Source organism: Tachypleus tridentatus, chromosome 3 (assembly GCF_004210375.1).
Source record: "Tachypleus tridentatus isolate NWPU-2018 chromosome 3, ASM421037v1, whole genome shotgun sequence".
Lineage (NCBI taxonomy): Eukaryota > Metazoa > Arthropoda > Merostomata > Xiphosura > Limulidae > Tachypleus > Tachypleus tridentatus.
In genome coordinates, this window is record NC_134827.1 from 6,874,101 (window position 1) to 6,946,189 (window position 72,089).

A 72,089-nucleotide genomic window follows, 5' to 3' on the forward strand; every position below is an offset into this window, starting at 1 on the left:
GATGAGGTTCACTAGTGGAAATATGGAAACAGAACACAGTGTAAGAAATAAACAAAGTTTTGATTATAGGACATTGTAATACGTGGTATCACACTACCACTAAGTGACACTAAAAACCTAAAATTAGTATATTATTTATTATTACTAAAAGTTTTAAGGTAGAATAGTTAAAATTATCTAACTATAGATCACCTGACATTCTTCAGATGAATGGTTTTGGCCCGGCATCGCTAGGTGGTTAAGGCACTTAACTCGTTATCTGAGAGTCGAGGGTTCGAATCCCCGTCACACCAAACACGCTCACCCCTTTCAGCTGTGGGAGTGTTATAATGTGAAGCTCAATTACACTCTTCGTTGGTAAAAGAGTAGCCCAAAAGTTAGCGGGGAGGGGGTGATGACTAGCTGCCTTTCCTCTAGTCTTACCGTTAGCGGGGAGGGGGGTGATGACTAGCTGCCTTTCCTCTAGTCTTACACTGCTAAATTAGGGTACGGATAGGGCAGATAGTTCTCGTGTAGCTTTGCGCGACAAAAACAAACAAACAAATATGAATGGTCTGCGAGGAGGCAATTTTCGGGATTTATTTATAATTACAAAAAAAGGACTTTATTTTTGGGTTTTATAAGCCCATAAATAACGTCAAAATACGGTAACTTCAAGGTTTCTTGCACCCATCGTTCGTATCGTTGTTTGTAAAGTATCACGTGATGGTTAAGAAATTTCTAATTATCTCATCTCAGGTTTGATAATTAGTAATTTTAGAATACGCATCTCTTTACATGATATTTTATTGTTTTTTATTCACTGTTGTTTTCTAATCTATCATCAAACTAATCAAATGTATACCAAGACTAGTGTTAACAGTTTTGCATCAGTGTAATGATATTTCTCATTTCATAAAACTTCTTTGTTTCATAATATTGCATTATGTTAATTATGTTGTTAGTAATGTTTTTTTCATTGGATAATAATAACAGATTCACTTTTTATTTGACTATACACACAAATTGTCAACAATAATAATCGTGGCAGTTTCCTTACTCGTACTTCAGGACTACTTTAAAAATCTTGCAACGTTAAAATTCACAGCTCGATTCCCCGCAGCCGATATAGCCTAATTAAACTTGTGCGCTGAAAAATAATAGCAACGAACAACAACTTCTCCTAACTTGTGAAAAATTAATTCATAATTGTTATTACAGAATTTTTTTATTTACAAATTGTTGTAAAAAAAATCAGATATAATCCTTATATATATTAAATATTAAAAATATATTAATAATCCCGATTTTGAAAGAATTTGCAAAGATATTAGCTCATTGCACTAATCATGTAAGGTCACACATCTTTCTATTTCCAATAGAGTTTAACTTGCATATAACATTAGAAAACTACGTCTTTTAATGCATACCCTATTTTGCGAATTTATATTAATATTATATTAGTTTGTATAGTTTTCATAAAATGAATTCGGTGTTCGTTGTCCAAGAGAACATACACTTATTATGTAATGAAAAATTACCTGATGGTATAATCTATACTAGTTTATAATGTCAAGCGTACTCCTTGTTAAAATAATAATTAGCTAAAATAATGTAAAGTCATAGCACTCAGCTACATAGAACGAAAGGAATTATTTATTCTACATTCAAATATCATTAAACAGTAGGCTCGCATTAGATTTATGTTTGTATTTTTGGGACGACTAAAATGGAATTGAGATGCAGTCCTGTTTTGTTTTTGTATTATTTCTTTATTTATAGAGATAAAATACAAACTTAATGTTGTGTATTAAAATCATCTGTTTAAATTGTAATCACTTCACATTTAGGTCAATTACAAAAAACTTGTTATTATGATGAGGAATGTGAAAACATATATTATATTGGTTCATTAGGTAACTTCTTTATATAAGTTCTCGCTCGTATAGCGAACCTGCGACCCTCAGTCAAATGCCTTATCCACCTAACCATGCCGGGTCTGCTTATATTGCTTCAGTTGTATCATGTAAAATCATGAAACGACTTGGACCTTTCTATATTTGGTTCTAACATTCTCTGATACGTTTGTGTATTTTGTTCTTATATTGATTAAGAAATTTCTATACTTACTTCTGATATACTCAACCTAAGCATCAGTTTATTACGCTTTAATACCTCAGCTAATGAATCTTATCAGATATGAGTTGAAAATATAATTTTATTTTTTATTGCAAAAGCATACAACAAAACTTTGGAATTCATATTGGAATCATTGTAATATTTAAAATATGGTGTAAATTATAATTAATTGCGGTAAAAAACATAACATACTTTTGTTATAGTGCGAATATCAACGAGATCAAGTTATCCTTCATTTAATATTAATAAAAATAATGCTTTACTGCAAATCGTAATTAATTTAGGAAAAATAAATCTGAGATTAACAAAATCAAGTTACTGCTAGAATTAACTCTAAATGTTGTTTTTACTTTTGTTTCGTGCAAATGGAAAAAAAGGAGGGGGCTATCTGCACTCTGTTTACTAGGTACAGAGAATAGAACCCCGGATATTTGAGTTGTAAGTCCGTAAAGAATACTAGTAATTCGCCCGAGAGCTTTAAGTTAACAGAAAAGAAAATTGTAATTTAGAAAAAATATATATAATTTTATGTTTATTAATGTATGAAGATCAACAAGGTCAAGTTATGCCCTCTGTTGAAATATATGTTAGATAGTTACATTAAAAGGTAAACTTTCTCACTATCTTTTATGACCAAACGGAAACAGGATATATAAACAATATTTTCACAGTTGAGGTCAGGATCTTAATGCTTTAGACAAAAGCAATATTTTTACTTCGGTGTCAAAGTTGTGAAGTTTGGTCATTTTCAATAAAAAGTAAGATCTTATAAACTGATGTGAGCAGAGTTTGATGTAACAGAGACGTATTCACGATATATTTTGTGAAAGTACAAAACCGTTACAACGTTTATCAAATCATTGATTCAATGAACAAGGTTAGATTAAAATGTAAAATATTTGCATGTAAATATTTATAAATCATTTAGTGCGTTCATAACACACCTATGTAAAGAGAATTAGAAAACAACAACAACTAAAAGAACGGATTACTGTGGAGGTAGAAGAAAAACAATACAGTTGACAGAGAATAGCTTCCTACAGTTGATGTCGTATTATACAGTTTACAGACTCATGAATCTTTCTTGCTCTTTCATTTTGCCCTTAGTCCTGATAACAGGGTTTGTTCTTTATCTACACCAGTATTCCGGCCATCTGTCACCCTTACTAAGACCTGCTACTCTGGTGACTGGTGGCCCACATCCGTAAGTCGAGTGTGTGTATTTTAAATTGGTTGATACCTAACTGGATGATATATATATATATATATACACACTCCTGTATGTACATCGCAATAGAAGCTCTTAGATAAGGTTTTGCTGGTAATCAATTACATTCAACATTCTACCACTAAGTACATTCTAAGAGTTTGTATTGAAGTTCACGGTGCAGAGATACTTGTAAGACACGTACACGTGATGCATGGTGGTCGTGCCTTCTCTTGAACGAACCATGTAAGAAACGTGTTACCCGCTCACACACATACATACTAGACGACAAAGTGTTCAGAAAGTGATGAATGTAGATTGGACTTTTTTTTTTTTTTTCTCAAGTTGTTTTGATAACTCTGTGCTCTTAACGGTGAAGGCGGCTGTCTTCATTCTGGAAACATAGTAGTGAACCTGTCATATGTACTAGTGGCTGCTAGCTAATTTCCTAATTTTGTTAGGCAGGTGGACTTTGTCGAATAAAACATGCTATGTTAACACATTATGTAGCGTATAGTGTATACTACATAAGAAGGTGCTTTCGAAGCAGAAGCGGTTATTAGGATATTAGAGAATAACTTAATGCAAATTCAAAATAAAAAAACTCAGTTGTTTCAGTTAACTTTCTAGGTTACCATTCGAGATTATTTATGTAATATAACAATAAGTCTGGGGCTTATTTGTTTCGAATTTATGGCTGAAACGAAGCCGAAAACTAGTTAGTTCCTATCTAGTTTGGTTAGTGCTTATTACGAAATGCTTCTTCACAGGACTAAAGAAATATAACAGTGATAAATTCATATAAGTAGGTAGTTAAGACATATATTGCTTTGCTACTGATAAAACTCGCTGATATAATAGAGTATATTTTAAGATGCAAGGGTTGTGGTAAGTAGAATTAAAAAAAATAGATATATTAATAATGTACAGACGAATTTATGCGAAGAATAGGACTGAAATAACCTAAATTTAATTTGGTTTGAATTACGATCATATCTGCACCAGAACTATTTCCACTAGCCGTCCTAATTTAGCAGTAACAGATTAGAAGGAAAACAACTAATTAACGCAGCTTATCAACAACCAACTCTTGGGCTGCTCTTTTTATTAAAGATTAGTTGGAATAACCGTCACATTAAAACGCTCGTAAGGCTGAGAGGGCGAGCACGTTCAGTAAAAGGGATTTAAGCCTTCGACTCTCAGATTGCGAATCGAGCGCCTTAAAAACCAGGCCAGAGCACTTAAGTTACATTGCAGTGTATTTTCAACCATAATTAACAACATCGAAACACTGATTATATAAAAATCTAAACAGAGGACTTAATACTGTTTTTGCTTCGTACGCACACATAGCACTTTAAACTGTAGATTTTTATTTATATTGTATTTTGATCACTTACAATTTAACGGTAATTGTGGTAAGTATCAAGGCTTAAAACGCCAAAAACTGGGTTTTAATACCATTGGCGACCCCATCCAGAGCAAATATAGCTTATTATGTGGCTCTGCACTTAAAAAAACCAAAAATGGTTAATTGTAACAGTTTTTCTAAAGAGATTTATCTACCAATTCAAATCCTGTAACATTTGAGTAAGTCGGAGATAAATACTAAAAGCAGTAAGACGTGTTTAATAACATGTTTAAAAACACCAAACATGCTCGTCCTTTCAGCCGTGGGGGCGTTATAAAGTAACGGTCAATCCCAATATTCACTGGTAAAAAGATTAGCCCAAGGGTCAGCTGTGGGTAGTAATGACTAGCTGCCTTCCCTCTAGTCTTACACTGCTAAATGAAGGACGGCTAGCGCAGATAGATCTGGTGCAGCTTTGCGCGAAATTCAAACAAACTGAAACTACAAATACAATGTAAGTCGCCATAATAAGAAACTAATTACTGTATAATAAAAATAATTAATTCGTATTACAATAAACATTTGTTGTATTATTTACATTTTGTATAGTCAAAATTCACGATGCAGGATATATCTTGCTAGTACTAATTCTAATAGATTCTGCAACTTAGTTTTCACTTGTTATATTTAGTCTTCTTTCCGGTAAATATTTGAAGACATGAGAAGGAAGATAGTATGTAGCTCTTGATTTGTGCTAGTTCCTTCTTTTTTCGATAAACCTGAGTAAAATAAGCTTGATTTTTTCTAACATTAACTGTAACTAGTTTCAGACATCTTAATATAGCGTGAAGATTGTTTGTTTCATGACAGAAAACAGGTTATTTGTAAAACACCAAAGCAGAGATACTTTGTACGAACGTGTACTTAGTACAATATCTAACTCTTGCCCATATTTATAACACTGTTTTTATTACAGCTCTGACAGAATCATTCAGGTTTTCAAGCAAGGTATTTACAATGATTAACAATTGTATTTGCTAGTGAAGAGAACATTCAACACATGTACGAGCACTAAGTGACTAGGCCTGGCATGACCAAGTGGTTAAGGCATTCGACTCATAATTCGAGAGTTACGGGTTTGAATCCCCGTTTTACCAAACATGCTCACTCTTTCAGCCGTGGGGGTATTATAATGCACAGTCAATCCCACTATTCGTTGATAAAATGTATCCCAAGAAATAGCGGTGGATGTTGATCATTAATTGATGATCCTCTAATCTTACACTACTAAATTATGGACAACTAGCGCAGATAGTCCTCAAGTAGTTTTGCGCGAAATTCAAAAACAAAGTGACTACATAAGCTTTGTTTTTATATAAAAATGTTAACTTTTTTTTGACAAAAGCATGGCTTGAAATTGGTTAAACCTACTCAGTTTAATACAGTAAATTGTATAGAGTTACATTTTTCAACCTGCAGATCACCTTATGGGCTAAACGATCAAGTCAATATCTCCGTCTCCAGAAAAGATGTCTGGTTTTTTAAACAGAATCACAGGATTTACTGTCACTTGTATAAGGAGCCCATAGCCGAACATGTTAGCGGCATGATCTTGAATTTTGAATTCTACGGCACATAATCTGACATGTTAACTACTAAGCCAGCCCTGTCCCCTCTAACAGGAGCATAAATTATTAAGAATATTAAAAATGCAAGAGTAAATAATAATATACTTGCTACCTGCATGATTCCTTCACATTTTGCCCCCCAGTGGCACAGCGGAATGTCTGTGGACCCACACCGCGGGAAACCGGGTTATTCATACCCGTGGTGATAAGAGCAAAGATAGCCTATTGTGTAGCTTTGTGCTTAATTTCAAACAAATAATCCTTCTACGTATACATTCTATATATTTCTTTTGTTGACATTGTACGAGTTAGGGTTATGAAATAAGCAAAAGTGATTATTTGTTTTAAAATTTAAAACAGCAGGAGCAGGATTTGAACTGTAAAGATAGAACATTGTCAGTTACTATATTTGAATGACATACTAAGACTGAAGGAACAGTTATCGTTACTTTCACACATTATCACAGCCAAAGAAACAACTTATTAACCAATCACAGTATGACCCTCAATTCTGAAGACTGACAATTGTATTTTTCTATTGTTCTCTCTTTCTTGATATCTGGACGAAGGGTCACATTTCTTAACATTTTTTTAATGTCATCGAACCAGAGGAGTGTTTTCCACTTCTTACTCTTTTTCTTTCACCCTTAGGAATCTCCGCCAACCCCTCCTCAGATCTAACTATATGTCCAAAGTGAAGCTTGTTTGTTTTTGTATTTCGCGCAGAGCTACTCGAGGGCTATCTGCGCTAGCAGTTCCTAATTTAGGAGTGTAAGACGAGAGGGAAGACAGCTAGTCATCACCACCCACCGCCAACTCTTGGGCTACTCTTTTACCAACGAATAGTGGGATTGACCGTAACATTATAACGCCCCCACGGCTGAAAGGGCGAGCATGTTTGGTGTGACGGGGATTCGAACCCACGACCCTCGGATTACGAGTCGAGCGCCTTAAGTACCTGGCCATGCCGGGTCATAAACAGTAGTAAAATTATATAATCACTATGAAGAGAGCACTCTTGAGTTGTTAGAGAAAAATAACAATTTACTCTGAAGAAAGCAGATTAAACTTGTCAGTAAAAACTAATGTTCTTGGTTTGGATTACTTAACAAGAAAACTGAATTTCAAACTATTAGCCTTGTTTCTATTCCATATGCAGGGCTGATTGATATTCCGAATTATAGGATGTGAATTCTGTGCTTTGCTAAGTAATTAACAAAACTGTAAATCTGGTGCTTTGCTACGTAATTAATAAAATTGTGAATTTGGTGCTTTGATACGTAATTAATAAAATTGCAAACCTTGTGCCTTGCTAAGTAATTAACAAAACTATAAACCTTGTGTTAGGTTAAGTAATTAACCAAACTGTAGAACATGTTCTTTACTAAGTAATTAATAAATTTGAAATGAAATATATACAGAGTTGAATAAAATAAAAATAAGGTTTATTATACTTAAATATCCAAAAACTGCAGCTGTTAATTTACTAACAAAAGCAAACTAAACCTTTACAGTCACTAATATAAGTAAACCGTCCGTTGTTAACGTGGGACCGAGTGAGGATTCATGGTTTGTGACCCGATTCAGAAAATAACATTTTTATATGCAAATCAGCAAGTCACGAAACAACTGCAACTGACATAAAGTCACGTGGAATTACCCGTATTAGAATTATGTTTTGACATCACTTGAAGTTACATAGGTATTTGACACAATGAAAACTGATCACTTTTGAAAATGGTATGTAACAGTTTTTTCCGACGTAAAATATTCAAATAACGAAATCGTAAAGATATGTTAAGATTGTGTACTTAGAATTTCCAAGAAAGGACTATACTTTGAATTTAACGATATTGGAAACGAAGCAAAATGGATGAACTTGTGGTACTAGGACCATCCGGAAAGAGATCTGCAAAACGTTGAACCCCAACCTTAGTAAGCAAAGTGCGGCGTCTTGTAACTGGTGAAAATGTACGAACACAAAAGGCAGCGACGAACACAGTTCACGTGCCCTAACCAACAGTGCACAAGATGATCAAAAAATAATATTCACCTGGAAAAGTGTTATAAGTCACGTGTACAAAGATTGCTTGATGACATATCAATCAACCATCGTATTCCTTAAGAAGCTGAGAAATAAAACGAATATTTATGCTATTTCATACGAAGACATACCAGTAAAGCTACCAGATGGCTCATGGAAAACTCAGGGGGAGGAGGAGGTAGAAGTTGTACGCTTTACATAACGCTCTTACGTATGAGCCTTATGCAAAGGAAATCAAGGTGTAAAACTATTGTCAATATACACGTTCATCAGATACAGTATGACTGAAAGTAGTGACGTGAATTGTAAAGACGTGACGAGGTTTCAAAATCGTTTAAATATAACCTATTCAACCTCTGTATATAACATGATTTTTTATGTCACTTCTGTATATGACTTACCCATTGCTGTTATCATTACCTCTAGTTTGCATAAATTTATAAACAACACAACATAAATTTTGTCTATAATTCAGTAATATCTTTTCACAGACATATACACCGCGGTTCTCAGTTGTTTTACGAGTTTATTAAGGCTCTACTGACACCTTCTTCATGGGTCTCTCCGGTAGGAAATTCATGTTCTAGTGAATAACAGCGGCTGTGGTATAATAACTCCGATTTGCACAACATGTTCACTAAGTTATTCTAACCAACATACTGAGAGTGCGGTGTGCGTGTTTCTAGTACTGTCAGCTTTACACAGTGTTACGTATCGTTACGAACGATTCCTTAAAGACATTACGTGGATTATCACTGATACATAACGTTCTCCTTGTATATTATAATTATTTTACATCTTAAAACAGTTGCTTCAGAGTTAGGGTCTCTAACTGTTGGTATGTTTTACATGTTATTTGGTTATTTGAGGATTAGAAACTTTACGCCTTTTCTTTTCCTCATTCTGAGTATAGGAACTTAGATAGAAGACGTAGTATAACTTAACACATACTGTTAATATTAACATTAGGATAATTTTTCGTCTATAAACACTTGCAAGTCGTTTTAATTTTTATAAATTGACTCAACGTAAGTAAGAAAATAAGTAACAATGCATTTATTAGATTTTAATAATAATTACATCATTATTGTCGTCTGCTATTCTACACCCGAAGTTAATAATCGTGAATCAGTATGAAATTAGTCATTCTCCATTTAAAGCGAAGACACATCTAGTAGTACTTTCACTTAGAATATCGACTCGTAATCCGAGGGTTGCGGGTTCAAATCCCCGTCACACCAAACATGCTCGCCCTTTCAGTCGTGAGAGGGGGTTATAATGTGATGGTCAATCCCACTATTCGATGGTAAAAGAGTGGGCCAAGAGTTGGCGATGGATGGTGATCATTCTCTGTTTTTCCTCTAGTCTTACACTACTAAATTAGGGACGGCTAGCGCAGATAGCACTCGTGTAGCTTTACGAGAAATTCAAAACAAACAAACAAACATTTAGAACAAGTTCTACATTGATTCCCAGAGAAAACAGAATAGTAAATATTTTTTTTTTACCTATGATATATATTCTCTCTTGGCTCAAACCATTTTATTCGCTACGTGAAGCATTGTTAGTGAAGAAATAAAACATTTTGGGTTCTATGAAATCATTCGTTGAGAAGAAAGGTATAGAGCATGATAAAAATCTATCTTCTGGAAGGAGATCATCCACATTTACTTTGGGATAGTTAGTTATTGATAATGATTACTATGCGAAACAATAGAAATGTTGTGTTATTTATTCGAAACGATAAAAAAAACCAAAAACATTTTATATCTATTATGGGTTTACGTAAAATATTTATGTATTTTAAATTCCAATTGTGTTTGAAAACAATATTAACAATGGGATCATAAAAATAATAAAAACAGGCACATAAAACAATTATTCTATTTTATAAGACCACTATTAGCGGATAAAAGAGCTCTAATTTCGGGAATATTTCATTTTCATCTGTTGATTATTGCACTATTCATGATATAGTTATTTTATGAAATACAATGAGTTTCTACCCATTTGTTCCGAGGGTAGTTATCGACAATTCCTTTGTCGTTTCTTAAATTTACTTGGAGCTATTGTTATACCTCATCTCTTGAAAATAGCTCATCTGTTTATGAGTAAACTTCATCTGATCGTTATACCTCACTATTTCACAATGACTTCTCTTTCTTCTCTGAAACTTGCTACAGTGATCCAATCACTTCTACAGTTTCCTGTGTTGTTAATACGACTGATAATTTTGATGACTTCATGTTTTGTTTTCGTTATAAACTTATGAAGCTTTTCTCGAGACTTGGTATATAATAAATATAATATAATATATGTTTGGTATGTAATAAATATAATATAATATATGCTTGGTATATAATAAATATAATATAATATATGCTTGGTATGTAATAAATATAATATAATATATGCTTGGTATATAATAAATATAATATAATATATGCTTGGTATGTAATAAATATAATATAATATATGCTTGGTATATAATAAATATAATATAATAAATGCTTGGTATATAATAAATTGCCATTGTCTTCCTTTGTTCACATTTGTCAGCTAATTATCCATCTTCTTTTCTTTTAACAATTTATTTTTTCAAATTATTTTATTCGACCCTCTTATTTAATAAATTATAATATTGAATGCTTCTGTTAACTTTTTAATTCCTTCTTCTAAGTGTCATTAAAATATTTATACATTCTAACGAATGGCTTTAGTTTATTTCTTTATGGTATGAATAGTGGATTATAGGTCTGTGAGTGAAAGTGTACTTGCGATAACTTACTGTTGACAGGCTTACGGGTGAAAACATGGTTAAAACGGCGAAGGTGCTCAACTGATGAAGCAACTCATTCTAATCTTTATAAGTAATATAGTTTGAGCATTATATTTAATTAACTGTGATCATTACAAGGTCTATATTTTAGTTCTGGTTTACCCAGGCAGCTTGCTTTGATCAAAAACTAATATCATTTAGTTTATTAGCGTTTATTCTGAACCGAAACAGTCGGCAATGATTGTTTGTTTGTTTTGAATTTTCGCGCAAAGCTACACAACGGCTATCTGCGCTAGCTCTCCCTAATTTAGCACTGTCAGACTAGAGGGAAGGCAGCTAGTCATCACCACCCACCGCCAACTCTTGGGCTAATCTTTTACCAACGAATAGTGGGATTGATCGTGACATTATAACGCACCCAAGGCTGAAGGGGCGAGCATGTTTGGTGCGACGGGGATTTGAACCCGCAACCCTCATATTCCGAGTCGAAATCCTTAACCCGCCTGGCCATGCCGGGCCGTCGGCAATGAAGAGATATCATTCTCAAACTTCATTGATAACTGAATATTTTACGCATTGACAACTCAAAACTATATACATTTTCCCGACTATAAAACAAATATCATCATTGTCGTAACATCTTCATTTGAGTGTGGTCGCGATTGAAAATATTATTTACTGGCAATTTAAATAAAGTGCATTACATATACAACTTCAGGGATATTGTGGGGTTCCACATATGAATGTACATTCACAGCTTCAAAACTGGTCAATATTCACGTGATGACAGTCCTCAAGATTGTTTAAATATTTCAGAATTACCTTCATACTTTAATTATGTTAAATCGAGTATTTCTTTTTTGTGGAGGTATCCATGTGTATGAAATATTAAGACCTATAACATGATTAAATTTGAATTATAAATCACATTTATTTTATTTAGAGTACTCATTTTGAAAATGTATAAAGGGAGATCCATGTATTTTCCAGTATTATTACAAGTGAAAACTCTTTTTCTCGTTCAATAACATCGATTTTGAAAAAGATACGTACAAATATTTGCATCAATGCCCTTATCATATTTCACTCAGCTTACACAGCTTTTGGTGTGGTTACAACTAAATCAGGTGTCTTTTGGTGGCTCAGTAATAAGATTTAGGACTTACCATACTAAAATGTGATCCCCAATTCCTGTCAGGAGACATAGCATAGATATCCTTAATGTGTATCTTTACACAAAACAACAAAATCAAAAAAACACCAGCGCTAGAATAGGAGAAAGAGAAAGAGTGTGAAATTGCAAAAAACACCTTTCTTAATCAAAAACAACCACATCTTGGTAATAGCATTGAAAAACAAAAGAAGGAAGTATAGCTATATATAAACAGACCAAACATACCAGTATAACAAAAATGATTTTTATTTTATAAAGACAAGCGGAGATCGATACATACGTTGTCTAGCTACCTCTAGTAATATAGAAAGTTTAATGCTGCTAAAAGTAATAAGAAAAATAAGTCAAAACTCCAAACACTGAGTTACTGAAAATTAAACGATTTTATATCTCTGCTTTGTCACATCAATGTAATTACGTTTGTCTGAGCCAAGGTAGGGATATTTTTTTGAATTTTAAATAACTCAATTTTTGTAGTTTTAACTTTCTTGTTTCAATACTATTTCTAACATTAAAACTTTGTATATTACAATCTAGGTTACGTATACGTCTATCCTTACTTGTCTTTATAAACTTTAATTATTTATTATACTTGTTTCCTCTTTATTAGCTATACTTTTGTCCGTCAGCAATACCAATCCAGGGGGCGCGTGTACACCCGATTCGATTTTATTACCCATCAGTATTTTTATCAACCTACCCTTAATCTAATTATACGCCAAAAGTAATGTATTGTATGTTTTATATATGTATATTGGTAGCCTTTTACGTACAAAAAAATAATAATAATTAGAATCCTAGACGAAATAATTCTGTAAAATAATTAGAGCGATAAGTTTCGTCATTTTTTTTGTAAGCTTCTCTGGAAAACTTACTTACATACTTACTTGAATGAAAATTCGTTGAAACAGTGAAATTTGATTCGCTCTATAAACATGTATATAGAGATTTAGGCGGCTTTATAAGTAAATAACTTTTCGTTTTATTCAGATAGTACTGTTATATATTAAAGGTGGTTTTAAACGGGCGATTTTTATGGTCGACATTTTGTTTTTATCCCAATTCCTACAATTCAGTACTGCCATACTTAATGAACAAATGAATTTTATACAAATAAGGCAGATTTAGATAGAAAATTGTTTAAAATTCTATGACGGTCAATTATTTTTAAATTTCCAGAAATAAATGATTCAAGAGTCTGAAAGAAAAAACATTTAATATTATAATAGCTGCTTTCTCCATGGAGTTGTGTAATTACTTCAAATGCTCCACGCTAGTACAGCGGTATGTCTACAGATTTACAACGCTAAAAGTAGGGGTTTGATTCCCCTCGGTGGGCTCAGCAGATAGTACGATGTGGCTTCACTATACAAAAACACATACACACACACATTACTTCAAATAATACATACATATTAGAGGTTCTCTTCTTAATATCTGATCATGAACAAAACACTGATGATATCGTATAGTTTGGCAAAATGTCATAGGAAAAAATGTTTTAAAATGTGTTTAAACTTACTGTTTTAGGCTCGATACTATACTTTAAACTTTCAATTTATTGTCTTATATTCACTGCAAAATATGTATCGTAACCAATAATACGAAATTCATGGGAAATATTACGTAATACTTAAAGAAAAATCACACTTTTTATACGAAGTCTGTGTAATATGATTTAATACTAATGAAATCATAGTTTTTGCATGAATTCCATGTGAAATATGAATTCATGCTAATAAAAAAAGAGCCTCCCTGTAAAGTCAATGTTAAGTGTTATATAACAATTAATGAAAATCATACCTTCTGTAGGAAGTCCATGTGAATTATAATTTAATGATTTCTGAGAATCATAACTTCCCTTTTGTTAACTTTGTTAGTCTCTGAGATATGTCTATTTCACATCTGTTATAGTTATACAATAATGGGTTGTATTTAGAGTAATCGTCTAAGTTCTAATGTCATAAATATATTTTCCTGATCGTTCTTATTGTACAAAACTGAACATTTTGTTTTGACCCAGTTTTTCTAAACAAAACTGTTGGTGTTTATATCAAGACATATATTGTATTATTGTTGGACAGCAAGTAAACGGTCTAACCTCATAAATCTCTTCTATTTTCAAACAGTTGTGAAGTGAGAATGAGTCAGTTGTATTGACTTCTCTTTACACCATTACAAATCTGTACGGTACAGTCTATTATACAAGTTGCGAGCGTTTATACTTTTGTATGGTACTAGATGCATTCTGACACCTGCGTAATTTATGTAAGTACAGAGAGAGAGAAATCATATTTTATTCCACACAAAGTTACAAAAACAAATTTTCTTGTTCTCACTACCCGAAGGCATTTCTATACAATAATTAATAAATACCATGATTCTATAAAACCATATTAATTAATGTATAAGATGTAACTAGATAGATCGATAGTTTAATAGGTGAAGAAAGTCAGTTTGTTTGTTTATCGGAAAGTAAAACAATAACGTATATAAGCGATATCGAATTTTAGCGTTATAAGTTCGTTAGCACGTAACATAAAGTAATAATTAAAGCAATAGAATACTAAAAAAGTGAAAAAGGAAAAAGAACAATTCAAACAAAGCATTATGTAAGTCACTTGTGTTTTTTATATGCTTATGAATATTTATATGGAATGGTTGATCAAACATTTAGTCTGCAGGATTTTTTAAGTTAGTTTGTTTTAGTTGTTTCGAAATAGTAATTAAAAATTAACATACTCAGGTGAAGGTTTATAAATCTTCTACTTACAAAAAGTTTGTTCACTTATTGTTGGTTCTTAGTGAGACAATGGCAAGTTTATTAAACCACAATGATAAAATCCGGGGTTCTATTCTCCACAGTGGACAGAGCAGATAACCAAATGTGACTTTGTTTTATAGTTTCATAATAAGCTATCTGTGATATATCCACATATATTTTCAGTGTTATAAGCTCTCAAACTTATCACTGAGGTAACGGGGGGGGGGGAACATACTTGAAAGAAACGTTTTCTGAGAAAGCGGGCTATTTAGGACTTATTTTAAGTTGGTCAAACTATAAACAAGTCTTTTGCACTAAAGGTTCAGCACTTTACGCGATCAGGTTGTTTACAACATAAGACTAGTTAGTTGCCGAACAAAAGTGTTTCTTTCTGCATATCCACTAAAAAGGGATAGCGGTGAACCCATTCACAAGCCGGCGTTATGGAATACTTGAACTTAGCAAAAAACGACACTTTCTTTCATTTACTTCTCATTCTTCAAATTCAAGCACTTTCACTTGCGATCTATTCTTCAACTAAAAGTTTACAGGTCGAGAAATTTCACGTACTTTTAATAAAGCTTATTTCGAGTGGAATCCAAACGATGTCTTTGTATACACACGTGTTTATATATTGAACTACAAAGAAATGTCCGTTTAAAGCTAAAAGCCCACAGTGTTATAAACTTTGACAGTTTCTTTTATGATCTTTTTTTTTACTTAAAGGTGAGAACATTTGCAAGAAAAAGAAATTTTAGCAAGTTTATTTCAAGTGAGAATTGATCTTCTAGCGACATCTGTTGCCTTTAATCTGCAGATTATCTCCTTAGGGAATTATCTTCAAATAAACAAGATTAAACAGTTTGTTTGTTTGTTTTTGAATTTCGCACAAAGCTACTCGAGGGCTATCTGTGCTAACCGTCCCTAATTTAACAGTGTAAGACTAGAGGGAAGGCAGCTAGTCATCACCACCCACCGCCAACTCTTGGGCTACTCTTTTACCAACGAATAGTGGGATTGACCGTCACATTATAACGCTCCCACGGCTGAAAGGGCGAGCAGGTTTGGCGTGACGGGGATGCGAACCCGCGACCCTCAGTTTACGAGTCGCACGCCTTAACACGCTTGGCCATGCCGGGCCCACTATTTATTTAGCACATCTAAAGGAATATCCATTCAAAATTGCTTCGGCATGGCCAGGTGGTTAAGACACTCAAGTCGTAATTTGAGGGTCGGGTTCGAATTCCTGTCACACGAAACATGCTCGCCCTTTCAGCCGTGGGGGTGTTATAAAGTTACGGCTAATCCTACTATTCATTGGTAAAACAGTAGTCTAAGAGTTGGCGGTGGGTAATGATGACTAGCTGCCTTCTTTCTAGTCTTACACTGCTAAATTAGGGACGGCTAGCGCAGATGGCCCACGTGTAGTTTTGCGCGAAATTCGAAACAAACCAACCAAATCGTTCAAAATTACGGACAGATAGCTAGCACAGATAGCCTTTTGTGTATTGTGTATCCGAAAGAAACAAACATAGAAAACTTAACGGCACACATTTTATAAAAACAGTTGGTTGGCCACTTAGGAAAAAAATAACTGAAATTCGAGTATAGGCTGCGGTAATAATGTAACTAACAAGCTTTAGAAGCGAAAACATGTCAAATATTTGATTACCTGGAAACAACACCAATCATAAATTATTTGTAAATTGATGGTAGGAGTTATAATAAAGTTGCAATATTTTTTATGTCATGTGTTTTCTCTCATAACACCACTTACTACAAAGATGGAGCAGCACGTGAAAACTACTTCATCCAGCAAAAATCAGTGAAATAGAGGTGTTATTAATCTAACCAGTTAAATAGAGGTGTTATTAATCTAACCAGTTTGATTGAACAATAATAAACAAAAAAATCCAATTTGATGATTTTATAAAATCTGTTTAATCATGTTAGAAAATGTTGTTTATTTATTTGTTATTTGAAATCTACGAGATCAAATTATTTGCCTCGCAACAGTTTTTTATCTTCCCAACACTTTTATATAATTACCGAGTCTTTTTATTGTTTTATATTTTTGTTATTCATAGGTAGACACTCAATGAATTAGTTGTCCGTATTTTGTAGCATCTAAATATGCCTCCTTGTATCATGAAAACAAAATCTGTAACCGTATTACTTTTACCTAGCACAATCGATAAGATAAATCATTTACATATTTAATACTCAAAATAACCCAACTATAAACTTGTATTTGTGTTTTTACCCACTTTTTTCTCTCACAGGTAAAGGTTAAAAATACTTTTATAAAATTTTGAGTGATATGGTTCTGCCAAGGCAAAGTGACCATTGTGGTTTTTATATATGTTACGTAAGAGAATAATTATTTGTCCACTGGACTATACAAACCAGTTATTGAAATCGATACAGTTCTTAACGTTTTACAATAAGACTGAACGTGCAATTGTTACCTCTCATAAGTACAACTAACAGAGGTTTTGAAGATTGTTTCTGTTCGTTTGTTTTTGAATTTCGCGCAAAGCTGCACGAGAGCTATCTGTGCTAGCCGTCCCTAATTTGGTAGTGTAGGACTAGAGGGAAGACAGCTAGTCATCACCCTCCCCACCACCAACTATCACTCAATTCTTTTACTAACGAACAGTATGATTGACCGTCACACTATAACGCCCCCACAGCTGAAAGAGCGAACATGTTTAGTGGGACGGGGATTCAAACCCACGACCATCATATTAGGAGGCAGGTGCCTTAACCACCTGGCCATGCTGGACCGGTTTTAAAGAAGAGCTCACTAGTATATTTTATCTTTAACATATGTGCATCATTTAAATGCATCTTATAGATGTTTAACTCTGGGTTATTATAAATCTATTACTGATATGTAACTCTGGGTTATTATAAATCTATTTTGTGACAACTTTCATTGTGTGTCTTTCTTTTATTTTGTTATTTACTTAATATTTATTGGTAATATTTTTAGATACGAACTTACTTTCTTATTTTTTCACCTTTGCTGTTAAAACATTTACATACCAGTGTGTACTTGGGAAAGTATTTAACTCTGCCAGTTTCAAAAATATAACAAAATAAGCGATTTTGTTATATGTCGTTAGATGGCCCGATGGATTTCATAAAAGAAATGACAATAGTCTATGATTAATGGAAGAGATCATGAATATATCCAGAAGATCAGGCTTGTTTTGAATCGTGAGGGGTAGGCTCAGCGTCACGTGTTTTCATTGAATCTCCTGCTGAGAGACACTTGAAAACTGGACACTGGTCAGAGGTACTTTCAAACACCCAACAAAAGCATCCCTCATACCCAAATTCAGATATAGAGGGAGGTCGTTTTGAAGAAAAATTTGTACGTTTCAAGGTTTCTATAACAAGAAAAACAAATAATATAAAAGAAACTTTACTGACGTGATTCATGGCGCTGTGGCACAAGCAGCATGAGATTGGTAAGATGGATGTGGACATTCTGTGCAAACATTCTATGGTTCCAGCTGAAATCTAAGTTTGTCCTCCCGAATTTGCTTACCAAACCAGTCTTGCTTTTTCTGTCTTTTTCTGATGTATATAGTAACATGAATTTTTAAGCATTTCATATTGATCGTTTATTTAATCAGTATATAAGGTCGTTGATACAATATATTTAGACTATTACAACGTGTTCTAAGTAGTGCTCTTGCCATCACAAAATTGCATTCACTTAAAATGCATTATTACTGTATTTTATTTCATTAATAATAAATACATTTAATAATATATATTACAGCTATGCCTTGAAGTGTTTAGTGGTAAATTGTGTATTACGAAGGTAAGCCTTTCAAAATTCCCTTCAAAAGTATATAGTTTCCTGTAATTAATACAAAATCGTAAAGTCTTATTCAGAGAGAACATCACTTCCTTTAAAAGTTAAACATTGAGTGTTTTTACTATCAGGATCAAATAATGCCCTTTAGTAACTGTTGTTTGCAAAACTTTCATCTGGGGTATGACGTCAGTGAGCTAGTGTTAACTGATAATGGTTGTTTATAACAGATCAAGTTCAACCAAACTACTGAAGTTGAAAAGAAAATAAGATTATTTTAGTTTTCAGGCGGATTTTGTAAATTGACAGAATTTTATCAATATTTTTTATTAGCGTTTACCAGCTCACTTTACGTTTAACAAGATTATTGCGCATTAATTTTATATCTTTATAGCTGTTGTTTTGATAAAGATGAATATTTTCATTTTGATCCTGTTACAAAAATATTTTAATTAATGTTAAAAATGCGAATAAGTTCCATCGAACCTTCCAGTGGATCAGAGGTAAGTTTGCAGACTTACATTACTAAACACCCCCATCCCATTGGCACAGCGGAATGTTTCTGGACTTACAACACTTGAACCGGGTTTCGATACCTATGGTGGACAGAGCAGAAATAGCTATTTATATAGTTTTGTGCTTAATTACAAACAAACAAACAATGCTAAGTTATAGAGTTCGATTCTCGGTGGTGGACACAATAAATAGGCTTTGCACTAAAAAACAAACAAAATTTCATCAAAATTGAAAATATTATTTATTACAGGACAAAAGTAAGTTTAAGGATATTCAGAGTTGGGCTAACACAGCAAATGGTTTTATTTAACACTTTATGGCACGTAGGCATACTTTTTAAACACTTATTTGGAAATATTATAAACTAAAAGACGAGATTTGCAAAACAGAAAATTCTTCATTATATCAAGCTATAATCTTGAATCTTATAGCCTTTAATGAATTTAAAATTGAATTGCTAAATGAGACTTGATACTTATTTATCATTTAGTTGTTTCAGAATAACTTTCCTGGTATATGGATATGGTTTGAATTATTATAATGTAAAGAATTAGAAATGGATAAGAATTGAGATAACATTAGTAATACGAAAGAATTAGATACTGATTGATAGATGGCCTATGAATAGAACAAAATTGTATAAAATATCCCAATACTTGTCTGACCAGATAAAAATAGCCCAAGAGTTGGTGGTGAGTACTGTTAACTTGCTACAATCTCTCACCTCTATCGGTTCAAAATTATGGACATATGTGAGAGGTCTTATAAGATGCTATTAAAATAAACCACTTTGACAGCTAACATAACACAATTCTAAGAACTTTGAGTAATAGCCAACAAGAGTAAATGGTTTGTTTGTTTTTCGAATTTTTCTCAAAGCTACACGAGAGCTATCTGCACTCGCTGTCCCTAATTTAGCAGTGTAAGACTAGAGAGAAGGCAGCTAGTCATCACCGTCCACTGACAACTCTTGGCCTACTCTTTTACCAACAAATAGTGGGATTGATCGTAACTGTTAACGCCCCCTCGGCTGAAAGGTCGAGCATGTTTGGTATGACGCGAATTCAAACCCGCAACCCTCACATTGTGAGTCGAGCGCCCTAACCACTTGGCCATGCTTGCCAGAAGAGCAGATGGACAACAAGAGACCAGTTAGTTTTTAAATTTGTTGCTACATATATTCAAGCATGCTTTTGAGAAAAGTAAAAACATAAGCCAACCCTTTACTTTTCAAGAAGCTAGAGATACTTTTAAGGTGCTGGTATTTAATACTGCCAATGGCAGCTCATTTTTTAACCAATCACTCTACAAAAAACATCTTAACTGTAACTTAAGTTGTTCCTTGTCAGCCAATTTTCTTCAGAATGTAGCACAAAAAAACTAGTGATCTTTCTGTTATTAATTCCCGGATAATTTGGTTAACTTATTTAAGATAATCTCTTGTCCTTCTTTTTTCAAGACGCAATGAGTTCAGAAATCTTAATCTATCTCTATAAAACAGCCCTCCTATAAATCTGTGGTTGACTGCCATCCCTCTTTGAGTACATCAAAAATATCATCTTTCGTGTTTGGCTTGCAAGATTTCATTAATCGGTTTAATTCAGCTCTTACATTTTCAATCGGATTGATATCAGGTGATATATGTGCTTTGATCATTTTGTAGGCTAATTGTAATAAGAAGTTCGAAGAAATCATCAGCACGTTTTATGAGAAAATGTAAATAAATAATAAAAAGTTCAAGGTATTCGTGAAAGCCAGTGTTAAAATTAGGGTTTGAGGTCATATTTGAATAGATCTCGTCGAGTGCTTTCTAGAAACATATAGTTTTTATGTATTTTTCTCTCATATAATAAAAGATATAACAAATTAACAATATTTTCAAGAAGGAATATTTTTTGTTCACCTCTGTATATATATTTGTTATAAAAATGAGTTATTTCTCCATCGTATATTGATCTGTACTAACGAAAGTACCCGATCTCGCTCGGGTTATTAGGTTGATAGTTTGTGATAACGAGAAACACGTTTGAAGTAAAAATGTAGCTCAAGACAGTTGGCATTAAAACTTTATTTAAAATAAAGTACAGAACAACGTTTTGACCTTCTTGAGTCATCTTCAGGTTAACAATGAGAAACATTGCAACTGGCCGTTGCGGGGCACTGTCTTAGGAAGAAGAATGTAAACAGGTAGAGGATCCTAGGGGCGTTGCAGTTAAATTTTAGGTTTCCTTTGATAGATTGTTTAGGCAGAGTGTTCATATTGAAACTTTGTAGAATGGACGTCAACTGCCTGTTGTGGAGACACAAGTGTAGAGGACGACGTTTCGAAAGTCTTCCGCCTTTCGTCTTCAGGTCAGTGTGTATGAAACGAAACAAAATGAAATCTTGGCAGGGGTTTAGTTTAGAGAGAGAGAAGTCTGAGGAATTCTCTCCCCAAGAGGGATATTCAGAAACGTTGTAGTTCCTCTTCGTCCCCGCTCATGGAAGATTATTTAACATAACGTGGGAGTTTTCCTGTATTTTAATTTGGCTTGTTTAAGGTGGTGAAGTGAGGTGGGACAATATGAAAATGACGGGTGAGAAAGGAGAGCAAGACAAAGGTCTCAAAAAGGAAGTGGATAAGTCCTAAGTCTGTCGGTTGAAAAGAAGCAAGCCGAAGACCAACTCCATATCAATCAGTGAAACGTCCCGTGATCAGGGCCACGGAGTAGCTGGGATTTATAAATCCAAGTGCCTCAGAATTTGTTGTGGAGGAAAACGAAAGTGCCTCGAGAAAACCCACTTTCACAGGACAGGCGCCGAGTGTTGTAACTGTCTTATGCCCGGATCTGAAAAAACAACAACAACAAAAAACATATATACACATAAACATATATGCACCTTATTTATAATTATGTGTTTTATTGAGTGATCTATGATGGTTGAAATATTTTGTATGGTTAGATGTATTTTGTAGGATCGCTGGCTAATTTGCATAATGATGCAGTTAGTTCATTTCTATGTTCTGCTTTTAAGTAATATTTGTATGCTAATTCAGTTAATCCATTCCTAAGGGTGGGTAGATTAGTGATTTTATGTGCAAAGTTAACAGGTGTGTATGTTGGTAGTCGGTTTGCTTCTCTCAGTATTTTATTTTGTTGTATTTGGATCTTCTGTAGTGTGTTGTAAGCCATGTTGTATGTGACTTGACACCCGCATTCTATTAACGGGCGGATGTAAACCTTGTATATTTGAATGATGGTTTCAGGTTAGCAGCTAGAGTGCTTGCTAGCTATGGTCAACAAATGTGAAATAGTCTTTGGATGGATAAATGCGAGTTATTGACATGTTTTTCACATGTTAATTTGGTGTCGAATGTGATTTGCTTGCTTATGTTAATAGGCGAGATGCCGAGTGAGATGTTTGCTTTTTCTAGAGTTTCTCTGTGCCTCTTTAATTTTCTGTAAAAAGTTATTGCTTTGTTTTTGTGGGGTTTAAAATCCACAATATACGTTATATTATGAATTCTGATACCCATTTCTAATCTTTAATAAAAGATTCCAAGTATTCACTAATTAGTCGCCAAGGATAACATGATTAGATGAAAATGTAGTTTGGTATTTTTCATATGTGCTTAAATAATATTTTTCTTTAGAAGTCTCGAAAAGAAGAATTTGAAGTCAACTGTTCTTTTAAGAAACTATAGTGTCTTGATATGGAAACCGTAACCTCTTTTGCTTAATTGAAACATGTCTTCAACCTTGTCACGAAGGTCAGTGAGCTTTTTACTATATACAGTTTTCTGCATGAATGATTTATAGTTGAAATAATTTCACCACGTAAACTATCCTGTTATGAGAGATGTTGTCAAAACAAATGTATCTTGGCTTCCAGACCCATACGTGTTTTACCGAAAAATATTATGGCTTACAACCCTGCCGCATATAAGGTTAAAGTGGAAAAAGGAGGTAAGAAGAAAGGATGACAATTATGTGATGTATTTGTAACTTTGTTTTGTAAATACTATTTTGTTTCAAGATGTTACCACGACTGACGAATTAACGAACTATTATTAAACAGAGAACTTAGTATTTTATGAGTTTGTATTTCTAATCAATCTGTTTATTGTGTGTATATTTAGTACTGTAGTCTACAATCTTGTGTATATAAATAGTGGACTACTCTGCAAATCACGAATATAAGAAACTGGACATGGGAAAGATAAAGTTGTAGTTCATAGAAAATTATTACTCAAAAATAGCATTTAATGATTTAGAAAATTGAATAACTACATCCACTCGGAGAGTAAAATTTGTTCACGTGCTACAGTTAATAAAGAAGAATATCTTCTTTAGATAGAGCAATAATGTTAATGTTTTGTGTTATAGATTTAGAGATTTTATATTAAGGTGCTCGTCAAGGAGCTCTTGGAAAATCAATATACACTTTAGAAAGTTGTTTTCTATTTTCAAAATTAAGATCTATGTAATGACTTATGATATTCATAAGTACAAGAAAATAACGTGTGTTTGAGAAACTCGTGAAATGAAATGTTGAGAGATATCAGTCAGGGAATAATTTGTTGTTAATTAACCTATTCGATTGAAAGCGTAGAAATGTAACAATGTAAGAGTTGTGCAAAGTAATTAAATCAAAGGAAAGACGTTTGTGAGAAATTGATAAAATCAACTCAGAGCGCTTGTAGAAAACATTTTTGAAAAGTATAACACTTGGATTTATATGTGTGAAAAAAATATAACTTAAAAACACATACAAATAATACATATATATATATGTTTTACATGGTTGTAATACTTGCAGGTAAGTTATTTACAGTGAAAAATGTACCATTACGAATAAAATGAATGTTTTCAAAATTTCATACAGCACTGTGTTGTTATTATGGAATGCATTTACAGCTTCATTGTGAAAACAAATAGGTTGGCACAGAAAACAATAAGACGTTTTATCTATGAAATATGCCTAAAGTCATTGTTAATAGTTATGACTTTTATATATTTTATTACAATGATAATAAGTTACAATTGAGAAACACAAAAATATAAACAAATTAAATACTTTATCTACTGTTATGACTTAATTTTGGGTTTTAATTTTATGTAGTTTTTATAACAAATTACGACTTCTTTTATTGTAAAAATTAAATTATGGATGATCTAAAATCTTACATATTTCTTCTCTATCCAAATAACATAAAGAGTTGTGTTGAAAGAAAACTACATACTTCACCAAATATTTTAGATAAATAAGATATATACATATATATGTGCATACATAATGACGTTGCCCGGCATGGTTAGGTGGATTAAGGCATTCGCTTCGTAATGTGAGGGTCGCGGGTTCAAATTCCCGCCACACCGAACACGCTCGCCATTTCAGCCGTGGTAGCGTTATAATGTGACAGCCGGTAAAAGAGTAGCCCAAGAGTTGGCGGTAGGTGGTGATGACTAGCTGCCTTACCTGTAGTCTTACACTGCTAAATTAGGGACGGTTAGGGCAGATAGTCCTCGTGTAGCTTTATGCGAAATTCAAAACATAAAAATGTTTTCAAACGATAGTTTGTTTAAAAAATGTGTTAAACATATTTTAGTTACATTACGATTTACATTTGAGTTTATTTACAGTTTCTGTCAAAGCTTATTTTCTAATGTTTGGAACTTTTTTTTTCTGTTCTATGTTATTGACATTAGAAAAATATTTGGATCTCATCATTTTGTTCTGAGTTAATAGGAATAAATATTTCAGTATATTTTTCTATAGCAGAAAGATTGCAAAGTTATTAAAATGCTCTTATTTGATTTTCTACAGAAGTGAAAGTAATTTATTCATGGTAAGTTTCACATGATATTTTTAACTGCATTAAAAGTTGTTGTTGTTTTGTGTTTTTTTTTGCAAGAAACTAACAGCGTAGTGTGGCGATACGTGAAAAACTAAATATCACTTTTCTTAGTGCTGCCATCTGTTAGCATTAGTTGATAAGAATGAATTAACTCTTTCCAAAATAAAAATGTGAAATAAATGACATTTCTGTACTATATTTCAAGAAACATAAACCATTGCATCTAAGTTAGATTTGGGATTAAAGCACAGAAAACCAATCTTAGTTTTAGAGGCTCTATGCCCCAAAATAAACACTTATGTTCATAAAAATACATTGAAAGTATGTGTATAAAGTGTAGAATCTTAAATACCTAATCCCAGTCCTTAAATAATTAGAAATTTCTACCATTTCCAAAAAACTGTTCTTTTATTTTCAAACACTGTCGATTGAGTGTTTAATACTATGTTACATATTGTAATTGAGTGAACATGATGATCATATAAATGGTATGAATAAATATTATGTGCTTAAATTATATCTAGCATACATGAAAAATGTCGAGGATGAAATAAATTTATTAACAATTAACTACTTACATTACAAAACTTGCATTAGGTTTGACAGTATCATGAATCAGGCCACAAACTAAACTAGGTGGATTCTTAACAAATATAATTAAATAAAATTTCTTATATTACATCAGTGATGAATACCTCAGGAATACAACAAGAAAAAAATGAATTCAGAAATAAATTAAACAATACTTATTGCTACTAGTTCTTTCGTATGAAACAAAAAATAGGTCACTTCGAAATGGCAAGTATACGTGTTTCAGTGAACAAGTTAGAAGAATTTAATTTCTAAGGCATGCTTTTATCCACATAGTAGCGTCCTCTAGGGACGTGTTTTATAATTAGAACTTTCGTGTTCGTAAAGTTACCAATAATTAATTGATTATACGACACCACATGAAATGTTTTGCTTAAGATCAATTTCTTTTTTGTTTCAAAATTTTCTCCCATACTACACAGGAAATATCTGTGCATAGCCTTCCTATATTAAAACTTATAGACTATGGTCACTGAAATTAATTAGCGGTTCACCGTCAACTCTTTTGTGATCAAATATCGATATTCTATATACTTTGCTCTGTATTATTGATATTTTATATTAATGTCGCACAAATAATTAAGCATTTGCCTGCATGACTTATTAACTCGACTTCAAACAAATTTAATAACCTTCATTACACATGATGATTCAGGAAAACACTGTGTTATGTAATAATATACAAATTATCACCAAGCATTGTGTATTTCTACTTCTATTACTTCTTTTAATAAAAAAACTCACAAGTATAAACAATGTCTATAATACAGTTACACTTCAAATGAGATATCAAAGTACACGAGTGAAACAGTGGTAAGTTATTGCATTTACAATGTCAGAATCACGCATTTCATTCCCTTCGGTGTTAAAGACTTGAAGTTAGTATTATATGTTTAAACTAATAAAAAATTGCCTTCGACGCTGAAGGGTTTGGTTTGTTTTGAATTTTGCGCAAAGCTACACGACGTCTATCTGCGCTAGCCGTCCCTAATTTAGCGGTGTAAGACTAAAGTGAAGGCAGCTACTCTTTTACCAATGAATAATGAGATTGACCGTCACATTATACCGTCCCCACAGCTGAAAGGGCGTGCATGTTTGATACGACGGGGATTCGAACTCACGACCCTCAGAGTAGGAGTCGAGTGCCTTGTCCGTCTGGCCATGCCAGGCCTAACGCAGAAGAGAAAACATTAATTTACATTTGAATGTACTTTCTTGTATAAAAATATTTTATTCAATCTATTTTGAAGAATATCGTATAATATTTTACTTTTGATCTGTACTTAACAGAAAAATAAACAGCTTAAAGCATTGTACATTGTTTTGTTTTGTATCTTCAATTTTTTATCTCTACATGTGAGTAAAGTTAACTTGCAACGCTCTTCATGTTGGTGTAAAGCAGTGGTTTTTAACCTAAGTTCAATCGAACCCAAGGGTTCTGTGAGTCAGTCTCAGTGGTTCAGCGGAGGTCAAGACATACACACTGTGTGTGTGTCCGTTTCGTTCACCCCACTCGTATGATTCGTGACGTCATGCTCCACTTGGCCATCATTGGCTGCGGCTGATCACGTCACATCACTTAACTTTTATTTCTGTGCTGCAGGGAACTTCGTGCGCTTAGCAGTCGATTTGTGATTGTAGTAATCGTGCGTCATTTGTGATTTTTTTCATAATCTTTCAATTTCTTCATACTAGCTATGTTGACCAAAAACAGAAAGTGGTCGGACGAATACGTACAATATGGATTAACGTGTATAACGGAACATGATGAGAGTCAGCGTCCTCAATGCATGATATGCAATGACAAGTTGAGCAATTCTAGTCTAGCACTGGAAAAACTAAGAGAACACTCCCTAAAACTGCATGGAGATGGGAAATACAAGAACACAACGCTTGCTCAATTCTAGGTAAAGAAAGCCAGGTTCGATGAAAAGGCTACTTTTCCTGTTCTCGGCTTTGTACACATCGACAAACCGATCCTCACTGCACTGTACGAATTTGCGTACTTGATCGCAAAGCACGGCAAACCACACAACATTGGTGAAGCACTCGTAAAACCAGCTGCATTGAAGATGGCGAATATAACCCTGGGAAAAGCTGCTGAAAATAAGTTATCCCAAATTTATCTTTCAAATGACACCATCAGCAGCAGAATAGATGACAAGAGTAATGACATCTTGGCTCAAGTAGTTGCAGATCTTATTTCAAGTCCAGCAAAATTCAGCCTTCAACTCGACGAGACCACCGATGTTTCCAGTATAAGCCATCTTGTTGTATTCGTGCGATATGTGAAGAACGACGAGATAAAATAAGATTTTCTATTTTGTAAGCCTCTTACTACAATAAATAAGGCAGCCGACGTGAAGAAACTTGTGGATGACTTCTTCAGAGACAACGATCTTTCGTGGGATATGGTTTCTGCAGTTTGTTCGGACAGAGCTCCAGTCATGCTGGGACGAAACTCTGGTTTTTGTGCGCTGATAAAATCGATGCACCACACATCATTGTAACGCACTGTGTTCTGCACAGGCATGTGTTGGCAACAAAAATTTTGCCTTCAAAACTGGCAGAAGTATTAAAAATTGTAGTGGAATGTGTGAGCTTTGTGCGAAATAGTGCCCTGATGCACCACATCTTCAAAGAGCTGTGTAATGAAATGGGCTCTGAATTCCAGGTACTTCTGTACCATTCTAACGTTCGGTGGTTATCCCGAGGAAAGATGCTGAATCGTGTGGAATTAGCCCTGTTTATGTGAGAGCACCAACATTGTCATGCAGATCGCTTCGAAAAATCTGAGTTCATTCTCATTTTGGCGTACATGGCCGATATCTTCAATGCTCTCAATCATCTCAATCAACAAATGCAGGACGGTGAAGTCAACATCATCGAAGCGGAAGAAAACCTGAAGGCTTTTCAAAAAAATCTACCGTTATGGAAACGACGAACAGAGAATGATAACTTCGAAAACTTTCTCCTGCTGGACGACTGTGTAAGTAAGATCGAAGATGTGTCTGAAATCGGATACATTTCTGTACCCGGGGAACTGAAGCAAGCAATTTCCATGCAATTAGATGAGCTTGCAAAGTCTCTCGGTGGATACTTCCCCACCAGAGAGTCATATCCAGCATGGGTGAGACAGCCGTTCACGTTTGGTGTTGCGACAGCAGATGTCAATGATGAATACCTCGACGAAATCATTGAACTTCAGCAGAGCCAGGTTCAACAGCATCTTTTCAAAACAACAATGCTCTCAATGCTTTTGTGTCACCAAATCGTAGCGTACCCTCTTATTGCTAAGAAAGTCCTTGAGATACTCATACCGTTTGTTACAACATATCTTTGCGAGCAATCAATTTCGAGGATGGTAGACAAAAAACAAAGAAAAGGAACAGACTTTGTTGCGAAAACGATATGAGAGTGGCACTTGCCAAAGTGAAGCCGCGCATTTCTGAACTTGTCTCTGAAAGGCAACAACAAAAGTCACATTGATTTGCAGTAAATATTCATTGAGTTATGTTTTTGTTTTTGTGTGAAATTCATGTTTTGTTGGTTTTGTTCTTTGAACACTGTGATATTGTGTGCAACTGATGCATGTTTCATTTTGTGCAGTAATAAAATATCTACTTATGTTTTGAATTTGAAACAAATCATATTTTAATTTTTCAATTACGAAGGGTTCAGTGAATGCAAGTACGAAACTTTCGGGGTTCAGTACCTCCAACACGGTTAAGAACCACTGATGTAAAGTAATACTATAATTATTTTACGTCACCTTAACCAATTTAATGTGATGGCGTCAAATAAAGATTTAGTTTGATTGTTGTTAAGCGCAAAGTTACACAAGTTTATTGTTTAGTTGGTTAATCGAAATATTTTGAAATATTAATACATCATTCTTCTTTGTTTCTGATTTGCAATATTGACATATTAGTCATGTCTTTCAGTCTCGGAGGCGTTATAATATGACGGCCAGTCCTATTATTCGTTGATAAAACAGTAGTCCAAGATTTGGCGATGGGTGATGATGACTAACTAGCTAGCTGCCTTCCCTCTAATCTTACACTGCTAAATTAAGGAAGACTAGCTCTAATAGCTCTCTTGTAGCTTTGCGTGAAATTCAAAAGCAAACAGATCGTAATTATGAACTCTTAACAAAACACAGTATTCTGACTAAGGAAGCATATTGTGTTAACGTATCAGTTGGTAAATAACGATACACGCCTAATGAAGTGATTTATTTCTGGAGAGAAAATAATGCATTTTTGAGATATAAAATACTGCATGCTTCGAGAGACTATTGCTTTAGCATCTTCATATCTGAAGAAAACGTACCAATTCATAATGATGAGAAACCCACTTGAAGTAAAAATGTATTCTAAAGACGGCTGGTTTGGGTATTAAAACTTTAATTAAAACATATTACAGAACAATGTTTCTAACCTTCTTAGGTCATCATCAGGTTAACAAACTTTATACATCATCATCATCAGGTTAACAAACTTTATACATCATCATCATCAGGTTAACAAACTTTATACATCATCATCATCAGGTTAACAAACTTTATACATCGTCATCATCAGGTTAACAAACTTTATACATCATCATCATCAGGTTAACAAACTTTATACATCATCATCATCAGGTTAACAAACTTTATACATCATCATCATCAGGTTAACAAACTTTATACATCATCATCATCAGGTTAACAAACTTTATACATCATCATCATCAGATTAACAAACTTTATACATCGTTGTTTGCCAACTTATTATTAATACACAAGATGATATACAACACTCTGATTATACCTTATTAATACACAAGATGATATACAACACTCTGATTATACCTTATTATATGTATGTCAAACTTGTATTTAACAATTTATAATATATTTTATACAACCTAGACATTCTTTGTCTATAAATTAAAATAATTTATCATTCAAGGAACTGAAATTGTAATTTACGAAGTTTCCAGTTTACCGCTTCTTGGTTGGAATCGTTAATTAAACCGGTGATTAGAAAACCGTCTTTACCATTCAGTCTCTCCTTTACTAAACAAAATGGGTTTCCAGCGTTCTCGACTGGTTAGTGTATTATCCAGTGGAAATACGAGGGTCTTGAGTTCGAGACTTGGTTTTCCCAAACCAGCTTTGCACTTTCAGTTATGGCTATGTTATAAGAGTGACAGTGAATCTCAATACAAGTAGGAGGCTGCCGAATAGTTATCTTTCTTCTGGTTCGCAGTTCAAAACTAAAGATGGCAAAAACTTAATTATAGAGATCTCTGATCAGGCCGTGTAGTCAATTGAAACAAGGTTCCAGTATTGTAGTTATAGCTGTTAATATTAAGCAATTATATGAGCTTTTGTATCTCAAAACGGCTGGTATGAGTATTAACACTTTTACTTCGACATTACTAGGTCATCTTCAGCTTTTACTGTGGCTCAGCATGTTACGGCCAATCCCACTATTCGTTGGTAAAATAGTAGCCCAAGTGTTGGCGGTGGGTGATGAAGACTAGCTGCCTTTTCTCTAGTCTTACACTGCTAAATTAGAGATGACTAGCGTATCCAGCTCGTGTGGCTTTGGGCGAAATTAAAAAAAAACAAACAAACAATGACTTTTGCACAGATCTACTTGTTCCGCTGAGAGTACCACAGTGAATTAGTGGTGAATGCTGAAATTCAGGGTTCGATATTATCTGCACATCCCAATATGCATGGTAATATTTACATCTCGTATTTTTGTCATAATTAATGATTGCTAAGATATAGTTTTGTAATGAACTGTCGGGTATTTTCTTGAGGTCAAGTTACATTGTTATTATTTTTTTATCTGCAAGAAGTGAATAATCCATTCTAGTTACCTGGTTTATTATTACAAAAAAAGTGACTGTTTCTGCCTTCCATAAACTAGTCATTGGAAATCCTATATTGTTAGGTTCAATTAATTCTTTTATTTTTTCTTACTTGTTAGATAAATATTTTATCACACTATATTTTCATTTTTTTAATCTTTCAAATCTATTGATAAGGTGATATTTATCAGAAAGAAAACGATTTACGAAAATATTACAACAACAACGACAGGAAAATACTAACATAAATTTGTTAACTCGTAAAAGTTTGAGAAAGAGGTCATGACCAGTTAGACAGGGCACGAACACGTTTTTCTCCGTGCCTCTGAACTACAAAAGGTAAGAAAGTTTAAACGCTTTCGATAAACAGAAGTAACAAGAGCACACTCCAACGAGAATTCTTGGAAAATTCTAAGATGGTGGGTGGGTTGCTGTATTGAGATATTTCCTTCACTACATATTTTGTTTTCTAAACCTGAACAGTCAAGTGCAGTGCAGGAAATCTGATATTCAAGCAATAAACGTTGCAACAAAAAATTAACTTGGTAAAATGTCATGAAAGAGTTTCTTAGGTGTGTGTGAAGGGAAGAAAATAGATGTCGCGTTAGCCTTTACTACATATTACTGCAGTCCAGAATATGTGATATCCGAACTGTAAATAACGCAACAGAAAAGATCTCACAGAGAACTTCTTTTTTACCATATTGCAGGAAATATGATATTGAACAGTAGATAATGCAATATAAAATCTCAGCAAAATGTCTTTGGGTAACTGATAGGCCCATTTAACGTAGTTATCATTAACACTTTATTATTATAGAGGTCGAGCATTGTCCAGTGATTGGTGTGACGGACAGCTATTCTAAAGTTCCGTGGTTTACGTCCCGTTACCACCAAGAAAAAGTCGCATCCATAATTTGAGGCCATGGGTGCGTTATATTTGACTTGGGTTATGAGTATCAGGTGACAGTCTCAGGCGTTGAACTGATAAGAGCTAACTCTTCATGTAAAAACCGACTGTTTCAGAGTTAAAATAAAGTTTATTTACTGATGTTACCAGTGTCCTTCTGGCTATATGCCATTCTACTGATTTCTCATCTTTTGCTTTTTCTAGCTATGCCATACAGTATTTTGTTTCCCAGCATTCTTACCACCTCTGAATATCGATGAATATCATCAATGGTTGCCGCTTTCGCCTCATTAGTGCGTTATGAAAGTGACAGTCAAATTATATTATTCGGTCTGAAGGTGGGTGGTGTTAAAGCTACTATTCCTCTAGTCTATATTATTTAAATAGCCTTCATGCATGTTTGTGCAAAATCTAACAAACTAACAAACATTATTAAAGCGAATGTCAAGTTGACAAATTCATCAAGAAATCTGGACTGAGACGATTCACCTAAATATCTTGAAAACAATAAAAGTAATACAGTAGTATTTTAAGCGTAAGATGTTTGTGTGATTTGTACGTAGTCATTTACTGTTTCAAATGTCTATCGAATGTGTGTTTCTTTGTATCTCCGTTGTACGTATTTTATACGTTTAATATTAAATAATAGAAAGTTGGTACCACCGTGATTCACATTATACGATGGCCCGGCATGGCCAGGTCGTTGAAGCATCGACTCGTAATTTGAGGATTGCGAGTTCGAATCCCTGTCACACCAAGCATACTTGCTCTTTCAGCCGTTAGGGATTTATAATATGACGGCCAATCTCACTATTCGTTGGTAAAAGATTAGCCCCAAGAGTTGACGGTGGGTGGTGATGACTAGCTTCCTTCCTTCTAGTCTTACACTTCTAAATTAGGAGTAGTTGGTGCAGATAGTCCTCATGTAGCTTTGCGCGAAATTCAAAACAAACCAATCAATATTATACGACAAAGTCTTGGTTTATAAAATGCTAGTAGAAATGTACCTGTGTGAAGATTTACATTTTGTTGTAACAAGGTTACATTGCTTTAGATTATGTTTTATATAATTACGGATGAAATATTTCATTCAGCATACAGAGTAGAATCTCTGTGTAATTTATTGGTTATCTTAATCCGTTTGTGTTGGTACCGTCAGGTTATCTTATCATACCAGCGAAGTTTAACCCCAGTAACTCAACGGTGATAAATATCCAGTACATACACTACAGCTTTACGGGGTAGCTTATTTTGTGTTATGCGGGAAACAATTTGACAATTGTATAATCTCAAATGATCTATTTGCCTGCTTGTTTACTTAATTTTCTACTTCTGTCAGGGTTTCCTAATATGAGTTCTTCAAGTCAGGGGCTTCGGAGTCCAAGAGGCCGCAGGAAATACAAAACAAATTCAGTACTTAGCACGTAATGGTTTATTTGATGGGGTTTAGGTCTTAGGCAGGATACAGAATGTCGTGAGGTGGAAGTTGGGGGGTGTGCTGAGGAAGTTTGGAAATTCTTGGCCTAAACCATATTAAACAATAGTGATTACCTTTGTTTAACGCTTCATATTCCATCTTTATGTTAACAAATACAGTGAAATTTATAATATTTTTTTCTTTTTAAGTCGCAGATGCTCTTTCTTTACATTTGACGGTGTTTCTCGAATTTTTTCTTTCCAACTTAGCCTTTCTGTTGATGGCCTACAAATTTCACTTTTGAACTTTTAAGATACCAGCCTTGCATACTGTGCTGTTTTTTTTCTTAAATCAATTCTGTCAATATGTATACCAAACAGGTTATTTCGTAGGTAGGCTACGTCCATCACTGTGCCTTAGGCCTTTTTTTTTTTGTTTATAGTGGCGGCAAACACAAAACATATCCCCCAAATAAAGATGAACACCTTGTAGTCGTAGTAGCCAGAAGGTGTTTGCTCATTTTTGCTTTGTTGAAATTCATCGTGTATAGTGCATCACTTGTTTATTTAAATGGAATATCATTAATGTTCACCAGATTTCAACTGTTTCTCTTATGTGAAAATATAAAACTACTAATTAGGCTAGAACAGCGTATAAATCGTTTAACTGAAGTCTCTGGAGTTTGTTAGATTTTGGCTTTTTCTTCAATGTAAATATGAAAGAAGTAAAGACAAAGATTTTTCTTTACTGATCAGCAAATATACGACACACGTTGTCAAAGCACATACCGACCACAATGTATAATTTCGAAATAGAAATCAATCTTCATGATAGGGAATGGTTTTAAAATATTAGATGTCAGTGATAAATGAAAAAAAAAACCTTTCTATAATAGTAACAAGTATTTTTTTCTAACCAATCAAATTAAAAACATGCCACTCATTTTCTTATTTAATTATTCTACAAAAGCAGTAAAAACTTTACAATCAAACGTCCTTGTTGAATTACAATTCATTCTACTCACGTTGTAAACAAATATTTTATATATATATTTAATATAATCAATACATTGTTCAAGAGTAAAAAAAATATTTGTATATCTTTTGGACTGAAAGATGATCATTTATCGAGTTATCTGATATAGAGATTTATAATACTGAGAAGACATTTAGTATTTTTTATGTTATTGTATGTTTAGGTTACCAGTTCCGGCTCATGACAAGTAATTGCATATATGCGCTGGTTAAACCTACATTACTTTTTATAATTACGTCATGGAGACAGTGGTTTAACATTCAAGTTGCTCAAAATAAATATAATTTATGTAATTCGTAGGTAATAATGATGAAGTAAAAAAAATAATGCGATTGGCGATAAAACTTCTGAATCAACAAGAAACAGGTTATGTTTTCACTGTTTTTATTACACTGGTAGATCAACGCTATGCGCATTCAGAAATAATACTGTGAAATTAAAAGCTGAATAGGTGCATGAAATGTGCGTTATATCTTAAGCCTATAGTTACCATTGTTTTTTTTTACATTACCAATAATTATTACCTTTCAAAAATATAAGTTTTTTCGTATTGCTTTTTATATACAATAAACTACAATAAAAATGACTTATCGCAAAACTTAATTAAGTTCAGGAAAAATAAGTATGTCAAAAATAATTACTTTTCTTATGTTTCGATTTGACCTGATAATCATATCTTAGTTTTACGTCTTTCGCAGTTCTAGAACGTAAGAACAAATTAGTGTAGTTATAACATATCAACAAGCTATTAATTAAAATATCTTTTATCCGAAAAAAATATTTTGTATATGATTGATTTTAATATAAGAATATCAAATTTCTGTAGCCTCGCCTGTAATCTCATTTAAACAATAAACAATCTTTGTTACTGATAATAATAATAGACTATTCAAGAAGAAAATAAAATATTATCTTGTAATTTTAAGCTCTTTGTTTATCTCAGACTACAATCTGTAGGCGTTTCTTATTAATTACTTTTAGAGAGTGCAGGTGGATTTCATGGTTTCTTGTAACTTGTTCCTGGATCTAGAATGTTTAGTTTCGAACTGTGCGAATCTTAGTAACATCCAAAATAATGCCTAGTTATTTAAATAAGATACTACAAATACAAGTAAGATACTCACAATACAACGCATCAATGTTTCGAATGCTTTCAAAACTTTTTAATATGACTTTCATGTTTCCCTCTTTATTTCGTCATTTTCACTAGTTGTATAAATAATGTGTTGGACGTCTACAACCGACAAAGCTTTGTAAATCAATACAGATAATACTGTAGTCTCTATTTTTCTTTTACTTTCCCTATTATATTTTTCCAATGTAATTAAAAGTTAAGACTAAAAACGTTCTGTCACTCTTTTGTTACTAAAATCAACTTGTACGTTGGAGGACTACGACTTCATTGGAAAACATACATACTATGTTAAGTTTTAGAACTACAACAGTTCTCTTTTCAGAAAAAAAATCACCACTCAACCAAAAGAAGGCGAAGTGAAAACTAAGCATTCCTTTCGTTTGTAAAATGAAGAAAGGTTTTATTTTTCTATCGATATTGTACTTACTTGTGAGCTCTATATAGATTGTTTGTTTGTTTTGGAATTTCGCACAAAGCTACTCGAGGGCTATCTGTGCTAGCCGTCTCTAATTTAGCAGTGTAAGACTAGAGGGAAGGCAGCTAGTCATCACCACCCACCGCCAACTCTTGGGCTACTCTTTAATTAACGAATAGTGGGATTAACCGTCACATTATAACGCCCCCACGACTGGGAGGGCGAGCATGTTTAGCGCGACGCGGGCTCGAACCCGCGACCCTCGAATTACGAGTCGCACGCCTTACGCGCTTGGCCATGCCAGGCCTCTCTATATAGATAATTAAGCATAAACATTAGCGAGGCCTGTTATTATACAGTTAAAAAAATGTCCAAATATTGACTATTTAGAGATTTAACTTGGCATTAATGTAGGAAAATGTGTAGTAGAATTAAACTCTTTTACTTGTTCTCTCTACTTCTCTCTTCCATCCTGTCAGTATTACATTATATATATTTCATATTTTTATTCACGTATTCCAGATAATTGAGTTTAAGCACTGTATTTGTTGCCGCTAGCTTAAACATTACGAATACGATTTAGCAACCCATAATATAGCAGCTGTGTGTCGTATTTAGTATTTGTATTTTCAACCTGAACAACATCTTTTGTGCAAATGAGCCAAACCACTTCTATTCCTAATTAATTTTAAACTACTAACCGGAAGAAGAGCAGTCAGTTCTTGTTAGAAGGACTTTGTTCGGTTTTAATCCGAAAAGTGACACTGACCGTCGCTTTAATAAGAAACTCAAGATTCAAACTGCGGAATGTATTCAGCGGTAATGCTGCGCGAACCTAGGAACTTTTGACCCACAATATGGCTGCCAGCCCATACTTTCCCAGAATCTTCGTCTTATTATTACTTTGTGCTCAATGATAGTTTAAAATTAATCAAAATTTAGAAGTAATCGTATAAGAAATAAATTCCAGTATTTGTAATGTATTCTTTGTAAAGATGTTTTAAGACATTTTCATCCGTTATTAAGGACGGAAATTTCTAGCTAGTAGTATAAAAAAGGTGTAGAGTATATGTATGGATATGGTTTGGTTTGATTTGGTTTAAATTTCGCGCAAGAGCTACACGAGGGCTATTCTTTTACCAACGAAGTGGGATTGACCTTAACTTATAACACTCCCACGGCTGAAAGGGCGAGCATGTTTGGTGTGTGCGGATATGTTACAACTGAAAAATACTGGCGTATACTCGATTTAATGTCTCTGCACGGAATTCATTTATAATGCTCTTAAATACCAATAACAGTAAACTACCACTAATAATTTTCATTGTATAAGGTTTTTGAAGTCTGTAAATCATTAGCCTACAATTCAAATGGCAGCCAAAATCAGCATGTTATAAAACAATAAGCAGAAAAGCTAATTAAAATAAAATTAATACAAGGATTTCTAATGGTAGAAAAGTGGAGAAGTTACAAAGTTTTTTTGGTAATAAATATTGATTGTTTCATTACCTCTATAGACTGCGGCTAACAACAATGACACGTTCCAGAACTTGTCAAGTGTGGTTTAATTATATTTGGGAAGAGGTGGGGTCATTTTTCTGCATGACTATTTAACCCTTGTATTGAAAGACTTCTACCAATCAGGCTGAATATACTAAATATATTCAAGAAGTTTGCAAAGTTGCTATGGAAATGACCCACGATGTTACTTGCCGGATTCAATACCCTGTTTAACCGATTGAGAGAAAGAAAACCTATAATCGCCAGTAGTACAAAAATCATAAAGAGAAATAACATCCAAGATAAAACATTTATATTTTTCTTTCATTTAAAATTATTTCTTTAAATATTTTTAATAATTTGAAAGTAATAATTTCCTTTACAATATATATATATACAATAACTTTAAAGTTCTCTAAAAATAAAATAAAATAATTCTCCATTTACCTGATTTGAAATGATTGCCGTTAAATCTTTATATGACCTTTGTTACGGCCCTGCATGGCAAGGTGGGCGAAGGCGTTCGATTCGTAATCCAGGTGTCGCGGATTCGAATCCCCGCCACACCAAACATGATCGCCCTTTCAGCCGTGGGGGCGTTATAACGTGATGGTCAATTCTGCTATTCGTTGGTAAAAGAGTAGCCAAAGAGTTGGCGGTGGGTGGTGATGACTAGCTAGCTTCTTTTCCTCTAGTTTTACACTGCTAAATCATGGACGGCTAGCGCAACCAGCTCTCGTGTAGCTTTGCGCGAAAGTAAAAAACAAAACAAAACAAACAACAACAAACAAATAAACTTTGTTTCATTCTATTTGTTTTTCTAATGGTGAGTGAAGTTAAGCACATGTCAGTTGATTTGTGACACATCTTATTATATGGTCAATAGAAACTGTATAAGACAAGCCAGCTGTTCTTACTGTGGTAATTTATGTAACTTAATGTTGTAACACGAATGTTTAGTGATGATGAACATATTTTTGTCTTGATCGTATACTATTGGCTTGCTTAACACAAAACATAGAACAACCGGGACTAGCTTCTGTAAATACAATGGCCTAACATAATATGATACTAACGTGGTAGATAGGATCGAAACCCACGTTGAACATGTTTACCTTTTGAACAGTAGGATCTTTATGACGTGACGGTAAATTTTACTATTTGTTGGTAAATAATAGCCCAAAACCTAGCGGTGGGTAGTGTTATCTAGCTGCTTTCCCTTTAGTCATTCACTTGAAAATTTGAATGGCTTTACGCGAAACCCAACAAACAAACAAACTACGAATAACAGTGGGTGGTTCTGAGAACAACAAAACTATAATCAAAGTGGTATATGAGAATTTTCGCGACAGTCCCTACTTTTATGTTAGTTATTCTTCTGAAATGAGCCCCGTTAAACAGATATCAATACATTTATTGATATATATGTTTTTGTTTTTGAAATAGAATTTAACTCGCTTCCCTAATAATTTATGTATTAATGTGAAACTGGTTGATAATAAACGTTAACACTTAAAAACAGTGAATTTTGTCTTTATTAAAAAACTCAAAAGTTACTTTGTTTCTTTTGCTATTTTTTTAAAGACGTAAACAGTTTTTCTGGCAAATTTCTTACGTGAAAAATTTCCTTTGTAACTTGTAAGTTCTTTCCAGAGTGCTATGTAAAACATTCCTCATATATGGTAACTACGCTTTTTGCTTATAGATTCTTCACGATGAGATGACAAGAAAATTATTTGTTTGAAGGTGTTGAAAGATTACAATATCTTCTGCTATGTATAACCTATTCACAGTTGGTTTAAACAAAGAACTAGACTGCCTCGCAGCAGTTAAGATATCCGTGAAACATGCGGGTAATATCGTAGGTGAAACTCATGAAAATGGATGAACTGTGGAACTAATGGTGTACCACAGACATAATTCTTTACAAACACGAGAGTTTTTTGGTTTTTTTTAAATAAGCAGTGTTAAAATTATGGGTTATAAGGAAATCAACTGTCATTTCTTCATTTCTGTTGAAGGTTCTGGTGCATAGTGGTAAATATTATTTTTAGTCTCAGAGCAATGGTTGGTATGATTTCAGTAATACATGTTTTGTATCGGTTTGCTTAAAATAAGCTTCAACGTCAACCACGAATAGTTATAAAATTTAAATTAATGTAATTGTCGATGTTAAAAACAGTACGACATGGTTATGTTTTTAAAACTTTTTTCTTATTATTAATACAACATGATACATTGAAATCACATCCCTCGAAATTTGAAGCTTATCTGCAGGAAATGTATTATTTAAAATTAGATCAAACTTGATCACACAATACTCATAAAATACAAGAACATTATAACACAATACACTTTAGTTTGAATGCTTTTAATTATACAAGCCCCCAACCCACGTCCTTAGTGGAACAACACTATGTCTGCAAACACACAACGGTAGAAACAGGGTTTCGACATCGCTGGTCGGCAGAGTACAGTAAGCACATTGTGTAGCTTCGTGCTTAACCTCAAAGAAACAGTAACTACACGCATGTTAGTTTAAAACGTTATTTTCGTGTTATTAATCATTTTTTTTAACATTAGCGTATGTTTTAACATATATTGAATTTATTGAACTTGTTTTAAATAACCTTCATTTATTTTTGCTTCAGGTAATTTATAATAGCTTTTCGTTTGTATTTTTATTGTAATCTATTCTAATTTTAAAAGGTGATAAAACATTGTGCGTTATTGTAATTGTGCATTGATATAGTTTAAGCACATTAAAAATGTTCAGAATTACATATCTTTCATAAGTAACTATTTTATTTCATTTTTCTTATTAGTATAAAATCTTTTCTGTTGTTATTTTTATGTTACTTATCTTGATTCGTGGAATCAGAAATTTGTTCGAAACTTTCTAAAAGCACATATAGGAAAAGATAGTATAAAACATTTCACACAAGTTGGTTTTACACTGTGAACTAGTTCCACTGTTCTATGTGGAGAAAATACCCATAATATAATCTGTGTACAGTCTGATGAAATATATTTTTTATACAGCATATTTATGTTAATAAGCAAAGGTTACGTATCTCATGTTTTCTATAATATAGATTTTTTTCATTATTGATGTGTTTCTGTTTTTACGATATTCTACTGCTAGCAAAGGAATAAGGCAATTAATTAATCCATTTTAAAGATTTTTACATGTATAGAAAGTATATTATCAGAACATTATAAAAGCAACCATTGTCCTGTCAAATAAACTTAAACATGAAAATTACGTCATAAAATCTGTATCCATGCAAAACATAAATGATAGTAAACTTATTTGCTCTAAAGAAATAGGCTCTTTTGTTCCATCACATTATTCAATTACTTTATTATTGTTATGTTTTACTTTTAATCAAGTTTAGTGTGATAGTTTATTAGTTCACTGTAATTTTTGAGAATAAAGTCGTTTACTGTGTTAGGAAATGTTTTGTTTTCAGAACATAATTATTTGCTGGCAGTAAAATGCACCGACAGTCATTTATTATGGCAATAAAATGTTGCGGTAGTCAAATGTCTGTTTGTTTGAAGTTAAGCCCGAAGCTACACAATGGGCTATCTGTGGTCTACCCATCACGAGTATCGAAACCCAGTGTTTCTGTTGCCTTACACAGTGAAATGTCACTGTGCCAGTGGGGTAAGGCGCAGTCATGTGTCGAAAGTCAACTGACCGGCATGTCTGTGACAGTGGGGTAAGGCGCAGTCATGTGTCGAAAGTCAACTGACCGGAAGTAAAATGACGACAGTGAAACGTCGTAATACCGTTTGTTTTTCTTTCTAAAACTTTTGTTTGTTTAGAAATTTCACGCAAAGCTACACGAGGCCTATCTCCGCTTGCCATCCCTAACTTAGCAGTGCAAGACTAGAGAGAAGGCAGTTAGTAATTATCACCCACCGCCAAGTCTTGGGCTACCCTTTTCCCCGCAAAGAGTGTGATTGATCGTCACTTTTTAATGCCCCTACGGCTAAAAGTGCGAGCATGTTTGGTGCGACGGGAATTCGAACCTCGACCCTCAGATTACGAGTCGAATACCTTAAGCACCTGGCTCTGACGGGTATTTCTAGAATTGCTTTACTGCAAAGGAAATAATGCAAATTATTATTTTAAGTGTTGCTTTTCTCCAAAGAATATTTGTTTCTTTTCTGGGTTGTCTGTTACCATGTCTTCGACTATTATTGATGTTTGTATTAGAGGGTGTAGCTTGTATATATGTCCAACATTTTATCATTTCATGAAGTTGGCGAGTTTCACGTGCTAAATATTTGCATGGATATTTTAAATATATTTACCCGCGTTTTGTAATTTTTTATATTGAAGTAATATACACTAAAATAAAGTAATTTCAAATAGTATACCATGAAGTTAAGATTTTGTACATTAAGAGCTGTCGCAGATTTTAAAGGCAGTTAGTCGTTTGAGATAACGTGCATATGACTAGATATAAATGTTTGATGTAACTTTATAACCTGACATACAACTTAGAAAACTTCACGAATTATTACTTGTAGTTCAAAGGTTTTTTTAAGACATATTTATATTCTTTTACATCTGACAAGGATTTGCAACGCTACTAGATACGCACGAATTAAACTATATTATCACCATGTTACGAACCAGCCTCAAGGTTAGTCGCTGCATTCTCTGAACTCCCTCATATGTAGGTTTAGAATTTCCGAGATAATTAAAGATTTTATCAAAGAGGTGTTTGGTTGACTGGGTCTGCAGTTTCATATAAAATATAATTAATTTTAGGTGCCGAAGGTTAAACGAAGCACGGTATAATACTTCCGTTCAGTACATCATGACTCCTTCAGCCATAGATTATCACTGTCTCGAATTAGCAGTAAACTGAGTGATTAGTATAATCTGTAATAGGATACGGATTTTTGTAGAAACCACAATTGCACAAAATCAACTTTATTATAATATGATTGGGATTTATGTGGGAAAAGGCTTTCTTTCCATAAAGAAATGGCTAAACCCGAGCAATGTTTGTTTTTTCGTGATTGGTCTTTAAGTATTCTCCTTAATTATTAAGGCCAGTTTTAATTTTTTTTAGCCGCTATTAGGTTTTTGGACACGGCATGGCGAAGTGGTTAAATCACTCGACTCGTAATTCTAGGGTTGCGGGTTCGAATCCCCGTCAAACATGCTCGCCATTTCAGCAGTGGGGGCGTTATAATGTGACAGTCAATCCCACTATTCGTTAATAAAAGAGTAGCCCAAGAGTTGGCGGCGGATGATGATGACTACCTGCCTTCCATCTTGTCTTACACTGCTAAATTAGGAACGGTTAGCGCATATAGTCCTCGTGTAGCTTTGTGCGAAATTCAAACTAGGTTTTTGTAGTACAAATAGGTTTTAGTGCTTTTAATTTTACATATTTGGTTCAACGAAGTGCTAAAAATTATGCAGTGAACGAAATAAGAGGTAGTAACAATTTTACTTTACGGAGGTTCAGTGCCAAATCAGTCAGCTTACTAAGCTAAAAATTTGATTTCGACACCCGTGGTGAACAAAGTAGTTACGTTTTCTGGTGGCAAATTATAAGAACCAATAAACAGTTTAGCAATGTCAAAAAATAATCAATCAGTCGCTTTTTTTATAGGATGAATGTATATTCTAGGATATTTGTATAAATAGTGATTAGTTATAACTTTGTATTCTTCTAGTCTTAACATCTTCCTCCCCGAGCTCTCTTTTTTGAGATGAAACATTAAACTGTAAACATGTCTTCAGGCCCGGCATTGCCAGATGGTCAGGGGTCTAGACTCGCAGTTGAGGGTTGCGGGTTCTTATCCCCATCTCATCAAATATGCTCACCATTACAACCGCGGAAGCATTATAATGTAACGATCAATCCCACTAGTTTTTGGTAAAATATTAGCTCTGGAGCTAATGAGCTGCACAGAGTTGACTAGAGTGGAATTATGACTAGATGCCTTCCCTCTTGACTTTCATTTCTAAATTAGGGAAGTTTAGCACATATATTTCTCATGCAGCTTTCTGCGAAATTCAAAACAAACAAACAAATAAAGTTTATTGCATATTTTACGAATGTGCTGGGACAATGGCATATCCACCGCTGGTATAAAAATCCAGTTTTTAGCGTTACAAGTCTTCAGACTTGTCGCTGAGCCACTGAATTTACAAAATAAACAAAGAACGTTCTTTAATAAATAATAAAGTAAATGTACGATCATTAAGCGATCATAAAACAGTAATTGTGGACTTTAACGACCTGTTGAAATATCTTGGTTTCCAAACAATAGAGTGTTGACAGAAACAATAAAAGAGACGAGATTCCGGGTAACTTTTATTACGAGTTTTGGAGGTTGAAGTGACCTGGTGGTTAGAGTGTTCGGTGACGGGATTCAAATTCGCAACATGCATATTCAAAGTCTTTTACACAAGAGTTGGAGTTGGATGGGGATCACTAGTTTTTTATTGTTAAAATATATAAGGCTAGCGCAGATAGCCTTCGTGTAGTTTTGCGCGATATTTAAAAACAAACAAACACTGTATTCATCTTTTTAAGACGATGAATGATGCGATATTTCTGTTCTGTAACATTTTTATATTTTGTAACAAACTGCTCCAATATTTAGTTTCTTTTCGTTCATATATTCTAGTTGTTAATTTTTGATTGTCTTAATATACCAGTGTCTTTCTACATCACATTATTTCATAAACATATAAAGTTCATAGTGCACTTACGTATATTTTGGATTTGCTTTAAATAGAGCAGTACATCATCTTGCGTTCATGTCAGCACAAATTTGTCAGTTATTAAATATTGCTACAAATGTTCCGCATTACTCTCCACAATTCCATTTATTTTTGTAGATCTCTTACACCACTGACTGAGATGCAGCCTACAACTTGTACTGATCCTCTGGTACGCCTCACAGTAAATTTGTACTTTGACCATAATACCATTATTACCTCTGCGATTATGAAGGTAAGTCTGAGAGCTGAAATGCTAACAGTTGGGTTTCACTATCTCTGATGAAAAAGCTTTTAGTTAACAATAAAAAAACAAACAAAACTCCTCGCAACCATCAAACAAACCAACTGTTATCAAACAATATGGATCCGTATCTAAAGAGAACACTCTTACACCTTTTTCCTCATCACTTTTTTTTTATCTGTTGCCTATTTTCCCCTTTTGGTACCCTTATCTTCCATTAGCAGTACTTTGTTTTTAACAACTACACATTTATTAGGTATTTTCATGTTCTTACTTACAGATAGGTTACTAGATTGTCATGTATCACGTAAATATCGTACCATGTGTTACTTAACATCACTTTGAAGAGTGGGATCTTCTTACCTTAACCTATTCTATTGTCAACAGTATTGTGTTAAGGTACCATTTCCATAGTTTCTGTAGAGCTCCTACTGAAATATAATATTTTGTTTCAAACTATCTCGTAGAGCGGCCTTCACTAAACAAAATTTTGGTTTATACACGTTTGTCATGTGGTACTTTGGGAAACAAGAGTGTGATAACCATATTGATACTAGGAATAGTATAACTGTTTGAACTTTTATAAGTGTCATCATATACTATATCCCATATCCCTAAAACAATTAGCAATATTTTGGTGAGTTACCATATTCTTAAAATAATAATAAAAAAATTCCTGAAGTTAATATAAGCCGAAACTCTTAAATTAGAAGTTTCTTATTTGTGTTATATATAATGAATCTTTTATATTATATCATATTACTATATTTGTACTAAAATCCTAAAATATAATGAGACAGCTTAATTTCAGCACTGTGTATACAAATTTTAAGCGAAAAGAAAGTTTGGAATTTTGAGAACAATTTTACGAGGGTTATTTGCTGTTTAATTCACCTACTGCCAGCTCTTGGTAAATCATACTATTATTTGGTTTGACATCATTTATTAACATCCCCATGTGTGAAAGAGCGAACATATTTAGGGAGAGGAAGTAGTAGTCGAACCAGCGATCCTCAGATTGCGAGTCAAACACTCTAACCAACTTGCCATGCTCAGAAAAAGTAAATTTATCTATGAAAGTTTGCTTTATTACTGCCACTAAAATTTAAGTAATATGTTTATAAACGAGATTGATATAACCAAAGTGTATTTCAAGTATTTTCGCTTCGGTGCCAAGCAGCTAGGATCAAAAACTGAAATAATGATATATTTATAGATAAGTATAAAAATATCCATGAATTACTGTAAATTAAAACGTCCCTGGTGGGATAGTAATAAGTTTATGTACTTACAGCGCTAAAATCCGACTATTGATTATTAGAACAAAGTCCAATGTAGATTTATTCTGGAACAACAAAATAATTATAATTAATGAAAATTTAATTGTATAAATAAACTGAACATTGTTTTACACTTGAAGCATATTGAAATTAATAAGGCTCATTTTCCATGCGTAGGGTGATCATGCAAAAAACTTAAGAGCAACTAATGTTATCAGTTGTTAAATACACACATAGTTATACATACATGAAAATTTATTTATGTAAAGTAGGATAAAAATGATATTAAAATATTCATGGTTCGAATGTATGCTATGGCGACACGTGGATAACGTCTGTTCCTTAGTTACCCATGCACCCTGTTGAATATATATTGAAGCTAATGAAGAAGTGTTCATACATTGAAGATAACATAATGTTTCCAAGAAGCCACTGTAATGCACCTGTTCAGGTTCGTATTTTAAGAATCGTGTGCGATCTCTTGAAACAGGACAAAGAAATGACTGTTGAAGCTACAGTTAGTGTCTTATAAATTGTAATCTCAGGCTAGCCAGCAGTTTCATTTGAATAGTCAGTGAAGATTGTTAGATTATAAAAATAAAAGCTTAGATAAAAAAGCTCACAAAAATCTGTGGCTACCAAATTAAATGTTTGAAACCTCGATCTCACGGAACCTGTCGCCAGACTCTGTATTCTAATATCAGTTACATGCCTTTTAAAGTATTTAATTCTTTAAGTTACATATTTTTGGGAAACCAAGTTGATTTATTATAAAGCACGAAAGCTTGGATGTTTAAAATGTAGGATTGTTAATTAAAAAACAAAAAACATCCCACTTAAACTTTTTTGTTTAGCTTAGAGTTTTAACCTCATTTGAACATCGCAGAATAAATAAAATCTGATATTCAGATAGTAAACACCTCCTAGAAAACGAATATCGTGGTACTTTTTGATATTTGTAGAACACATCTTCTTTGAGATAGACAATGATGTGTATAATACAGCAACGCAAATTACACTTCTTGTTTAGAATGCTTCAAGAAACATCTTCAAAACATTCATAAACTGTGAGTGTTTCTCTTTTTTGTAGAATAAAAGGTTCATGCCAGTTGTTTAGGGTGTGCAATGTTTATTTACTTAAGAAAGAAATTTGGAACCAATAAATTATACATCTTACCTAAATTATAAATTAAACGCTATTAATAAAAGTGAAATAAATTGTTTTTTCTAAGGCAACAAAATCATAATAGATTATGTTATGGCGTCACACTTTCTATTTTAGAAGCACTTACAGCTACATTATAGGACCAACCAGATCTTGTATTTCTCTTAACTCTAGTCCTGAGAAATTATTCTATTCACTTTGCTCTCGCTAAAGTTTTTCCAGTTTATCTAGCGTTTATGAAGGGTGAGATACACGCGAAGTTCATGAGTAAATACGGTCTTAAATATGTTCTATTAAGAGAGGTCTGGGGATATACAAGTCGAACCAACTCATGATAAGTTTATATAAAAGACTCTCAATTCCAATACCTGCGCTTCTAGTACAAACATTATCGTTCATAATAATGGAACCAGTTAGGTCAGGCTACATTAGCACAAAGATCTAACTGTAGACGACTCCCCATATAATCAGTTAATTTTTCTTGATCTTGTCATATGCAGCTGCTGTCTGTGTAGCATATTACTAGCCGTTTACAAACAGAGCGAAAGCCATCAACTAAGCCTAGACTGAATTTGTACTCGTTAGTACGAAAATTCCGATGTCGGTGACGAGTGCCATTTTTCTAAGACTTTATTTGGGGATGAAAAGAGTTCAGTACTAATTACAAAAAAGAAATTTCCTTTTTTTGCCTTTAAGAAGTGTATATTTACTCTTTTTAATTACTTAAAAAATCCACATTTACCTTATGTTCTCATTGTACAACTTTGCAGTAGTCTAATACTATTTCGAATTATCATTAAACCTAATCCCTAGGTTTGGTTTGTTTTGAAGTTCGCGCGAAACTACACGAGGGCTATCTGCGCTAGCCGTTCTTAATTTAGCAGCGTAAGGCTAGAGGGAAAGCAACTAGTCACCAACACTCACTGCTAACTCTTGGGCTACTCCAACGAATAGTGAGATTGACCGTAACATTATAACACCTCCACGGCTGAAAGGGCGAGCATGTTTGGTGTGACGGGGATTCTAACTCGTGACCTTCGGATTACGAGTTGAGTGCCTTAACCACCTGGTGATGCCGGGCCTAACCCCTAGGTCACATCTGATTGGATATTTTGCATCTGGCTCAAGCTACATGGCATGTTTATCCTATAAATCCAAAACAACAACAAAAGGAACACTTTAATGTCAGCGGGAATCATCATATAGGTAGAATTTAGAAATCTCAAAAGACTCGAGGTCTCAGATGATACGTGCGTCTGTATGTGGTATTTTGGGGTGCGGTGTTGTTGTAAGACAGGGCTTTCCGGTGGAAGTCTTTCTCTCTGTTACTAAAGTCCTTAACTGAAACTAGTCGATGACATGCAGTAATTTTGGTTTCACAGCTGGACTAAAACGGAAAGAAATTGGCTAGATTTAATTTTATTTTGAATGTTTTTGGTGTGATTACATATACAACATACAATAGCTTGATGTAGTTGTATATCAAGTATAAAAATGTAGGTAAATTACTTTCACCTAGCCGGGGTTTGGTGTTGCCCATAACCTGCCTTATTTTGGGCATCCTCTAACACTGTTAGTAGTTTTTTAAGACAATTTCAAATTTACTTGGGAACCAATCCACCTCTCATAACACTAATAGAACACTTAACATGAAAGATACCATACTTATATTTGTCAACGTAAAACACCTATTCGGTTGAAAGGAATATTTGTTATTATTTTTCAAATTTTAAGTCCCTGATCCCAATACACACTTACTGGGGAAAATTTTTTATTTAAAATTAGCGTCATTACCTATATCTATAAATAATTTCCTTGCTCAAACTCTAAGCTCTTCTCTCTATCAGTTAACCCTCAGTGGAACAGCGGTAAGTCTGCACTAAGATCGAGAGTTCGATTCCGCACAGTGGATACAACAGATAGCGCAATAAAAACATTAGAAAAAACAACTACATGGCTTTTGAAGAGACATCTCATTCGGTGTTAAAGAATTACTTATAGAAACGGTCCAGGCATTGTCTAGTATATTAGGTGTTGGATTGTAGATCGAAGGATCTAGGTTTGTGTCACAGTCAATCTTGTTATTCATTTGAAAAGACACTGACAAAAACCCTGTGGTTGTTTTTCACTAGCTGCCTTCTTTCTCAGATTAGTAGGTCAAAACTAACGACAATGATACCTGATTTTCAACGGTTTATTACCTGACTGCTTAGCCCACTTGTGCATAAGACGTCATTCAGGATGAATATTTAATTTTTTAATTACAGAGAAAAATAAATTAATAAACACGCACGTTTTTCATGCATACAATATGCTAATCACGTCATCTGTGTTGATACTGCTTCTCGTTCTATAGAAAAAATTGTACTAAACGTTCGTTAAAATTCATGTATGTTAAAATAATTTCGCAACGTAAGACAAAGATTTTTCGAACCTTCCAATACGAATTATAAGTGAAAAAGATTTATTAGAAACCTTTTGTAATATATCACTAAAATTATCCATTCAATCTGAAAGAAAAAATATTGAGGTGTGAAGAAAATCAAATTAAAACCACACCTCCAAGGCTTGCACAGCAGAGGAAGTTCGACATATTTTATCAGGTAATTATATACCAAGATCGGCTAATACAATATCAGCTCTGATCAACACACCAACCACATGGTAATCATTGTAGGAGGTGTAAATGTGTAGAGAAGAAATTTCTGTGGCCTTAATTGGGTAAATATTTGAAAAAGATAGATATTTACCCCTAAAGGAATGGAAAAGTCTTTGAATACTCTCCTTCGCTGTGGATTCTTAGATGGCACATCATGAGGGTTGGATAGTTCGTCACTTATTTGACCATCTTAATCTAACCTCATTCTTCATAATGCTGGTTGTTCTTCATAATCATTACCACGCAATACGTATATTCCGAGGTTGTTTATACAGTTTTAATCTTAACATTAATCGCCTCTGTGTTAAGGTATTATTTAAACATTGGAGTGAATACTAAAATCAGTGAAACTCTTTCCCACTCCCGTCGTAGAATAACTGCCCAGCATGGCCAGGTGGTTAGAGCGCTCGACTGGTTATCTGAGGATCTCAAGTTCGAATCCTCGTCACACCAAACGGGCTCATCCTTTCAGCCGTGAGGGCGTTATAATATTATGATCAATCTCACTATTTGTTTTTAAAAAGAGTAGCCCAAGAGTTGGCGGTGGGTGGTGATAACTAGTTTCCTCCCTGTAGTCTTACATTGCTAAATTACGAACGGCTAGCGCAGATAGCTCTCGAGTAGCTTTGCGTGGAATTCAGAAACAAACTGCGGGTCCATAAAAATTTTGTATGATCGTTATTTCAATAAAGTGCACATGTCTAATATTATATTGATTATATTACATGTGTACATTTTTCTCTGGAAATAATTGTTAAGAATAATTTATTATGATTCTCTTAAGTTGTGTGGAATAAAATTTAGTGAAATATGGATAGTAAGTAACTTTTATCTTATGTTTTTGTTGTATAATCTCCTGCAAAGATTAGATATATTTTTAGGTATTTTCATGTCTAACCAGTTTATAATATGATGTGTATATATTTTAATACCTACATTTTATTTCCATAATATAGTATTATGCGGCATAACCATCCCAGTCACAACAAACATGCTTCCCCTTTCAGCGTTATAATGTTACAGTGAATCCCACTATTCGTTGGTAAAAGAGTAGCCCAAGAGTTGGTGGTGGGTGGTAACGTCTAGCTGCTTTCACTCTAGTCTTACACTGCTAAATTATGAACGACTAGCGCAGATAGCCCTCATGTAGCTTTGCGTAAAATTCAAAAAGCAAACAAACAAACAGACAAAATATTTCATAGTACTCTTAGATGTTTAATACTTTTTATTACAAACGATAATTTAGAAGTGATGTGTTATGAAATTAAAATTCTTTCCTTCAAGTGAAGTGAGTACTGCATTAAATATTATAAATTAACAAGATGTCAGTACTTCATGCTGCTAGGTAGTACAGATGCCCCTCGCGTAGCTTTGCGTGAAATTCCAAACAAACAAACCCTTTTTAACAATGTTCTTTGTGTTATTTGTATTTTCTGTTTAAATATTTCTGAGTTAAATATTTTGTTTATTTAATTTTCAAAATAGTTAAATAAGTGAGACGCTTTACTGAAAGTTGGTGAAGTTTTCAGTTTCCAACATATTGATTTACTGGGCTAATTTTCGCTGAAAATGTCACCAGTTTGCACTAATCTTTTATTTATTTTGAAAGTGCTGCATTTTTTTGCGAATTCTAGTAAAGCTTAATTTACTTTGCGGCATAGCATATTTACTCTTCTTTATTTTCCAAAGAAAGGTATACACATTAGGTCAAAGGAAGCAGTAAATTTAGACATCGTAATCACCCTGACATGTACCACTTTTCACAATATATACCTCTGGGGGTAAGAAATGTATGCAAAAAAATGCTTTAAGGCTTCAAGCGTTTTTAAAACCAATCTAACAAAACAGTAGTATTTTTACATTATTAAGAAAATAGCTTCCTAGTCTTCCACAGCTGTTACATAGATAGCGAAGTCAGATAAGGTTAAATAAGTGCTTTTACACGGTGAAGATTAACAACAAACCTCAATCGTTTGAGATATACTACTTTGAAACTGATATATTTTGTTTATGCACGAGGGTGCGAGAAAAGAATGTTTTGAATTTATGCTAATCTGAACGTTATACGCATGTAAATATTCTTTTTTTCTCTCCATGTTTCATTTATTGTCTGTTTCTTTAAATTAAGCACAAAGCTACACAATCTGCACTCTGCCCATCATGAGTACCGAAATCCGGTTTTTAACGGTGTACATATGCAGTTTCATGTTTCGAAGTGAATTAAAAAAGAGAGAAAAAATATGAAAAACCTATATGAAATAAATCTTTTAGTAATGGCAGCGGCTTCTTGAATGTGTTTATAAAATAGCATACTTGATCTTTGAAACAAACATAAGGAGTAAACTAATTAAGTTTCAGATTTTAGAGAGGTTCTGCATATAATATTTGATGCATTTCTAACAGTGCATTAGGGTTAATCACAATATATTACTATTATAATGTTCTTATTTCTAGGTCGGGTGGAGCCTAACAGTTAGATTGCAGGACTGAGTATTGGAAAATTCAAGATTCGAGTTGCAATAGTCCTTTATTCATGCTTTACATTTTTATATGTGGAAGTATTATAACATTTGTAGTCAATATTATTATTTTGTAGCCGTGTAACTCGTGGATACTGTTGGCTAATTGCCCTTCTGGTCAATAGCTCAAGAGTATGGATGGTTCAATGTGAACCTCGGGGTTTGTGATGCAACTCATTAGTCAGTGTTTCGTTTTAAGTACTGCCCAGATTGAAAATACCAATACACACTGACTTGTTTGCTAATCAAACTCATAAGAGGAAAGTAAAACCGAAGTAATAAATTCATGAGTAGGGAAAGCACCATGAAGAACTTTGATGACATGGAGCTCACACCTAATATTTTTTAGAAGTCAGAATATAGATCAGTAAAGTGTTATTAATGCTTTATGTAGTTAACTTGTAACATTAAATATAAGGATTGAATACTTATATAAAATTAGCAATCAGTGTTTTCCAGATTATCTAATTTTTATTTTATTTTTCCTTTTTGTTATGTGGGGTTATTAGTTTCCGTTTCTCGAAATTTTCCATTTTTTGTCTGTGTTATATAATAAGTTTATTACAGTAATATTTTTCTTTTATTGTCTAAAGTTCAATGCGTGTCAGATAATCGTAATAATTAAAAGACTACTGTAATATTTTTTGTTATAGTTCACTTATTGTTTTTACTATACGCAAATCAAAGTTTCTTTGAACGTCTGTGTTGGTCTAAGTCCTTTCAAAAGTCTACGAGAGAACGTCAAGTCTACGATATTCTATTGACACAGATGACTTAGAGAATATTAATGTTATTTTTATTGCATAACACTTTAATAATCACTAAAGATTTTAAACAAATGCCTCAGTTTCCTCTTGGGTGGTGGTCAACTACTTAATAAATATATTTGGAATTTCAAAACGTTATTTACATATTTATGATATAAAATGACCTGTTGGTTAATCTAGGCTACTAAAATAAACTTTAAAATAAAAACAAGTCACTCAAGGTCAGCTCTTATCATTCGAATACTTATCAAGCCTTCTCTTAAACTTCTTTAAAAAGGACACACAAAGAACAACCATATTATTAGAAAAATAAAACTATCTTAGTTGGAGATGACTTCTACACTGACATAATTTATATTTGTCTTCTACTCTTACAATTCTAACCAAAAAAAATTTAAAAAGATGGCACATAAACACTCAATTTCCTTAACAATTTTAAACACCTAACTTTTATTTTAAAGAAAACAATTTCGAAGATCTTAATCTGTTCTCGTATGACAACTTTTCCACCACAGCTTTCACCCTTGTAGCCTCACTCTGAACGTTCTTCAACAATTCAATGTTTTTCTAGGGCAAGATGGCCAAGAGTGGACGTAAAACGTCAAATGTAGTTTAACGAATGATCTACATAATGAAATTATAACATCTTTAGGCTTGTATTCCATATTTTTATGTAAACAACCTAAATTCATTTTTCTTTAAATATCAACATCATATTGTTTGGATGGTTTAAGATACCAATCAACTAGTACACCAAAGTCTTATTTTTCTATAAATCTGTTAAGGTTATTCCTATCAAAATTATACTCATGATTCAAACTGTGATATTCAACATACATTACGTTGCATTAAAAGTCACCTGCCACTTATTCTTTCTACTCTTTAGATAATTTCTTCTCTAAATCAGCAGCATCATACTCGCATCTAAAAATATTACAAACATTAAATATCCTATAAAATTTATTGACCACTGTTTCATTTATGTCAATCCTTTATATAAAAAAGAGTAAAGATTCAAAAACTGAGCTCTAATGTATCCCATTTGTGACATTGAATCAATTTGACTTCCAAGAACCCCCGCTTTCTTTCACCTAGTCAGTTTTATGTTCATTGAACTAATCTATCCCCCAGATCAACATAAATGACTTTTAACAGGTCTTTTATGTGGCATCTTGTTGAGTACTTTCTGAAAACCCAGATACACAAATGCACTACCGTACCCTCATCTTCATAAGCAATCTTCATTTCAAAAAATTTCAAAACATTAGTAAACAATGTATCAAAAGTGGATGTTTTGGGCTCAAACCAACTCTGGCCAATAAAGTCGTCAAGTTTTCTTTGGGAATTTTAACAAAGAACACAATCTAATGGTTAATTCTAATAAAAATATCTTAAAACCATATAATTGAAACCTGAAAATGGAGTATGTTTTTAAATTTCACCTGTTAATGACGAGTACATATTTTAAAGTTTGTGTCATGTTAACCACTTTTGCAGATCTTGAAAGACGAGAATTAAACGCCAAGTGACTGTTAGTTGCGTTATATCGAAAAACGAGAGCACTCTTGGATAAAAAGTAACTTAATTCATGAGTTATACTGAATAACTTCTCTTTTTTTTTTTTGAAGTATGGTTGCTAAGGTCAGGATAATCGAAGTAATATATTCTGTTCTGTTAATGCTAAAACTGATTATTTTAAACTAATTAAGCAAAGATGATCTAATATAGTTGTCATTTTATTGCCCTTTTGAATCACAGTTTACACTACATTCTCGGTGAGCTACGAAAAACTAATACATTATTAGGCAGTGTAAACTAAATCATTTCAACAAATATATGTTCTTTTTTCTAGGCCCTGGTACAACTGGTACACAAACACGTTTTATTTTGAAAAATTTAGGTGAATAAATTTAGTGTTTTGAGGTATTTTTGATTCATACTTACTTCAGTTAAACCTAACGCGATTTGTTATGTATTTAACGCATGTTTGATTCGTTGTAGATATCAGGGTGTTGCACATGAGTTGACGGATTTTTAGAAGAAAATGTGAAAAAGTACTTCTTTTTGTTGTTTAATATATTTAATCAAAATTAACTCCTCTAGACTCAATACACTTCTGCCAACGAGTTGTAAGTTTAAAAACGCCATCTTTAAAGAATTAGATGCCCTTTGATGTAGTGAAGTCTTCAAAGGCACTTTCAATTGCCTTTGATTTGCAAACATTTAAAAAAGTGGCAATCTCTAGGGGAAAGATCTGGTGAATATGGTGGATGAGGTAAAGTTTCATATTTCATACTGAAGTTCGTTCAGTTTTTTGACAGTAACTTACAAAACATGAGATTGAGTATTGTCATGAAGCAGTATGGGTTAGCTGTGATTGATTGTTGCTGGATGTTTTCATGACAACTTTTGATGCATAATTTCAAGTTCACAACAGTATTTCTTTGCTGTGATTGTTTCTTTTGGGTTTAAGAATACATAATTGACCACATCTGCTGAAGGACTACCAAACACTCATCATAAACTTTTGAGGGTGAAAAACTGGTTTTGGTGCTTCTTCATGGTCAAGCCAGTGTTCGGATCGTCGTTAATTGTCGTAAAAATCAAATTTTCATCAGAGGTGACAATTTTATGGAGAACCGGTTTCTTTTTGTTTCGAATAAGGAGTGAAGAACAAATTTCAACTCATCTTGTTTGATGATTTTCAGTCAGTTTGTCAGGTACCCATTTATCGAACTTTTTTACCTTAACATTTGCTTCAAGATGTCAGTGAACTGTCGAATATTGAATATCAAGTTTGTTAGCAAGTTCTGTCACAGTTTGACGGATATCTGATTCAACTAAGGACCTCAACTCTTCCTCATTAATGGCTGTTTGAGGGCACCCCCAAGATTCATTTTCAAGGCTTGTGTCACCAGAGCGAAATCGTCTAAACCAACGCTGTGCTGTGTGCTTATTAGCTATGCAATCACTAAATACGTGAACTGATATTACGAGCTACTGTTTCCGAATTGTGACCAAGCTTGAACTCGTACAAGAAAATTACACGAATATCTAATTTTATCCAAGGGGAAAAAATTAATATAAACATGCGTTAGTTTCTGAGCTTGAAATGAACCAGAATATATAATGTATTATTCTGACAAATTTACGGTAATGCTTTTCTTTCATCCACAAAAAAATTTGGTTTCAATTTGGATATGAACGATCGGTATTTCATATGCAACAGCCTGATATATCGTAATAGAACAACGAAAAGCACTACAGTGTTTTCGTGTACTAAATAAAATACATTTCCGGAGTGGAATACTGTATCAATACAAATCTTATTAAGAGCTACCCTATTTTATTATTTGGAGTCGCAACCTTTATTTCTTGGATATTTTGGTTAAAGTGAATCTATAACGTGGAAGATCCTTCAAATTTTGTGTTTGTAACGATTTTTACAAAGTTTAATACGTTTGTCATTGTTAGGATCTTACAATGTTCCACTGTCTGTTTTTGTTTGTGTTGGAATAAACTTTTTAAAGAAGTAAATTAACATTCACTTGGTGAACTGTACTATTACAGAACTCTTTACTACTGAGACTTACTACAGTTTCTTTCTATGAAACTAAATTAATTTTGTATAATGATAATTTAACATAAAAAATTACTTCCACGATCCGTACGACTAATTTTAGTATTATAAACCCTCGCATTTGCCGCTGAACAGGGAAAAAAAGTCGACATTCAGAAAATGAACTGGATTTTCACTTTGAAACAGTGTTTGACGTAACCACTTGCCAGTCACAACTGAGTGGTTAAAAAATATGGATTAATTGCTTGTAATAGCTTTAATGACTTTACATTTGTCTCTGAATCGATAGTACTTGCTTTTAAGCCAAAGGTCAAGTCTTAACTACCGTTTTTGTTTTGTTATTTTACTTTTAGCAAGTTTACCTTATTATTATGTTGCCATTTTCTTATGCGCGTTTCGCTTAGATGTTTTACAGTTTAATTTCAGCCTCTAAAGTGAATCTAAGTAAACACTGTCGTTGATTTAATGGCGTCTCTCTTATTAATAACCTCAAATACAGCTTATAAACAGTGTCAATAAAAGTAGATACCGAAAGTTTTAAACCTTTGAGTATATAGCTTACCATTCAGTGATGTGGAGAAAACCCACTTGTAGATAAATATGTATGCAAAAACGGCTCGTTTGGGTTGAGAAAATATTTTACGTAGAAGAGCGAACAACGTTTCGACCTTCTTCGGTCATCGTCAGGTTCACAAAGAAAGTAAGAGGTAACTGACCGAAAGCTGACCACACGTTTGGAAGGGGTTGTGTAACTAAGTGTCGGAATGTAGAGGGCGGTGTTAGATGTTTGAATATATAATTTTATTTTATTATATTTAATATAGGTATAAAGGCGTTCCTTTATATTGGTTTATTTTGGGTTTAAGTTGTTGTATAAGTAAGGCTTCTTTAATTTTGCGTTTGTTTATGTTTCTTTATTTATTTAGTATTTGAGTGTTTTGTATGGTTATGTTGTGTTGCCAAATGTTGGTTATTTGTCTGCTGATGTCGGGAATATATGGTATGCAGCAGTATATGGTTTCATGATTTTTTGATTCGTGAGATATATTTACTTTTGTTGGTTCATTTTGCTTTCTGTCTAGGTGTGTGCGTATAATGTTTTCTACGGTTTGTGGAGGACACTTATTGATGTTGATGAAGTATTGTTTTATTTTGTCTAATTCATCGTTAATTTTATCTGGTGAGCATAGTTATATGGCTGTGTTTATTTGGTTTCTTAGTATGTTGAGTTTTGCTTTGTGTCATGTGCTGAGTCCCAAGGAATGTATAGTCCAGTATGGGTGATTTTTCAGTGAATTTCTGTTTTAAATTGCGTGTTAGTTCTTGTAATTTTGAGGTTAAGAAATGATATTTGATTGCTTTCTTCCTGTTCACATGTGAAGTTAATGTTGGGATGTATAGAGTTAATGTGATTGAAAAATTTAAGTATGTATTCTGTAGATCTGAATCCCGCAATCGTGTCATCTACATATCTGTACCAGTATAGTGGTGGATGTAATGCTGTGTTAATTGCTTGTGTTTCAACTTGTGTCATAAAAATATTGGCTAGAACTGGTGATACTGGGTTGCCCATGCTTAGGCCATTTGTTTGTATATAGTTGTGGTTGTTGAACATGAATTTTGTCTTCATCGTGGTGAATTCTATAAAGGTTTCTAATTGGTTGCTGGGAATGTCTCAAATACTAAATAAAGAAACAAACATAAACAAACGCAAAATTAAAGAAGCCTTACTTATACAACAACTTAAACCCAAAATAAACCAATATAAAGGAACGCCTTTATATCTATATTAAATATAATAAAATAAAATTATATATTCAAACATCTAACACCGCCCTCTACATTCCGACACTTAGTTACACAACCACTTCCAAACGTGTGGTCAGCTTCCGGTCAGTTACCTCTTTCTTTCTTTGTGAACCTGACGATGACCGAAGAAGGTCGAAACGTTGCTCGCTCTTCTATGTAAAATATTTTCTCGACCCAAACGAGCCTTTTTTGCATATATATAGCTTACCATTGCTTAATATGTATTGAGTTTTAAATCATCACCATAAATATAATTACAACAAAGGAAACATCATTCAGTCCTAATTGCGCTCAACGTAATAAATTGCGTGTTAAGTTCTGATGTAATAATATTACAGTTTAATTATGAAACAAAGACATATATTAACCATCATCCTAAAAGCAGTATATAAATATGTTGATTACTCGATAAACTAACATAAAAAAATTTGTCTGTTAATAAAAATTCTAAAACTGTTTAAACCGTTATTAGAATACTTGTTCTTCTAGTTTGCGTGATATTCGAGTTTGCATACATGCATATTAATGTTCTTAACGTTTCAACGTAAAGCAAAATCTCGAAATGAGATAAGGTTTGTCAAACTATATCGTTCTATTTTTATTCGACTTACAGAATATGTAATTATTTATTATCTGCTTCATTCATATAACAATAGACATCATTTGTTGTAACACTGTCATGAGCAGGAAATCCTGTGCACAAATGGAAAATGGGAAAGATATTGATTAAAACATTTAATGTCATATGCATAAGTATTGTCACAGAACGGAGTCACCCACCAGAACTTTATGTAATAGCGACGACAGTGACGCTGACGGAAACAAATTCTGTTACGTTGTGTGTGCAAGAAGTACATATTAATTCAAAAATTATAATATTATTTTTAATTTTCAGTCTTTTTGCTTAAAACCGCAACTATAGCCACTACACTTGTTAAAAGATGTTCCCTTTGAATTAATACGAAATTGGTTGCTATGGTATTATATATATTTACGTTTATGCAAATAGAGTTTAGACTAACTAATTTTCTTGTTTTAAGAGTTACGAACATTATTTGGAAAAGTTAAGACCAAAACTTTATGAATAGATATTTAGGCTTTTTTTTAATTCTACATTTAAATTTTCAAGATCGCTCTTATGAGTATTACTTACTAGTAAATTATCTCAGAGGATATTTTCGTTTGTCTGTTTTGAATTTCGCGCAAAGCTACACGAGAGCTATCTGCTCTAGTCGTCCCTCTAGCAGAGTCTAGCTAAATATTGGCAGTGTTAGGCTAGAGGAAAAGCAGCTAGTCATCTTCATCCACTGATATGTTCTATCCTTCGTAAGTCTTTTAGAATACCAAATTCTCTAGTACTTGTTCCTCTCTCTTAGTTTAGCACCATTTAGCTAAAAATTGTCGTAATGTAATAACAAGTAAAATGTTCCAGTGGTCCATAAGCTAGTAAAATATTTACAACAGGTCATGATAACATATTGCCACGAGTTAGTGGTGGTCAGTGCAATTATTCACAGTTTTCTGGATAATTTCGATAAACTCTGTAATATACTTCGGAATGTTCTGGAAAACTGATCTGAAATTATATTTAGGTTGTATTTAGTAAGCTTTGTTTTGGAATTTCGCACAAAGCTAATCGAGGGCTATCTGTGCTAGCCGTCCCTAATTTAGCAGTGTAAGACTAGAGGGAAGGCAGCTAGTCATCACCACTCACCGCCAACTCTTGGGCTACTCTTTTACCAACGAATAGTGGGATTGACCGTCACATTATAACGCCCCCACGGCTGGGAGGGCGAGCATGTTTAGCGCGACGCGAACGCGAACCCGCGACCCTCGGATTACGAGTCGCACGGCTTACGCGCTTGGCCATGCCGGGCCTATTTAGTAAGGTTGACAGCGTTTATATATATATATATATATACCTTTGATATACTGATCTTACCTTTCTGTTATTGATTTAGCAGTAAAGGTATACATAACTTTCTTATTACAGTTAACTTATGCTGCTATATGCTTATGTTCTTTCTAACAGTAACTGCTTTGAAAACTTATTTCATCGTAAAGAAAATTGAAAAAAAATGTTCACGTTACAGCCTTCTTATGAGTAACATTGAATATATGTAAATTAGGGAGTTCAAGCGTAAACGTCCCAGCAATGCAAAAATATATAGGTAGTACACCACTGTGATGAGCATTTTAAAAATACGTGCGAGAATCAAAGATTAAAACATTTTTATTACCTTTACTTGACAAGCTGCTTGTTTATTTTTAGAATTTTTGCTGTTTTATTTGAAGTTCGGATAACTCTGCTTAATTTAACAATGAAAGACTAGAGGGTTATTATTTTACCAACGAAATGATGGTCGCATTATATTGTCTTCACAGCTGATAAGGCGAACATATTTGGTAGTACAGGTATTTGAATCTTTCACTCGTAGATTATTACTAGACGAACTTCTTTGACTAACTGTTCGGCCAGGCCTCGTGTTTTATATATTTATATATCTATTTATAAAACGTTCGAGAAAAATTGTTTTGCACAGTAGTGCAGAAGTATGAACTAAGCAGCCTGAAAAATTACAACAAATTACGCATACCTGAAGTAACAGAAGTAGTCATCAAATAACTTCTGCAACATTTAAATAAAATTGAACCAGAGAGCTGATCGGTACAGATGCCAAGGTTTTATCATAAGTGCAATCTTTAACACATAAATAAACTATAAGTGCTGTAATTATGTTTATATTCACCGCAATTAATTTTATTCGAGGACGATAACTTGTAAGACGCACAACTCTTACACTAGACATTGGTATATATATATATATTTGTGTGTATTATGTCCTTGAACTACTTCATTCGTAGTTTATCGTGCGTATTCTGATGGCCATGATTACACACTATTATCCAACACAGTAATTTCTATTGAAATAAGCTTCTACAAATGAAGGTAAAACAACTTTAAGACCATACGTCTTGACACATTTTCCACAGACTCTCCAACATACGTGGACGTCGTCTTCCATAATCGCGTTTATACAGAGATCAAAAGCACAAAAATCAATTGGAGCTGTATTTGGGTAATTGATAGGTATGCACTAAATGATACTGATATAATTATTACAGTTTATTTATAAAGTTTTCTCAGTATATTTTTCATTAAAAATATACTGATGTGTAGCTGAAAACTTTGATTTGTGAGCCTTTGTAAATTTGGATTCTAGTTTCTTAATAGCACTGAGTGATGCACCCAGCTTTTGTCTTGTGAGTATAAACTTTGTTGTTTTTGATTAAAGCATTACGTTCGGGCAACAGTTTGAAAACTAGGTGCTGTGAAAAGTGTTTCAGAGAATAATTTGAGATTCCCTTCTTAGAAATGTTGTTTACTTTGCTCCCACTTTGTTTAACAATTTTTATGGCATGTTTTCTACCTTTATCCACATGCTAAACACTACGTAGTCATAACACTACGTTCGCAATCGCATCAACACACTCCATTAGTATCTGCAGACTATTCTTTCAAATATAATTAACCTTCTATATACGCTTTAGAAGTAAATAATAATAATCTTTGTTTTTACTGTTACATGTGATTTCACAGTTTTTAAAAGAGATATCTCGAGAAAATATCAGGCTTTACATCACAACGAGTAAAACGTTACAGAAAATAACATTTTTAAACTACAGTAAAATAAATTAATAGTCAACGGTAAATTTAAAAACTTGAAACCCTAATATCCGATGTTCGACTTGCCCGATGGTGAAAGGGCAGATAATCTATTATTTAACCTTGCACTAAAACAAGGAAACAAATGACAGATGTATGTCATATAATCGTATAATTATGTAATTTAATATTAACTTAACATAACAAGTTAAATCCAAGGAGGAGGTTTATATTTTTCAGCTATAAACTGCTTTTAGATATGTATATATTTTTGTGTAGGAAATGACAGATAAATTTATTCCAAATTATTGTGTCATCTTTGTCGTATTGGAAATTTCCAGCATAGTTACTGTATCTTTTTCAAATGTTTACCCGAGTTTGTTGAATTTGAGAGTTTGATCTAAAAGTGTTAATAATTACATAACAGGTGGCGCCTTATTCTTTCCAGACATTCTGCCTTCTTATGATTTGTTTTTTACTTTTAAAATTTCGCTGTGAAATCAACGATACACTAAGTAAAAGTAAAAAAGTAAAGTTGGAAATGAAACAACATCTTATACGATACGTGGGTTAAACAACTAAGTCAGGCACGCTTAAAGTTCGAGCATGGTTGTTACTAAGATTAAACTACTTATCGAACAGAGGAGGCTCACTGTAGTTTAAAGCAATTTTGAACTATGTAAGTAATTTAATGTCGTTTTTATTTCGTGTCCGCAGATGAAAGCGTGAAGTTTGTTCAGTGCCATTATGCTTTTAACCTCGATTCGCAACCCCTACATATTAACCAGTAGATCATGCCCCGGGATAACAACATTGCTGTGACTAATTTGTATGAAGAATTTGAAAGATGTACTTTTTTAGTTTTACAAGCATTTTACGAAAGAAATCTGAACATCGTATCATGTTTCATACTGAGGAGTTTAACACACGTTGTTTGGATTAATGCTTGGATATTGTTTCAGAACTGATTGATTCGTGATTATAACAGACAACGGAAAGTTTTACTACGGATTTGTTGCTTAATAGAAATCATTATATCGGCCAAATAGCAAATATATCCACACTTAATGTGCCTAACTAAAACACCTGACGTGAATTCTAGCTTTTAACCTTTTTGTTTCTTTTCTTTATTTCGCGCAAAGCTACACGAGGGTTATCTGCGCTAGCCGTTCCTAATTTAGTAGTGTTAGAATAGTGAAATTGACCGTCACATTATAACGCTCCGACGGCTGGTGTGACGGTGATTCGAAGCCGCGCTCCTCGGATTACGAGTCGAGTGCCTTAACCACCTGGCCATGCGAGACCTTTTGTTTCTTAACTTTGTACTAATTCATGGGGTTGAAATATATAATCAAGTTGTCTTTACAGTACAGTATATTTGGAATAATAAAAAATAAAGACAAAGATAACAAGGATAAATGAGCACCAAACTAGGTGTAATAATTATTAATTTATAAAAATAAAAGTATCTGTTTAACAGGAGAATCACATGATTCTTTTAGACTTCATGTAAATGCATAACGTGCAAACAAAACTATCTTTTAATGCTGTTTTCTATGTAAATTATATGCTACGAACTCGTATTTACCTATTTGTATAACAAAATAATAGCTGAATGCACATTATGATAGCCAAGTATTGTTGTGGCATCATATACTATATTATATTCTAGGATGTGTATTTTTCCAACTGCAGCTTATTCTCCGAGGAACAAAGCCTATGTAAAATATTTTCTCAACCCAAACGAGCTGTTTTTACATATATAAAGCCTACAATTATTTAAATACGCGTATGTCTCAAAACGTACAATAACAGATATGGCATTCGAATTTATCTCACAGTTGACCGATATAACTAAGATGCACTGATTGCAGTGGATGAAAAAGACAAGTAAAGCCACTGTCATTCTCTTAGAACCAGTTCTGGACAATAGAAGCACAAGAGATATATTCCCATCGCAGGGAAAATCCAGAATCGTTGGGTTGATGTGATAATAAACAAAGCTTGGATATACTACAGATATTTTTTCCTTTTCGAAAGGAATCAAGTGATTCATTTTATACTGAAAAAATGTATATATTACTATTATATCGTTTCAAGTAACTTATTCTGTCAAAATGGTGCCACCAATTACAAATGATTAGTATGATTCTTTTTATGTTTCTACTTTACGGTCAGGGTTGGTCGAATGATTTGGATATTCGTGCAAAGCTACACAAGAAATATCTGGCATAGTGTTGAACTGATAGGTTAGAAGAAGGACAACTTGTTAAAAGCACACACTGCAAACCCCTAATTGTCTGTAATCGAATAGTGCGATCTGGCCACTTCCTCTTACAGTACTGGGCAGAAGTACTAGGAGAAAGTCAAAAATTAGATTTCAGGTTACTTTCAAAGAACAACGGAAGGTAAATAACAGGTGAAACATCAAATGTTTTTCAATCTTTACATTTAATACAACAGATATTCAGTGGAAGTGTTTGAGTTCAGCAAATAGTTAATATTTTGTGTATACCTATTTTGCTTTGGTAACTCCATCCAGTCTTTTAAGCATTGTTGCAACTTCTTTAATCAAAGCATCCTTTGAGATTTTACTCGAAATGTCTGTAAGCCACTCCCATGAAGTTTTTTTGGAAGTAACTTTTGATTTGCCAAGTTTTTAATATATCAAATCCCAGATCTGCTCTGTGGGAGCCATTGCATCATTTGAATGACTTCAGCAGCTTCTTTGTTAGCTAAGTAATATCTTAATAGGATTGATGAGTGTTTGAGGTCATTATCGTCTTGGCAGTTGTATTCTTTACTACCCGTGAGTATTCCATGACGGATCAGTATCTGGTGGTACTTGTTCTGGTCCATTATTTTATCTATCTTGCAAATATCTCCTGTCGTTTCAGGACCATATACTAGATGCTTGCTAGCTTCTTTCTATATAGTTAAGACGTTTGACAGTTATGACAGTTATTTCAAACGCTAAATTTGATCAGTATGTTCATTCAAGCAGTACCCTAATGATATGCTTTTGGTACAAGTATGTGGGAAATCTAAGGAATGATAAGTATTCGTACCTTGACTCAGTTGTCAACAGGGATAAGTGAAGCATTATCATAGGGCTAAAATTAACATTCTGTAATGGTACAGAAGAATTAGCCACATAAAATGGAAATAATGACAAAATATTTTTTGCCCAAGCATTTTCGCAGACTACTGTATAACACTTCATTTTGTGCACAGTACTGTATAACACATCATTGCCGCAATGCACGGAGCGTGACATTGCAGAAACGAGATCCAAACTTTAGATTCTCGGATTCACTCTCCGGCAGACTAAACATTACGACACGTAAGGTTTGTCAGATCATGTTACACGCTTCTAATCATTTACTGTCCACAGTTCATGCGCTAAATGTACTTCTTGTTTTGCATCTGTGATAAACAGTTTTTAAACTACTTGTTAATTTTTCACCGGTCCATTGGCGTAAAATCCAATATCTGTTGTATCTTACAAGTAGGTCCAATCATATTTTCCTTTAGTCAGTTAAAAACAGATAGCAGCAACGTTTTGTTTTTTTTCATAATGGCTAATGTATTCCTTTTGTATTAGTAATTACAGGGACTTTAATAATTGTATTTGGTAACGATGCGCATGCTAGACGAACAGTAAAAATCCCTTTGAAAGTCGAAATGATACTTGCTTTTATCGATTGTTTGGTAGATTTGCTATGATATAAATATCTGTTTTTAATTGTAAGACTCATGTAATCATTAAACACAATGAATAGTTTCTTATTCTACAAAGTGTTTCTTCATGACAGAGAGTCTGTAATAAAGTGGGTTGTCTGCTTGTTTCTTTCCTTTAGCGCAAAGGTACGTATTGGACTATCTGTATTCTGTCTACCACAGTACCTGGCATGGCTAGGTGGTTAAGGCACGTGTTCGAATCCCCGTCACACCAAACATGCTACCCCTTTCAGCTTTATTCGCTGGTAAAAGAGTAGCCCAAGAGTTGGCGATGGGTGGTGATGACTAGCTGCCTTCCCTTACACTGCTAAATTAGGGACGGCTAGAGCAGATAGCTCTCGTGTAGCTTTTCACGAAATTCAAAACAAACCGAACCAAGTATGTAGACTTACCGCTATATCACTAATATGTTGTTATCTTATTTCTACAATTTAAGAAACATTAAGAAGTTGATGATTTGTTTAAGAAAAAGTGTAATATAACTTTAAATGTTTCAGTTTTAATACTTCAAAGCGCCATTTTAGAAAATACTAAACTTCGTATCACACCTCTTCTACCAGTGGCTCAATCGGAAGTTTGAAGGCTTATAAAACTAAAACCCGATTTCCTATGCAAGTGATGGATACAGCGTTGCCATTGTATATTTTTGCGCTTAGTAACAAGCCAAAACGTAGAAAATATGAATGTTAGCAAATGTATACTTTAGCTTTATTTTGTTAGTGTGTCAGTAATAGTCATATTGATTTATCAATTAATAATAAAAAAAAATTATTATTACTGCGTATACTTATACAATGATTTACTAAACTAGAACTTTCATTATAAATCAATTGTATAAGATTTGTATCAGTGTAATATATGCTAATACCACTGAAGGCTGAAGGCTTGTATTGTTGAAAATCGGATTTTAATATTCATGATGGGCAAAGCACAAGCAGCCCATTGTTTATATTTGTGTTCAGTAACAAATAAAAAAAATATATTGAGGTTTACTACTGAATACGTTACACGATTACAACATATGCTGTATAAAAGAAATAAAGCATTATATTACTTGATATTCAGTGACATACATATTACAGTGGATCTTTTCAAATATGATTGAGTTTGTTTTTGTTTTTTGTTTTTTGTACTATATTTTCATTACGATCACTGCATATTTTATACAATCATTCCCCAAAAGGGGGCCGAAAGTTGCCTTGAGTGGATCACTTTTTTTTAACCTCTCGCGCCCAATGCAGTAGTGTGTTGTCTGTTAGTCAATCAATAGACCCTGAAATAACGTCACGTATGGAACGCTTAATGTTTTAGTTTGTAGTGTCGTGACGTTAGTAGAATGTAAGCATGCATGCCGCGACTGACCAGAAGAATTCTGCAGTCTTTAGGATACACAGTATGACATGTGAATTGCAACAGGAAGAAATAAAATATTCATTAATTTTAGTTTTACTTACTCTTGAAACGTAATAGTTTCGGGGATCCTGCGCAAGTACATCTAGTTCTGTTGGATATTCTATGCAAATTGTAAACTAGATACCTTTTACAATTATATAACTATATGCTTCATAGAGGGCCTGGCATGGCCAAGCGCTTAAGACGTGCGACTCGTAATCCGAGGGTCACGGGTTCGCGCCCGCGTCGCGCCAAACATGCTCGCCCTCCCAGCCGTGGGGGTGTTATAATGTGACGATCAATCCCACTATTCGTTGGTAAAAGAGTAGCCCAAGAGTTGACGGTGGGTGGTGATGACTAGCTGCCTTCTCTCTAGTCTTACACTGCTAAATTAGGGACGGCTAGCACAGATAGCCCTCGAATAGCTTTGTGCGAAATTCCAAAACAAACAAGCAATAAGCGTTGCTAATTAAATGCAATGTTTAAATATGTTATTTATAATAACTAGAATGTCTTGTTTCATCATTTGGGTACACTTGCTGTTAACAATATTTTCAATTGTAAATCCAACAGTATCCCGCAAAGTTAAATCCATATATTCTAAACTAACAATGTAGAATAATCGTTACAATGGAATAATAGAAATAAAATTAATTATTATAAAAAATAGAAGGAGATATATCAAACAATATAACCGCACTATGGCTTCATTATGTATATATATATTTATGCCTATGAATTGTGTATAACGGCAAACAAATTAAGAAAGGAAATATGAGGCCCAAACTTCTGCCTATATCACCACACGTGTTGACGACAATTATTCTTGTTTTTACGTTTTAGTTTTAATAGAGCAAAGCTTCACGAATGTATTATAAACTGTCATACTTACTACTGAGCCACTGAGAGGAAATATAAATACTCTCATACTTATTTAAAAGTATAAACGATATGTTGATTCACTCTGTTCTTAAGATATCCCTTGCCTATCAAATAAATAAAAACATGAATCCCTTTCAGACATATATTTTTCATTTTTGTAATTTTACTAGCTTATATCCATTGAAATAATCCAAAGGTAATTTTCTTTAAAATAGTGTCGAATAGACATAAGTTAACCCTATCCTTTGAATCATAGCTTATATGCAATCTTATTATCTAATAGACCGTTTACAACAACAACGAAAATTATACGGCGTTTGTTTTTAAGTAAAAGATATTGAATACAGTGCATTGTTGGCAACAGTGTTTAATTTTCGAATCAATGGACGCATCCAGCACATTATAGCGTCTAGCTTCGCTAAATACTCACTGGGATTTTTTTTTTTCCACCGCTGGATGCAACTTGTCATTTCGTTGAGCGCAAATAAATATCGCTACGAAAATAAACGTTTTTTACGGGTTTCATTAACATTAAAAGTGTCAAAGGGGAGATATTCAGTTCAAGTTATTCTAAATGGTACAAAATCATGCACATATGTATAATACTGACATGAAAAACTGAGTAACAACAAATATATACTGAAACACACTACTCTCTTTTTATGTTTTTTTTCTTTATAACCTATTTTAGAAAGATTTCTTTTAATAAGTCTTGTCCGAATAGTGGGATTGATCGCACATTATAACGCCCTCACAGCTGAAAGGGTGAGCACGTTTGGTGTGATAGAGATTCGAGTCCCCGACCCTCGGATTACGAGTCTAGCGTCTTAACCACCTGACTATGCCGGGTTGTAGGGGTGTTAACTAGACACCTTCTCTCTGGTCTATCAGTTCATCATTAAAATCAGAGATGGTTACATGCGGATATTCCTTGTTAACTTTCAATGATATTGTAAAACAAACAACCATTCCTTAGAAGACAGTTATTAAAAAACATTACTTCTGGTCTTCGATTATCTGGATTGAAACATATTTGTCATTAATTATTTAAATAAAAGAAGCATTTCTTGAGACGAGTGGAAACAACCTGGTGAGTAGCAAATAAACTCACCAGAAAGACTAACTAGGCACCCCAGTGGCTCAGCGGTATGTCTGCGGACTTCCACCGCTGAAATTCGGGTTTCGATACCCGTGGATGACAGAGTACAAATAGCCCGTTGTGTAGCTTTGTTCTTAATTCAAAACAACAAGCCTGACTAGATGGTGAGATTCTCATATTTATTTTTCTTTAAAAATTTCATTTAGAAACAAATATAATCTCTGAGGTTAATATGACCTATAAAGATTCCTATCATTTGCGGATACATCATTGTTGAGGGGAAACATCTCTGTTATTAAGAATTGCTGACAGGGTATTTAATTTGTATAATTCCAGGAACCGTTTGAAGAAATAAGGAGCAGACTGTCGTTAAAACAACTGAATATATTAGGCACCTCTGTAGTTTAGATGGCTAACCATTATTTCTTAACGGAAGAAATATTTTGGTTTCGAAATTTATTTTGACACCCAATCAATTCAAGATAACTGTATACAACTTCTGATTCGACAAAGTGTTTTCTTCAAATATGCTTCGAAGTGCAAAATTTTTCAGGGCCATTTGTAGATTTTCCCTTGCATGAGACTTGCGGAGAGGTTGGAATAACAATTCTATTTGTTTGAATTTGTGGCGGTTCTACTATTATATATTTATTTTAATATCAATGCTTGTTTCAGTTAAATATATATTTAGAAATGTATGTAAGTTGTATTGTTAAACCTACATTGCGAAATTCACTTCTATTCACTAAAGTTGTTGAAGATTTTCGAGTCTGAAGATCAACAATGTACTCTGTGTGTATCTAAAGTACTAGTGGTCACCAGTGTTTTGCCTGATAATTATAAAAGATAGCCATTGCAACACGCGGAGAGACAGTGTATGTTGTTGGTTTGCTACAGTTAGTATACTGTAAATTCCTTGTGATCAACAGTTATTGATTGGAAAACTACAGATATTTGATCAGGAATGTTTATAGATTTCGAAATTACAAACCGTTTAATTTCAGTGGGTAACATCCGACATGATTTTTTTTACGAAGACATCACATGTGATCACCAAAGGGCTATCTAGCTCCCCGTCAGTAAACTGTACTTCTATGAACTAGGAATTAATTCGTTCGTCGTGAACCGTCGATAAGAAAACGTGGTAGTTCCGGATCGGATTGAAGACTCAATATTGTTTGTAAGTTTGTAAAAATTTCGTATATAAATCAGCATTTCTAATAACCGCTTTATAAATTATATTATTGTTTGTATATTAAAATACATTTATATTAAGAAAGAAAACTGCGTGTATCAATCTTGTTGGCAAATGTCATAAATTTGATACATATCGACATTTAATTAACTTTCAATTTAAAATTCAATGATAACTCAGTTTGAGACTGTTGGAAATAGTAATACGTAACAAATATCATTCCTGTCTTATGTAAAATTATTTCGCACGTTTTATATAAGCATTTTCAGTTGTCAGTTGAATAATTTCCCAGAAAATAACATGGTACATCGTTTCTTTGAATGTTGAAGAATATAATTCTAATATTTCAGTAGTTGTCGTAGATATTGATGAAAATGAGTAATATTTTCCAGCTACTCTGGACAATATTAAAGTATCTGAATTTCAACCACTGACATTGTTCTACACATTTGATTTCAATGCTAGGAAAGTTGATCCCACTATCCACCCGCCAACTTACCAAATAATATCACTGCAACTCTTTTCCTTTTGGCCAAATTTTTTTATTGTCTTTCAAAAATTGTAGTGTACACTGGAGGGATTTAAAAATTTTGATAAAAGTTAAGAAAACGACCTTTACATTTCAGATAAATATAAAAGAATATAGTGTAAAAGTGTAAAGTTCGTTTTTTCCTGAACTTGACAAGAACTGCCAAACATATCAGAGCATGACATTTCAGAAGAACCCAAAGAAAACAGACACGGAAGGTAAGTGATTAAAGCTATGTTATGTCAAGGTATACGTTATGTGAAGGTACGGTTCTTATTCTGGAGAGAATTATTTGTAGGGGAGGAAACGAATATTCGGCGGTGTTTAAACGTGTGCTAATAAATCCTTCATTTATGACTGGCAATATTCAGGAACAGAGTAGTTGTAATTTTTTTTCTATAATGTTTTGATGTATTTTCTCGTCTTGCTCAGAACTAAAACAGTTTGTCATCGCTTTTTTCACAATATTTAAAACCGTTTCATTTTTATATATTTCTGTGAACTGAAATTCACTTGTCAAATAGTTTTATTCATTGTATTACAGACATTATAATGTAATATATCAACTACATACGTCTATTTCAGTGTTTTATTTGCAATCACTAAACTCATTTGTCTGTGTTTTATTGCTAAGTTTGACGATTTTAACTTTCAATATGGAAAGTTTTTATTTCATAACTT